This window comes from Hesperophylax consimilis, chromosome 18 (assembly GCF_061612785.1).
Source record: "Hesperophylax consimilis isolate HC1 chromosome 18, BYU_Hcon_1.0, whole genome shotgun sequence".
NCBI classification, from domain to species: domain Eukaryota; kingdom Metazoa; phylum Arthropoda; class Insecta; order Trichoptera; family Limnephilidae; genus Hesperophylax; species Hesperophylax consimilis.
The window spans coordinates 14,386,035-14,458,123 of record NC_142853.1 but is presented as its reverse complement, the minus strand read 5'-3'; the positions used below and the strand labels follow the sequence as shown (position 1 = coordinate 14,458,123).

Here is a 72,089-nt window from a genome sequence, read left to right as displayed (position 1 = left end):
TCTTCAGCAAGAATCCTAGGTGGTGAAGAAACTGGACCAGTTGCTGTAGCGAGGGAGTCCACCGCGTCCACCAACAGTGCCAGCACGAGGTTCGTCAACCATCCAGGTATGTTTCTGCTGCTAATAAAGAGCTGACACAATATCCTCATATAGATAATAGACCGCTGTGACGTTCGGCGAGTCCATCATATCTAGTCTCTATTATTAATAATAATAATAATATTTGGTTGATTTATATATCGCCGTTTTTGTGCAAAATCACCTCATCTCTCCTAGTTTCAGCCACTTCTTAGCTATTCATGGCACTGCATCTTCTCGACCCTTTTAGGTTTGTCTTGTCTCTTCTTGTTTCTTTTAGTATCTCTTAGCCATTCTAGTTTAATCTTGGATTTTCTCGCTTCCTCTTTCATCTTGTGATTTTTCCCCTTTTTTTACTAGTTTTGTCTCTTCCTGGCTCTTCTTGTATCTTCTTACTTCTTATCGACCTCTCTAGTCTATTCTTATATCTTCTAGCTGACTTCTTAGCATAGCCTATTTGCCTCTTCCCGGCTCTAATACCTAAATAAAATAAAAATCCTACAAATAAATTAAAAATTCTTTTATTGTGTCGTGGTCCAAAGATTTCATACCTCTGTCTAAGACTTAGAAGGCTCGCGGGCATTGATTTTGTATTTAGTCTATGCTCGCGGGCTATCGTAAAAAAAATCTTGAACCAAAATCAAAGTGAAGTGTATGTGCATGAAATCAAATGGTAGGCTCTGGGGGTGTGAAATTTTAACTGTTTTTCGAACAGAAATTTTAACGTAATTTCAAAAAACCAACTAACAATCATGCAGTTTCCCAGCAATGACACGCAGAGAGGACGGACCGCCAAACGACTCTGCTTAATTCACATTTATACATCTTCTCATAAAATCCTTTCTGTTATTCTGACTATTTATATGGCCCAACTCTCAAGTATTCAAGTATTAACATCCCTGACCTTTTATACCATTCAAATTTACGTCATATACACTCCTTTCATCATTCGATATAGATGCCCAAACCAACTAAGCGTCCCTCTCTTAATCTTACTCATTTTTATTAGATTACATCGCTTTGCGTTACTTGCAATACTCCACATTATTTCACACGGTCAAACATAATAATATTATTATCTACTTATAATAAAATTATTTTAAATAAAAACCGCCACACAATACTAACTAAAAAGAAGATAAATTGAAATGACAAACAACATTAATTTAAAATATTATTATTAATTTAATATCGAAATACAACCATTAATTAAAATACATACAGAATATTAATCGTAAAAAGGAGAAAGGCAACATTTAACTTAATTAATAATTTATTAACATGCATTCTGAAAATGAAAAAATAAAAATAAAAAAATAGCGGCGTTTTGCGTAAATAATAATTAATTATGCCAATAAGTACCTTTGCACAATCCGACGACAAGAATAACATAATATTTGCACTTTATCTTTTTTGCAATGCTATAAAAATGATAAGGATAATATTTCGAATCACCAGAAAACATCTTACGTAATTTTTATTGTTTGTTGTTAACGGGTAATTTGTTGAATTCCATTTTAAGTTTATCATTTACATATATATTTAACAATATTATTATTAAACTAGCTAAAGTGTACCCGGCGTTTTTGGGGGTATCCTTAGGTGATAGTCATATACTCATATATATATAAACCTACCGGAATAGATTCTCTAAATGATAGTAACAACCCTATCGAAATCCGTGGCGAAGTTTCGAAGAACTAAGCGCACAAGCAGACAGACGCGGATAGCGACTTTATTTTATACTATTTAGAGATATACAAAAAAACGCCAGATGGCAATCTTTTACCTGATAAAATATTAGTCCATTCAGAATATATCAGAACACGTGTTCGTGCAGGTGTGCTATTCCTGATAAATATAGTGACGAAATATCGGAAGAAGAACTAGCTAATATATTTAAAACATCATCTTAGTTGCTGTAAACGTATACTAACATATATAGTCCCCCTCAGCACAGGATCTCCTAGTGAGGAGGACTTCAATGATCTGTTTTAATTTTATATATATATTTTATTTCATGTGCCATACAAAAATGTACCTAATTATTTAAAAAAGTAACTAAATAAAAAAAAATAAAAATAAAATAAATAAAAAAATGCGACAAAATGTTCAACATGTTCCGCCGTCCTCATAGTACATTCGCGTTTTACTGATCCTTTGTTAGGAAATCTGACAATTCATTCGTCAAAGGCCTGCAGTCCCCTTTTTAATAAGAATACGTTTATTTTGACTAGTTTTTTGATAAATTTGCAATAGTTTATATCAATAAGTTTTCTCCGTGTATACTCAGCAGTTGTATATTTATAAACATTTTGTTTGTAAATTAATAAAATTATTGAATACATAAAAGAAAAACATAAATTTTTCTATATATTATTACTAATAAAATAGACACTTAATATATTTAAACTTAATATTAATGGTAATGGCATGGGTTGTGCCGTTTGTATTTATTGTTTTTGTGTTTAATTCGTAGAAATCTATTTAATTTTTTTTAAATTTAATTAAAATCAAATTTAATAATATAATTATTAAGTTCTGCAAGTATTTTTTGGTTTTTGTTATTGTTACAGCTGTTTCGGCTTTCAAGGCCATTTTCAAACTTCAAACCGTGGACAGTTTGAAAATGGCCTTGAAAGCCGAAACAGCTGTAACAATAACAAAAACCAAAAAATACTTTCAGAACTTAATAATTATATTATTAAATTTGATTTCAATTAAATTTAAAAAAAAAGTTTTTTTTTTTTTTTGTATTTAAAATGCTATTAATACTATAATTGCTACCTATAAAAAGTTTCTTAATCCTTGGAAGTCATATTTGCATTATTATCATGTCCTTTGCTTGCAAAACTGGATGAGCAATAAGTAACTTAATCAAGAAGCAGTTACTAAAACCGGCATTTAACCATTGAGGGTTATATGTATACCTCGATTTATTTAACTTGAAAATCTTTCCAGCCGCCTCTGTCAGCAACCTCCCACTACCAGACGGCATACCTTTGTTTGTGTGAACGTTGCTGTATGCCAAGGACACTTGGCTCACGATGGAAGAATGAAGCATGGTATAATACAACCGGCCGCGGCTGGCGGCCCCTTAGGCAACAGTGAATTCAACATCTGCATTACATTTTAATAAAACATCTCTTCAGGAGGATCTGGACGCAGCAGAACTTTGGATTAAAATTGAAATTCAATTTGTCCTGATAAACAATATATTGTTTTGAAGGTGAATGCACTGAGTATGCTTTCCGGTTAAACAGATTATTTATTAAGTTTTATTTTGCACATGAATATGTCCTCAATATATATTTTTTTATTGGCTTGAAGAATGGCTGCGCTCTATATTACATACGGAATTTAAATTTGGATTTGTATTGGATGCACTGTTCATTAAGGCGAAGCGCTAAATCACTATTTTGATTAATCTTTATAACGAATTGGTGGTTGAAAATATGCTTGAAGGTTGTACTATCGCTTCGCTTGAGTAGAATACAAATAGTAAAATAAATTACTCAATAAAAAATATATTTGTAAACTACTAAAAAAAACATTTTTTCAATAGAAATGTATGATCGCGTAAAAAACAATTTTAAAAAAATATAGTATTATAGCTAAGTTTTTTGTGACAGTTTCACTTGAATAACTTTTTTGCTTTCTTATAAAATTATTTACAAAATAAATAAAAACCAGTTTTTGGCTTGAAATCAAACGTTTCTAGACTCCGTTTTCAAGCTATTTTAATGCCTATTACCTTCAATATAAGGTATACCAAGAATGTACACATTTTTGGCTTGTGGCTTCCTCTTAGTTCATGTTCGTAGAATGTTTTTTTTCTTGTAATAACAATCCACTACGTTCCCTGGTCTGATGTTTTTTTCAAAAATAACATTGACATATTTAAGATTTTTCGTATTTTGTTCGTGGATTACATATCGTTTTTGTTTATTTCTTTATTGTAACACTATTAATCAAATTTGTTTGATATCGAAATAGATGTGAAAAATATAAAGGACAGGCCATTTCCAAGCAGTGCGTATACGAAAACTAGCGGGACTTCTTTCAAACAATTTATTTGATTGCAAATATTTGATAACTTTTTGAATTTTAACAAAAATATATGCAGTTCTAAAATATTAACGAAAGATAAATTATTAGGGTGGAGATTGAGAGACAAAAATGGCGCTAAAAAAATCATTCAAATATTATTATCACTATACATTCGGTACTGAGAAAACGCGCGTAGTTTCACTGAACTAGTTCCTGTGGACATACTTTAACAGTCCTTCGAATGGCTTCTATTCATAAGCGTTGTTGGGTTTTTTTGTTCAATTATTTTGAAAATAACGGGTCTAGTGTGTCATCGGAAAGAACTTCAAATAATTTACTACCTTGGCTTTAGAAGTACTATACTAAACATAACATAACCCTTTTAAATACATATGCTCCAATTTCTACAAAAACTCGGCGTCTACGAAAATCTGATGCCTGGTTTGACGAAGAATGTCGGAGCAAGAAGAGATTGATGCGTAAATTGGAGAGGTCCTACAGACACTCGGGGGTTACATCACGGAACGATTGGATACAGGCTCAAGAAGAGTACATGATCTTAATCCGTTCAAAAAGGTCTGAATATTGGACAAATAAAATCACTTCAGAGCGACAAAATCCACGTAGTCTTTGGAACTCGGTTAAGACAGTCATTGCTGATGTCCATGCACCAAATACAATCGACATAGCTCCGGAAATCTTCTCCAAGTTTTTTCTTGACAAAATTGAGTCAATACGAGCCCTAACAACCTACGCTCTACCACCGTATTTTACTAAATGCAATAGAGAAAACCTTTCTGCCTTCAAACCTACATCCCTCGAAGACGTAAGGAAATTAATTCTTACTTCACCGAACAAGCAGTGTTCGCTCGACCCTATTCCAACGTGGCTACTGAAAAAGTGTTGCAATGAAATTGTTCCCTTTTTAGTTCATCTTTTCAATAAGTCACTTAGCACGGGTGATTTTCCCAAATCCCTTAAATCAGCTATCGTAACTCCATTATTAAAAAAACCACAACTGGACGCTGAAGATCTTTCAAATTACCGACCCGTTTCAAATCTGCCTTTTATATCAAAAATATTAGAAAAAATCGCTGCCTCACAGGTCATATGTCACTTAAATTCAAATGAATTATTAACTAAATACCAATCTGCATATAGACGGTTCCACTCCGTGTTTTGTCGGACATAACTACTGCCATTGAGTCGGGTAAACTGGCACTTCTCTCAGTCTTGGACATAAGTGCTGCATTTGACACGATTGACCATGACTTTCTTATTAAACGATTAGATGAATCATTTGGTTTAAACTCTGATGTTAAGATCTGGCTGACATCGTACCTGGCCAACCGTTTACAAGCCGTAAAAGTGGGAAAAAACCAATCAAATTATGCAACCCTTTCATCTGGAGTTCCCCAAGGGTCCGTTCTGGGCCCACTACTCTTCATCCTCTTCACAAATGATGTCGCTAAAATAATCGAATCATTTGGCCTTCTATCTCACTGCTACGCTGATGACTAAAGACTGAGTTTCTGTGGAATGCTACAAGCAGACGTCAGCATAACATTGAAAACTCCCCAATAACCATTTCAGGAAGTGATATCACTCCAAAAACCAGCATCAAATTACTGGGTGTCAATCTGGATGCTAATTTTCCCTTAAAACTCAGGTGAACAGAACTGTAAGCACGGGGTTTTTTCAATTAAGGCAAATTAAAGCAGTGCGGAGAAACCTGTCAATAGAGGCGACTAAATTGCTAGTCAATTCCTATGTTGTTTCACGTCTAGATTATTGCAACGGAATATATGCAAGTCTCCCCAAATGTCAAATCAACAAATTACAATCCGTTTTCAACGCCGCGTCAAGGCTTATCACCGGAGTATCCCATAGTACTATAGTACTCCCACATTTCAGAGCATCTCAAAAATCTGCACTGGCTCAAATGTCCTGAAAGAATCCAGTTCAAGGTATGCTGGATGGTATTTAAGTCACTTAACGGAATGGCTCGGGCTTATTTATCAGAATTGTGTATTCCAGAAGATTCCAATTCCCGACAGTTAACCCTTAGGTCAGCAACTTTATCAGCTATCGGAAGGTTGAAGGAACCAAAGCGCACACCAGATACTAAGTTCGGTGAGCGTGCTTTTGCCGTGTCAGGACCTAAAGCCTGGAATGGACTGCCACATGATTTGAGAATGATCGCAGACTCGACAGAATTTAGGTCTAAACTTAAAACGCACCTTTTCAGACAGTCGTATCCATAATTTCAGAAACCTCCACTTTCACAGTCGACGGCAATTTAAATAAACAAAATGTAAAAAATACTAAAAATAAAATAAAATAAATAGAAATAATAATTAAAAATAAATAAATAAAAATGATAACTATAGCAGACTTAAGGTCATGCGGTGACCAGTTTTTTTTGATAAAGTGTCCTCTGCGTGCAGTTTTATCTTGTATAAGCATAAACTTTTTAATATAAGTGTGTTTGTCGGAAGTGACTTGCCAGGTTAGTATGTTTTGGTATCTTTTCTAAATAATAAATGTAGATCCTAGGAAATAAATTGTACAGCGCCCTTGAGGTGATTTTTCACAAAAACGGCGCTCTACAAATTATCCAATTTTTATTATTATTATTATTATAGACCATCTTTTAAACTAAATATAGAAGAAAATATATGGCATGTTTGAAATGGCTTCAGCTGGATTTTACCGTTTTACTATTTTACTTTATCAAAAGAAGTAGGTCGGCACTGTCTAACCTAAATATTACATTCCGCTTTCCTTCCTCTAGAAATGTACACAAAGCCACAATAATGTTATCAACGGTTGATACCGTCCCCAGGCAGAAAGATACAAAAAATAGATAGGTTTCCACGAACGAAAAAGGAATCAAACCTCCACTTTATGATGGTAAATTAAGCTGAAAGGTGTTTCATTAGTGACTCACTAGGTCTATGATAATATCGAATTGCACGGAAATTACATTATCAGAAGTGTTTATATAATCACGATAAATCCTTGCATTGGTAGAAGCAAATATTTCAAAATGGTTGCATTTCACGTTACGCTTCATAAATTTCTCACAAGTATTTTTTTTTTGCTTTTTCCCATCTTTCAAGAGAAACTTGTTTTATTTTCATCATTCACGTTGACAAACATCAGTAGAGTCAGGTGGGGCAACCGTGCTCAATTTTTACTTTCGGATGCTTGTATTAAAATGCTTCAAATATTTTATTCCAATTTATTTATTTATTCATATTATTGATTATTAAAGTTAATTAATCTCAAACAAAGACAAAACCTCATACGGTTAGTAAGTCAGAGAATTTATTGAAAAGTTCACGTGCATGTCCATTGCATACACTTGATTCATAGGCGGGGTAAGTATTTACTTCATTACAGTATATGGATGAATTGAGACATTACATTACATTATAGTATTAGTATTAATTTTGATATGTTTATACTATGTGTACTACATACAGTACACAAATAATACTAATACTTTGGCTAAAATCGAATCCAAATAATAATAACCGATATAGTCAATAAAACAAAGCGGAATACATACAAGTCCACATATGCATTCAATTATTTATGTTTGTTACAAACCAGTAAAACAGAAATCATGAAAATAGTTTACTCGGTTGGTAGGTATTTATTAGTATATTGTTTCGTGACGCTGAATTGTTTTAACCCTTTTTCCGCTCCAACCAATAAGGAGGCTAGGATTCAAATTTTACTGGTTTGAATCTGCGCAGTGTTGCTTTGAGTGGAATCGAGCCGCGCGCGCCATAACGAAAACCTCATCTAATTACAGTTGACAAAAATAAAGTACCGAGAAAACAACCGATGTGTCAATTCGTTTTTTAGCCGGAGTTATGATTAGTTCAATCTTATACGAGTGCCTGTGAATTCCTCCGCCATAAGAGCGCTACCAAAATAACCATATCATCGAACATCATAACCAACTCTTCCGTAAGTCACATTTGCGAATACTTATCTTTTTGGTTCAGCAAACGGAGCGTTAATCTACATAGGCACCTACCTGCCTAGATTATAACCATTATAATCTAACCCATGTGTCGATAGTCTACGCGATTGTCATAAAAATTGTCATGAACCACGCCGTTCTGACACACTTGGTTACATACTAGCACCCATTGGTTACAGAGGCGAAACAAATAAAAAAAACATAAAACAAGTAATAAAGTAAGTAAGGCTCACTGAACACATGGTCGGATTCAAGGCGACCTAAAACGCTGCAGAATTGAGAAATAAGAGTAGGTGAATCATTTACGATTTATTCGCAATACTCGCCACGTACCCTTTCCCACAGCGTACGGTTACCCCACGTGACTCTACACCTCAGTTTACCTCACTATTTGGCATTCTTTCCACATGGCCAGCCCATCACAACCAATGAAAAGAATCAAGATGATTTCATGCCCGATTAGATTCTTGAGTTCATGAGTTCATTCGTATTCCTGGTAAAACCGGGTCTGTAACTTTGGAACTTTGGTTGGAACTTTGGTTTTAACCTGTAAAAAGTTAAATAAATATGTTGAAAATTAGTGTAAGCCAGATCGTAAAATAATGAGAAATAACACTTCACCAAGCAAATGTATTGGGAGAATCATAAAATAATAAAATTGCATCTCAATAAGACCGCAGCCAATGCTCCTCCAACATTAAAAAAAGAAGATAGATGTAAGATCTACCACAGCATTTATCGATTGATATCCTATGGACCGGTTATTCCACGACTTTACACATCCATTGTAGTTCTTTCGTGCTTATCTTCATGGTTTTACGCGCCAAGGTTACCAACATGCTATTTCAGATGTACACAAATTTAAAACGGTTTTTCTTATAGCTTTTTTGTAGTTGATGATGAATATAATACAACAAACTAAGCGCTTATTTACACGAACAATGTTAGCTGGCGCGTAAGAATCGAAAACACTTTTCGGCAATCGGAAGGGTGCGGCTTCAATTCCCGTCGGCGGCATTTATTGTTTCTCGGAAGATTTTTTGTGTTTCAGGCTATAGGCTAACTTTGTGCTTTGCATAAAAACTTTATCTTGTAAACATAATAAAACGATTTTATTTTATCCTTATATTTAGCGTGGAAATTCTGTTTTTACAATTGTGTTGTATAGAAATAATACATAAATGTTGTGTTGTGATGTAAACATCGACGAAGTATATCGATGGATTTATTGTAATCCGTTGGGTGGACTTTGTTTACGTGAAAGTACCTGATAAGTAAGAATTTCATTAGTATTAAAAACTATCAAGACAGAAGATTGAATATTGGCTTGATTAATCAACATAGTTTTTTTTCCAAATTATGAAAGCAGGCTTTGAACTAATTCTATGTAATTATTGAAAATTTTGAAACAGTTTTCTTGTCCCTTTGTGATAAGAATATCTGGGTACAGTAGTTTACTTGGTCTTAATAATATTAATAATTGGATAATTTGTGTAGCGCTGTTTTTGTGAAAAATCATCTTAAGGGCGCTGTACAATTTTTACATATATTATTATGTACAAAAGATACAGTAACGTACTTAAAATTAAATTAAAAATAATTATTTACATTATGAGAAGTCAAATCATTCTTAAATCACGTGGAAATTTATTCCAGAGTTTAGGGCCTGATACTCCGGCACTCACTGAACTTAATTCTTGTGTGCTTTAGTATTGGACAAGTTTTTATTGTTGCCTTTGTTTTAGAAGTAGGTACAATTTATTGGTATTGCCGTTCAGTCAATGATGAAACGTAATGTTTATTTTCAAGTACATGCAGTATTATCTCTCCTATACCTGCACAGGAAAATTAAATTTCACCGAACGATAGTAAGGACGGGTTGTTTCGGAGAATTTGAACAATTCATCAAATTTCAACGTTCATTTCCGGGTTCTGTGAAAGATTTTTTCAAGTTCTGTTTTTATTTCAGTTCTGTCAAACAACTAGCCTATAATGATATAATAACAGAACTTGAATAGGACTTTCACAGAACCCGGAAATTAACATTGAAATTTGATGAATTGTTCAAATCCTCCGAAACAACCCATCCTAAATGTAGTACACTGAACTTAGTTCTTGTGTGCGTTAGTATTGGACAAGTTGTTATTGTTGCCTTTGTTTTAGAAGTAGGTATAATTTATGGATATTTCTGTTCAGCCGATGATAAAACGTAATGTTCATTTTCAAGTACCTGCAGTACTATCTCTTCTGTGCCTGCACAGGAAAATCAAATGAAATTAAATTTCCCCGAACGATAGTAAATGTAGTAAGGTGTACAGAATGAAAAAGTTTTATAAGGGCTACGTACATTATTTCTAGGAAACAATATTCATAGTGTTAAATAAACAGAATGAAATATTTATAATCAGATAATGTTGACTAGACTACTATAGTATCTACCTAGATAAATAATGATTTATTAATCAAACTTACGTACCTATACATTTCATCATTATTTTTGTCACTTATCCTAATAATTTATCTCCTCACTTCATATAAATGTGTAAGATGGTATTAGGTAAAGATATTGTCTCAATTTATTTTCTATTTGTACCTAATAACATGAAATGGACTCGTCAATTCAACGAAAACTTATTGGTATAAAATATTTTAATTTATTTAAAATATCTTCAAATGAAAAACATAAATGTAAGAAGTGAATACGCACTGAATGTAACTAACTAACTAACTAACCATCACGCCGTTTACCCGCAGGGGTAGGCAGAGAGGACGGACCGCCAAACAACTCGGTCTTGGCACACACTCCTTGCCTCATTCACATTCATACATCGTCTCATACATACTCTTCTATTGTTCTGACTCTTGACATGGCCCGACACAAGTATCTGATTCACTTGGTCGTGCCATGTCTTCCTCGGGCGTCCCCGACTTCTGCTACCATTCACATTTGCATCGTATATTCTCCTTACACTCCTTTCTTCGCTCATTCGCTCTACATGCCCAAACCATCTAAGCGTCCCTTTCTTGATCTTACTCATTACGCTTACATCAGCCTTACACTCTTTGCGGATATCCACATTCCTCACACGATCATACATGGTTTTACCACACATACGCCTCAGGGATCTCATTTCAACAGCATTCAATCTACTTTCATCCTTTCTTTGCCAGTTCCATGCCTCACTTCCATACATCAGGGTAGGTACCAGCACTCCATTGTGGACTGCTAACTTCGCTTCTTTGAATGTACCTACACGAAATCGAAATGTTTTAAAAATAAATCATGGAAGATTCTTAACTGACACTCTATTATAAACTCATTAGGCCTGCAGACCCGTTTTTAACGGGAAAACTAATAATTTGACTAGATTTTTAAGGAATTAACAAAATAATAATCAAATCACCGTTCCCCAATCACCTATCGCTGCATATATATTATATCAAATATTTTTCAATGTCATTATTTATTTTGTGGTTTCGATAGCCAAAATAAAAATATATATAAAAATCGGGTTTGATTTTATTTCAACATTTCAGCCAGTATTTAAATGTTATAGTAGCGGAAAAATAATGCATGCTGTTTTTTTCTTATCATAGAAAATCACAGCAACTAAATCATGCTGTGCAGTAAATGGCGTGCTGTCGTCACCTTTTTAACAGGAATTTTAATATAGCGCAGTTTGGTGTCATTTCATTTCAAGTGCGCAATAAAGTTTTCTTTGCCTTTTTATCGCCCTTGAAGTAATAGTAAAGTAACCAACATTTATCATAAATATTTTTTGCAAATGTGTGGTGATTAATTCTACTTACCTGCCCCTGTGGAGAAAATGTTTGAATGTTTGTCAGTTAATTATTTTATTTAACATTATGAAAAGGAAAAATCAGAGTTATGTGGTTAAAATTTTAAGCGTATTTAAGAAATCAATTAACAAGGGAAAATTCCTACATCTATTTAATATTACTTAAAACTGTAATTAATTCATTCATAACTACCTACCCCATTATGTTTTCAGAATTTTATTCAAATCTGCTTCATTATATATTGTGGTTTGCTACGTTTGGTGAGCAGGGGTGCCCAGGTTCATGGGGTGAGGCTGTTCGGGTCTTGGCGACAGATGCGTCTGCCCACCAACTGGATCGGTAGAGACTGGTTGAGGGAGACCTTATGAACTCTCCAGCAGGACTTTCAGAACCATCGCCTTGCACCGCAGTGGGAGGGATAGATTCATACATCTGTCACTCCTGGACACACTGACCCCCAGATTCCTACCCAACCCTCATCCCAGAACTTCCTACCCTTCTTTTCCTAAAAATATCCGCCACACAGCATCCCTAAAGATGATACAGGCTCCTGTGTGGATATAATTTTATAACAAATAAACTCGCAAAAAGGTGAATACCAATATAATTCATACACCTATTGATTGCTAAGTGCCATGTATAATGAAAACCTAGACCGTCAGCAACTTTGCACAGCACATCAGAACCACTTTGTCAAAAGAATCAGATATGTTTAAAGGCTGGAACTAGTCACTCAGCAGTGTTTTTGATATTTTCAATTTATTTTGTGCGCCTTAATATACTTCCGTGCTTGTTTGGCCGGCCATGGGTTTGCCCGAAAGATTTTAGCTTTTGTCAGTTTTAAACATATATCGGTAGTGTGAAGAGTGTGTGCGGTGCCCTAAGAGAATTTTAAATTCGGATCTATAAAGCAAGTTTCATACTAAACAGTGAGTACTTACATTGAATAAATTATGCTATTTTTTTAAATATATTGGGCGTGCCTATTGAAGAATGGTACCATAGATATAGACAACAATAGATAATTATGCTATTGTTAAACTCTCATATCAAGGTTTTTTTTTGTTCAAAACAGGAGCGCTTGGTAATTGTGGTATTATTTATTATTACAATAATATGTTGACATCAAAATATTTTTGAACACCTTAATGAATTAATTTATCGTGAGTTTAAATGAATAAATAATATTATATATTTTTTCATTAATAAAACTTTTGTATATACAATTCTAGTTTTATAATTCGATATCTACTTTTCCATAAGATGGTTTTGCTAGTGGTTAGAAAGGGAGTGCACATAAAAGCAAAAAAAATAACATTTTAACGATATGTATTGTGCAATTTTCTGAAGTAGTGTACATTTTTTGTGTTCGAGTTAAGAATTTAAAAAAAATGTATTCGTTTACTGTGTATAATAAATATATTTATTTGATTAGCTGCATAGCTATTTCACTATCAACCTTTACCTACCTTTTATGTTTTTATGATAAAATTTATTATATTTCTTTATCAACAAACAAATACCTGACAAGTGCTAAGATGACTAAAAACATACTATTTTCTCCATTTTCGTATTTAATTCTACCGTTCTGTTCTGTATTTATTTATTTAGATGGAATTTATAAATGATCCAAACATACTTATTTTTAAAGTTTTTGTGTGAACACCAATCTATTTATATATATATATATTTTTATTAGGTACACATAATTTCACTTGAAACATTGTTGTCCCAGACAATAACAATGATGTCATGAAATGTTATTTCGTAAACAAAACATTCTCTACATGTTTGTTGACATTCCCCAAACATATCAAAATTATCTGGACCGGTTTAATTTATATTAGCTGGAAATCGTCGTGAAACCAAATATGTCTTTGAGTAAATGTAAAATGGGTCAGTAAATATGAAATGAGAGCAATCTGTCTGTCTCCAAATAAATGCTTCTAAAAATGAGTTTTTAATCGATTCCGTTTAATTTGGTGTCGACTTGGAGGGGACATTGACCAATGATATGCATTTCGTTTGACAGGGCGCTGAGGAAACGTTTCGACTATGTTCTTCTGAATTTGTTAATAATAAAAAAATAGACAGAGCCTATGAACTCAAATTAAATTATACAGCGCCCTTGAAGTGATTTTTGAAAAAAAATCAAATAAATTATCCCAATAATATTATTATTATTACTTTACCTGCGTAGGATGATTAAAATTATTTTTTTTATATTTGTTTATATGTAGCAGATACTTTGAGACCTGAAATTATAATTTAAAATAAAACATCACTATTATTTGTTTATACTCATGCCGACCGGGTTTCGCAACAAGTTTCGGTGACTACAAAACAGTGGAACATAAATAGTTTTAACTTTATTGCTTTTCGTATTTTGTATGACTTTAATTTGTTTATTTATGTATAAACACTTACAACATATCCAGATAGGCATAATTTAGCCAGAACACGAACGGATATGTTATATATGAACTAAATTATAGCATTTAGATGACTAATATACATTACGTATTGCAAACATGTTACTGTCATCATTATTATTAATATTATTATATAGTCCTTCCTATTCTTTTGCTATTTGGAAGACTTTGCTGTATCATCGAAAATTGTAAGGCACATTTGATTAAATGCATGGAATAATATTAGACGCATCAATGGTATCCTGATAAACTTTTAGTAAAATTCCACTGTTTTTTCACAAAATCGGAACACGTGTTGATGAAAAATCTAAAATTTTAGCATTTCGTCATTATATTTTATTAAGACGAACGCAGGTGCATGAACACGTGTTCCGATACCATTAGGAATTATCTAAAAGTTTTTCAGGAAGCGGCCTGCAGTCTTGTGTTTGCCGAATAACCAATAATTTTAAGTGATTTACTTTCTAAAACTCTTTTTTTTTCGTGTGTATATGCGTTTACAATTCAGTAGGTAGTGATTTATAATTTATTTGTCAAAAGTTAACGTTTTTTTCACTCCTTCATAATAATACGTGTCTCTTCAAGACCCGCATTAATAAACTCCATTCTACAGCTTCTACCTTAACCCGTCTCATAACGCTGCCTCACTGGGTGGGGACATAGTTTCGCTGCCTTTAGACTGTACAGACAGGGGGGCTCTTGTGAGGTAAAAAAAACTTTTATATAATCACCTGGTACGTTGATGTCTCAAACTCTCCAGTACGCATAATTGTGTAAATAAAACGTGTACGTTTTATATACGTAAAACGAACCACTCTCAGGGAAATTTAATTTAACAATGTGTACATTTGGCTAGATTACGTTCTAAGTAAATATATATTTTTATGTAGGGGTTATGAGTTGATATTGTAGCAAAACACAAAGTATTGTGGTCGGATACCAGTAAATATTCGATTGGTAGATGTTTTATCTATTTAATATTCTTATTACTTCATTCTTTTAAGAAAGGCCTACAAATACCAAACTGGATTGAATCACCGATACAATATTGTATTTGTATGCCTTTCTTGAAATAATAGACTTTTTACACGGACAAAACTATTTATTCCTTTCCATATTACGTATGTGCGGTAGAGGTGGGTCCTGTGAGTATTTTTCGTACATTTCCCCACATTTTCCTACTAAAAATATCTGTTAAAAACACCTATCAAAATACCCATTAAAAGTATCTATTAAAAATACCCATCAAAATTACCATTAAAAGTACCTATTATAAATACCCATCAAAAGTACCCATTAAAAGTACCTATTAAAAATACCTGTAAGTAATAAATACTTAGTCCCACTATAAAATACTTGTGAGTATTTTGGAACCAGGTATTTTGGAGATTTGTCACAGTTGAGTAGCGCCCTTTGTGGCAGCTGGACGCGTCATGCCGTCTCCAACCGCTTTGTGTTTTTTTAGTATTTTCAAGGGAAACGAGGCAACATCCCTTTGAAGTTATTTTAAAAATCAGTGAATCAACATTTTAAATTAACTTACCAATTAGTAATCAGAACTTAATAGTAATGTGACTAGAGTGCAGTGTTTCAAAAATGAATAATCGAAAATTGTGCTAAAAATATTCTAAATTCGCTGAAGTTGAACTTGGGACGAGAATCGGTAACTGTAGGTACGCCAGATGTTTTCAATGTTATTCTTGGAAACTCTGAAAGCCCTAACAAGTGCCCAAGGTGATTTATTATCCCGTCCGCCGCCTATTATTTCGGAACAATGCACCACTAACATAATCACCAGAAACAAGTGTACAAGGAAATGGACTTTCCGAACGTCACAGCGGTGCTGCCAAGGTTTGTTATCTATGTGAGGATACTGTGACAACGCTTAATTAGCAGCAGACACATACCTGGACGGATGACGAACCTCGTGCTGGCACTGTTGGTGGCGCGGTGCACTCTTTCGCTGCAGTAGCTGGTCCATTTTCCTCACCACCTGGGATTCTTGCTGCAGAGTCTCCATCCTCTACCTTCGTCGAATGTCACAGCGGTGCTGCCAAGGTCTGGAATCCATGAGAGGACATTGTGTCAGCGCTCTATTAGCAGCAGACACATACCTGGAAGGATGACGAACCTCGTGCTGGCACTGTTGGTGGACGCGGTGGACTCTCTCGCTGCAGCAGCTGGTCCAGTTTCCTCACCACCTAGGATTCTTGCAGCCGATTCTACATCTCCGTGTCACCTGTTTCTGTACTTCATTTTATTTAACTTAATTTCAATTTCAATTTGTAATATTTATAGATTTTTTTTGTAATATCTGCATTAACTGTACAGCGCCCCTGAGGTGATATTTCGCAAAAGCGGCGCTATAAAAATCATCCAATAAATAAATAAGTACAAAGTATCGCATGAAAATACCCGGTACTTTTACTGGGTACGATAAATACGCCTCAACAAATAATTTGTCTATTGTAAAGCAATACCTTGCAAAAAGAGTATTTTAATAAAATAATTTAATTAACGCCATCTATGAACGAGTAATACCGACTTTACGTTTAACCTTAACGATCTCGCTCGCTCGTCCAGTCGATTTAATTGCCGTGGTGTTGTCAATTACCTCTAGTGCTGGGTCAACCGTAATCGCTGTGGAATTCATAGTTTTCTGAAGTAGTATTGTTTGCCAGGAGATGACCAATGTTATTAAGATCACACTAAAATGATTGCCGGCATTGAAATTTAAAATTAAAAGTAATACAGTACAAAACACATTCCTCTACTCTACAATTGCCGAGGTGCCAATGCTTTGATAATACCTCTCCTAACACCCTTATCTTGAGATTATTTTTCATAAAAGCTGTAGGTACATGTACATACTTATGTAATTAGAATTCTGTCGGCCATGTGTTTTCTATGATCATATAAATATGTGCCCTTCCCATGGGTCATGTTCATTGTAATTTTTATTATTTTTACGAACATCTGGGACCTTCGATTTATTTACTTCTGGTTAACTGTTGTGAATGTTGACATCACCTTTTCTTGTGAATACGATTATTTTTAGATTATTTATTTATTATGCGGTATATATTTACTACTTAACATTCAGATTCAGAAATTTATTACATTTGTTATTTAGCAAATTTTCAATTCTGAACTAACATATCAGTTCATTTAAAATTTGTCCGAATTTATTTATTATTTGATGTTGCGTCAAAGATAGAGTATAAATATACGTATGAATCATTTCCTTCCACTCCATTGAAAGACGATAGATTAAGAAAGTTCTGCTGGATAGGTCAAAAGGTTTCCCTCAACCAATGTCTCCCGATCGGACCTGCCACGCAGTAGGTAAGCTAGACAAACCTCACCTCATGATACCGGGCATCCCTGCTAAGTCATCCAACGTTGCGAACCACTAGGGGCGACCAATGAAAGAGGTGTCGGTTATTCAATAAATGATTCTCCGGGCGACTGTACCCCCTACCAATATCAAGTAGAAAATGCTGCATCACTGGTACATTTCCTTTACCGTTCAATCCTATGATGTAATTGCTATATGTATGGTATAATTTTACATACTACAGAGTTCATTTAACATACTTTTACAAAGTAGCTGTAGCTTAGTACGATCTGAAGTGGTTCAATGAGATCATGGGTGTAGCGTCCTTCAAGGCTATCTCTCTCCGCGTCATCTCCAGTCTCGTCCTTGCCTGACTTCAGATGGTTCGAGTGGTCTTAAAGTACTCATTTACCAACTAAGTAATAACCACTTATTAAGCTGCTAGTACACATTGGCCCAACATTTACTGCCAACTTAAAGTAGTACATTTAAGAGAAGGGCCACGGCTGAGGTAGATTTTTGTTCTATAGGTTGGATTATCAACTATCCAAGTCAGAGGTCTCCAAATTTTTTTGTCCTGTAGAGCTATGTTTTCTCGAAATCATCTTGGATTCTAATAAATTCTATTAATAAAGGGCCACGGCTGAGGTAAATTTTTGTCCCATAGGTTGGAAGGATCAACCATCCAAGTCAGAGGTCTCCAAATTTTTTTGTCCTGTAGAGCTATGTTTTCTCGAAATCATCTTGGATTCTAATAAATTCTATTAATAAAGGGCCACGGCTGAGGTAAATTTTTGTCCCATAGGTTGGAAGGATCAACCATCTAAGTCAGAGGTCGCCAAAGTTTTTTGTCCTGTACACCTATGTTTTCTCGAAATCATCTAGGATTCTAATTAAATAATGTAGGTTTCCAAAAAATGGTGTGAACTGTCGGCTGTCTAAATGTAATGGTGATATTTTATCTGTATTCATGCGTTCCATGAATTGTTGTCATCACAATGTTACTTCGGTACTTTATTTGTTATTTTTATTTGTTATTTAATTTATTTGTTATTTTTCTTCCCCAGAATCAGCAAAGATGGCGAAACTCCCCGTAGTGAAACAATGTTGTTGCGGCTGCTCGCTGGAGGTTGGCTCCAAGATCATCGCCTGGCTGCAAATCGTAATGCATAATCCTTATTTTATTATGTAGTTGTGAATGATGAATACTTGGAGCAATTGGATAATTTTGTGTATTGGGAAATATGTTTACGAGAAATGAGAAGGCTGGTAAAGATATTTTAAAAAGGGTAAATGCAGGTAACTCCATGAATGAAGGACTGAGCGAATTTGGTGATAGCAAAAATTGTCCAAAGAAGCGAAGCTAGCTGTCCACAAGGTACCTACCCTGATGTATGACAGTGAGGCATGGGACTGGTAGACGAAGGATGAAAGTAGACTGAATGCTTTGTAAATGAGATCCCTGAGGAGTATGTGTGGTAAAATCATGTATGATTGTGTGTGAAATGTTGAAATCCGAAAAAAATGCAAGGCTGACGTAAGCGTAATGTTATGAGTAAGATTAAGAAAGGGACGCTCAGATGGTTTGCGTATGTAGATCGAATGAACGAAGAAAAGTAATTTATGACGCAACTGTGAATGGCAGAAGAAGTCGGGGACGCTCGAGGAAGATGTGGAACGATTAATTGAACCAGATTCTTGAGTCCAGCTGTGTAAAGAGTCAAAATAATAGAAGAGTATGCATGAAGGTGAATGGGGCAAGGAGTGGGTGCCAAGACCGAGTTGTTTGGCGGTTTATCCTATCTGCCTACCCCTGAGGGAAAGCGCCGTGATGGTTAGTTAGTTACCAGTACAACACCAGGGTGGCCACAGACCTGGAAAACCGGGAAAACCGGGAATTATCAGGGAATTTTACCGAACCGGGAATTATCAGGGAAATGTCAGGGAATTTTAAAATATTCTTAAAATATCAGGGAATTCCAAAAATAAAACGAAATTCGTTATTTACGATTTGTGAAGTCCCAAAGTTGTGTTTTATTACTTTTACTTGCGGCGTGTGTAACAAAAGATATGCCGACAAAGACAAACTAGATAAGTAGGTATTTTTTTATTATTATTTTCGTAAATAGCCCTTGCAACAGAATCATGTCGTAAACCACCCGCCTTGGTTTTTACCCTATACTATGAAGGTGCGAAATCTGTAAAGAAAAAGCTAGCAAAGTTACAACAAAGTGTCAAAAGGGTCGGACACCCAGTACGGTCGTAATAAAATTTAAAAATCATCATTATCAACATTTTTACAAAGTGTCAATACAGTAGAACCTCGTTAATTCGAAATCCACGGGACATCAAAAATCAAATTTCGAATTAACGAATTCCCACGTAATTCGAATTTTTATGAAAAAAAAAAAAAATACGCCGAAAATCGATTTTCTCGGCCGCCTCTTCAAATCCGGGTGGTATTTTAGTTGTAAATTCGTATTAATACCGATTATTTCTTTATTTTCGCGGCCGATTACCGTAGCGGCGGGCCCTTTAAATTCAGATATTCGCAATAAATTCGTAAAAATGCTATATTTTTACGCGTAAATCGAGATTTCGCTGCCGATTTCGGTCGCGGCCTACCCTTTAAATTGAGATATTCGTAAAAATACGATATATTTCCGCGTTAAACGAGAATTCGCGGCCGTATTCCGTCGCTGCCGGCTCTTAAAATTCAGATTAGAAAAAAATTCGCAAAAATACGATATATTTCCGTGTAAATCGAGAATGCGCGGCCGATTTCCGTCGAATACGATATATTTCCGTGTAAATCGAGAATGCGCGGCCGATTTCCGTCGCGGCCGACCCTTTAAATTAAGATATTTGATGTAAATTCATAAAAATATGAAATATTTCCGCGTAAATCGAATTTTATCGGCAGTTTTTCGTCGCGGCCGGCCTTTTAAGTTCTGATATTTGAAGTAAATTCGTAAAAATATGTCATATTTCGGCGAGAATCGAAATTTTTCGGCCGATTTCCGTCGCGCCGTATTTTTTAACTCGGATATTCGAATTAAAGTTAGTAAAAATACGATATATTTCCGCGTAAATTGAAATTTCGCGTCCGATTTCCGTCGCGGCGGGCCCTTTAAAATTCAGATATTCGAAATAAATTCGTAAATATACGATATATTTACGCGTAAATCGAAATTTCGCGGCCGAGTTTCGTCGCGGCCGACCCTTTAAATACAGATATTTGGTGTAAACTCGTAAAACTACGACATATATCCGCGTAAAACGTATTTTCTCGGCCCTTCAAACTCGGATATTCGAAATAAATTTGAAAAAATACAACATTCCAGTGTTAATCGATTCAGATTTACAAAATAATAATACTAATTAGGACGATGTATAACCACGTAAAAATACATTTTTTGGCGTTTTACCGCCACGGCTGACTTTTAGATTAAGATTTACGAAATATTATGAACAAATTTTCGTGCGCGGACAAATAAAATTTCGAATTAACGAATTTCGAATTAAAAAAAATTTTGCATGAAAAAATTTTTCTGCGGAAATTTTTTTGGCGAAAATTTCGAATTACGCGTTTTTTCGAATTATCGGGGTTCTACTGTACTTACTTTTGTTTATTTGTCTATTTTTGTCTGGTCTTTTCATTTGTACACAAATTGTCTTCAGGCGAAATATCATAGATTTGTAATAAGTGTATTTTGTTTTGAATAGATCATTGTGGTGCAAGGAAATAATAAATGCTTTAGATGACGGAATTCCCTTTATTTATGTATCTGTTCTAATTTTCTGGAGTAGATGAAAATCGTGTTTCAAAAATAAAATTTTGAACGATATGTCCTTATACCAAATAAAACATATCAGGGAAAAATATAGAAACTGCCCTGGAAAACCTGGAATTATCAGGGAATTTTGAAATCCGTTTTTTGTGGCCACCCTGAACAAACACTTTCAAGGCTTTCCCGCTTGACGTTTATATTCAAAAGCTTTGAAATCAAACATCCAATCATTCACGACGATGGACGGCCTCCAATATTGCAAATGGTTTCCTATCGGCAGAGTAAACAAAACTGAACGTAGAGTAACCGTACGCGGTGGGAAAGTAAGCGGCGATGTTTGTTATGTTTTACTACTGGGTTAACAGATACCGATTATTAACATTTTTATATAACTGGTACTTATTATGTAAACTATATGTAAGAGAACAGAAATGAATAAATAAAATGAATGAATAAATATATTTATTTTTCGGAATAACTTTATTGAGTAAAACCTCAAATTGTAATATTCAATTATTGAAGACAATATTAGCGATTTCTAAACGAAAATCTGAAACAGAAAAATCAGAAAAGGATACGGTCACATCTAGGACCAGTGTCCAGGACTAGTGTCCCGGAAAGACAAGGGTCCTGGGTCCTAGATGTGACCGTATCCTTTTCTGATTTTTCTGTTATTTATAAAAATCAGAAAAGGATACGGTCACATCTAGGACCAGTGTCCAGGACTAGTGTCCCGGAAAGACAAGGGTCCTGGGTCCTAGATGTGACCGTATCCTTTTCTGATTTTTCTGTTTCAGATTTTCGTTTAGAAATCGCTAATATTGTCTTCAATAATTAAACAAATATATAATAAGACATCGCGTTTGGGTCCCACCCGGCGGATTATGTTCAATTTCTCAGCTGGCTAAGTCCTCCATAATAATAATAATAATATTTGACAATTTTTATAGCGCCGTTTTTGTGAGTTATCAACTCAGGGGCGCTTGCACAACACAAGCAACATTTTTATCTTACTGTGGTGGTAGTAGGAGATTTTCAAATATTGTCAGGTTATTCGTAACCCGGGAATGTTTGTCTTTTTTTTAAATAAATAAAAAATAAAAATATACGCATTGTGAAACTTATAAAAATGTTTGAGTTATGAACCGTAAGAAGTTTTTGTGTTTGTTTGAAATGCTTTATTATCAATTTAATTAATAAACAAACATAAAATTAATAAAATTTACCCCAAGTGACTCTATATTATGGTCAACAGCAATATTATAATTTTAACCTGTTGTGTTATCGAGAGCTTATCGGCTGCCATCTGGGTGGTAATTTGATTAGATCTCTAGCTTCGGACCCAAACATCGTGGGCTTAAATCGCGGCGAGGGCAAATAAAGGTTAAACCAATTTTTATTAAAACATTATAATATTAGCCATTGCATAGTATTTATTATGTTGCAGGAGTCAAGATACACTCAGTATCTCTTTCTTGGATCAACGTATAATTTATGATGCTATGCAGTAAAGTTACATACGAATGATAGCAATGTGTCAATGCTAAACGTTGCTCTGAGAGTGAAAGTACCCAATCGCTTGGAGAAAAAATATATTGAAATGGAATTTAAATAATATTGGCTTTCGCGATAAACGGCTATGTATCGCTGCAAGGGTTGCTTAGACCCTCCGTAATACGAGCATGTCAATCAATATGGAGAGAATACTCCACTGTCGCCCTGGTGAAAGACCACCATTCTAAATCGAAACATTGTTTAAAATGGCTTTAACTGTGTTTGGTTATCAGATATGAATGGCGAGGAGATAGACTCCAGACAGCGGAGAGTAGTTGTGACCCCTGTGCGGTATTCACATTTAAATGCAATCGAATCCAAGTAACAAGGCGCCATCTCTTAATCTATATAATGTGACTTTGCAGGTTGGGGGTGCACTCATACTAATCTCTGGCATCGTTTCGGCAGTGGGAGGAGGCGATGGTAGCCCTGAGCACCCCGGCGGACGCGGTGGACCCGTCTCCCAAATCCTCAGCGGAATCCTGAGCACCATATTTGGAGTCGTTCTGCTGATGGGCATCCAGAGGGTAAGAGACTCTTGTCAAATATTGATAACTGTGATGCAAGTTGGAGCTACGGAACATAGGTGGCTCTAGTATATATAGATCATAGAGGTCATAGAGTTTGGAATAACTGGGCTAGGGCTGCGTCCTTTTCTTACGCGCCACGTTCCTTATTTACAGCCTACGTGCTCTATTGTCAGCGTACATCATTTAAAAGCTAGGAATATTCCTAGTAGGCTCAGAAAATATAGGTATATGAAAATATTTTGTAAAAGGTAATTGTAAAAATTGTTTTTTTCTCTTTATTATTTAATTGCAAGGAATTTAATGCTCTCGTTGGAAAATTCAGTACAAACTGTTGTTTAAGGAACTAAACGAAAAAAATAGTCTTATTTTACTTAGAGGTTAGTCGTCAGATTCATTACTCTATTCGACCCTGGAAGTATTTCTACTGACATATAACTAAACTTTTATTATACCCAAGTTTTGAAGCTGTTAAAATGTATGTTTTTTTTTAAGATAATCTCTATTCAGCTAAGTTGAAATGTAATCATATTTTTGAAATTCCCTTATTAGAAATGTATTGCAAAATATACTCTCAAAAAATATGAAAAACACGAATAATTTTTTATGCATAGCACAAATAGGTTTTTTATGCATAGCACAAAGGATAATAAATTATTATTTAATAAAAAATATATGAAATAATTTGTTATCTTTTATAAACATTAGTTTACCATTAAAAAATAATAATAATTGACAAATCAAAACATTTCACCAACAAATATAGATATAATGTGTCTCGACGCCATCTAGTGGGAAATTTGGCACTAACAAAGCCTTTCCTACATTATAAAGTTCGATGTTTACAGGAAAAAATATAATAAACAGTAATTGTTGATTGAAGTACCAGTAATTATTTGGCGTGTTGGAAATAAGCCGACGTAGTTTAGTAGTCTCAGAGCACCTGACCGGATATCAGAAGATGCGGGTTCAATTCCCGTCGGCGGCTTTTATTTTTACTCGGGAGATATTTTCATATTTCAAGAGAATAATTATTGCTTATACATAATACGAATACTTCTATTGCTAATGATGGTGCTGAAGACGATTAGGTCATAGTTACCACAAATATATCATGACCAATCAGTTTGTCACGGAAGTTTCATATCACAGCAATTTGATAACAACTGCCACAAAGACGCATTACACACACGTAGTCATATTTTGCATAACACGAAAAAAAAAAAAAAAAAAAAAAAAAAAAAAACACGAGGGTGTTAAGGGACGCACTTGACTTACTACAAGTGATTCCTTACATTATTTTGAATAAAAAATGTAAATGAAATTTTAGTCTCCGGTGACTTTTGTATCGTAGCTGACTAGTCGTCGAAAATTGGCATTAACAATTCAGGACTGTCAGCGATTCAATGATACTGATAAATGAGAAATAATATTTTTTAATAAAATAATACATATGTTAATTGACCCTATAAGATATCAAGGAGACATGCATCATTGTGTTTGAGGTATGCTATTATAGCCTTCTTATAACTTTATTCCGTGCAGTTGAATAATAATAATAATAATTGGATGACTTGTATAGCGCCGTTTTTGTGCAAAATCACCTCAAGAGCGCTGTACAAACTTATAATACATTTACACAGTGTTATTACTTAACTATTTATGGAGAAAATATACAGTACAATACTTACCTCAAAGGTCACTTGAGATTAACACTTAATTAACATTATCTAATTGTTTATTGGCGAAATTTAGATACAGGATTTAGGACTTAATTGAAAAATTGAATATAACTGGACTTTCTCTTAGGAATGGTATATTTAATCTAAGGGTACGACAGCTTCAACATCAAGTTTAAAGTAAGTCAAGTACGTTCCTTAAGGTTTTAAGGAACGTATTTGACTTACTATACAGGGTGCTATGAAATATATATTCTTCACTAAAAATTAATTTACCACCGGAATAGATGCGTTCACCATGATTAGGGATAAGTATTTGTTAAGCTGCGTATAGACATAAGGAAAAACGCGCGAGCCGAGCCACAAATTATGGGAAAGGAACGAAGCAACCGTAAGCGACATTTAGCGCCATTTGCGTTTGCTTCGTTCCTTTCCCTCTTGGTTCTGCTCAGCATTTCGGCTCGCATGTTTATACTCACCCTTACGTGCAAGTATCAACTTGTTAATGTAAAAGAATAAAAAAATATAAAAAAATTATGCAAAAACTATATAGACTCGTTATCGATGACAGCGCATTGTCAAACACGGTTCCATGATAACTCAACACAGTAACAATTCAACACACTTTTAAAAAGTGATATACAGTCATTAGAAACAATGATTTTTTTTCTAACCTAACCTAACCTACTTAACCCAGTCAATAAAATTTTTGTTTCATCACTTTCCATGACTTTATATAACTTTTTAAAGATGTGATGATTTATCATTGTGATGATTTATCCGGTCACCGTCAAACACGTATACACACGCGGACATATACACACTTCAGTGAAATCGGATGATATTACTGCAATTAATATACGAAATAATCGTCGGTCCCACCCAATCGGAATTTGGCGAGGTTGATACAGTTGTCGAAGATTGCAGTTCCTAGGTAGGAAGTTTTAATCCTCAGTCAAATCAAAAAATATTGTTACATTTTTAAATACACTTAATAAGGTAGGTATAAAACCTTTTTTTACGTGTGGATTTTTATCAATATTTTCAGTATAAAACAAAACAAACATGCAAATTCCCACATACAATTAAGTAAAAAAAACGACAGATAACAAATATAAAATGATGGCCGCATAAAAAAGCATCTTGTAAAATGTCCGTAACCGTGGTTTCTCTTTGTTATCTAAGCACGCAAAGTAATTGGCTAACTGAAATTTAAATTTAATCTAAAGAGAAATGTTGCAATAACACGAAAATATCTGAATAGCTCCAGACTATTTGACCATTGAGTGATTAACTAATCCAATACCCATTATGTAATGTATGTTGATCGGAGATCTTTGTGCGTTGTGTACGAACCAACAGGTGTAAGTTCTAGGTACCTAACCTAACTACTGCTAATAGCTCCAACGTAACCTCTCCCTATTTCTCACGAACAACGCATGTTACAGACAGTTATTTTACAAAGGAGTTTATGTGTAGGATAAGTTCATGTTATAGTCGAGGACACACTGACACACCCCTATTTGGATTTTTTCCGACACTCCCTAAGCACATAAACCACGTTTAACGCGACGTTTCGTTCACTTTTATTGATTGGCTAGCCGGCTTTATGTCAGGTTCCTAGCAATTATCGACCTTTGACTATTTACTTCAGATATCTTATAGTGTTAGTTAACATATATGTATTATTTTATTGAAAATTATTATTTCTTATCCATAAGTATCATTGATTCGCTGACAGCCCTGAATTGTAAATGCCAAGTTGCGATGCTTATTCACCTATTCCAAGTACAGTTAATTTTGTGAGTAACAATAAACTCACTACGAAACAATTCGAGAACAATTTAAAGCTTTGCCATTCCTTTTCTCTGTCCAGGGTTTCTTAGGTCCATGGTGGTTAATTTATTTATTTATTAAGATATACACAGTACAATAAGATACTTTTCGTTATTACATAGTTGTAGTACCTATTACGTATGTCCATAAAATATCATTACGTAATTTCGCCAACCGGAATATTTATGCTTCCAATTTTTAATAAATTGGAAGCAAAAATATTCAGGTTGGTTTGTTTATTTATTTATTTATTTATTTATTTATTTATTCGAGACACAAACAGGATATTTATAAAAACATTAATAATGGATTACAAAATAAAAAAGTACAATTATAAATATCCCTAGACTAATGTGTCTGCAGCAATCACATTTGCACATTCACATAAGCAAACATGTAAAATAATGACAGTATTTAAATACAAAACTTAAAACTTAATTACAAAGATTGAAGCACATAATAAGTAGAAAAATTTAAAGAGTACATATTAAAAAAAAATTCTAAACCACTAAACATTTTATTTATTTATTTATTTTTCTTTTTTTTTAAGTACAGAAATCGTGGAGATATTTCTTGAAACACGTTATATTATTTGCAAAAATATCTATGACAGTGTGTATTTTAGCAAGATCATTGTATGATCGAGACATTCTAGACATAGGATTAAAATATCCAGTGTTATTGGCAAAAATTTCGGTCCAAAATATGTTCATATTTCTAGTGTATTTGGGCCTGGCGTAAAAATTGATTTGATTGACTAAGTTACTATTAACACGATTATTCACAATTTTGTAAAGCATTAAGAGGTCAAACTAGTTAAAACTTGTTAAAACTAGTTTTAAAATAGCTAGTGAATGACACGGACGTGTTGAAACCGGTCGCTAAATTAATAAAATTTATACGTAACAAATGTACATTGGAATAATAAAACTCATTAAAAACAAAAATTAATTATATTTGCCTGTAATCCTTCATAGAATGCGTTTTGTTTAGCATTTTTTTTTCTTTCGCACTGTGTGCAATGCATCTCATTTGGTGCAATATATATGTATATGACTTTATAAATAGTTTTACTGAACTCTTACTTTGTATTAAACCCCGATGTAAGAAAACAATTTTTCCTTTTAACTTTTCATGATTCGACATGACTATTGACTGTGTTCGATTTATTTCATTTAAACGCCCATAGGGCTTTTACATACAATGCAATTATTTTTTTTTCATTTCAATAAAAATAAAGAGTTTACATTATATATAAAAAATATACAGATTACATAAAATAAAAGATTAAACAATGAGTAGGTTAACAAAATATGGGTAACATGAAACATAAGAGTTTACAAAACGTAGGTAACATGGAATTTAAGTAAGTGAAATAAAAATAGATAATCTGCCAATATCCTCCAAATCAATTGAATAAAAAAGTGTAAAATTGTTGTTCAAATTAGCCTATGAACTATGTAACTTTAATTAACAATCTCTATTATGCAAGATTAGGATAAGAATCGACAAAATGTCTAATAGAAAAACATTTATATCAAATGTAAACATTCCATTAAACTGAGATTAAATTTTGACACGGATTTTATTCGAATTTAGTAACGTAGTGCCTGCGGCACATGGTTTGGCGAGTATAATGTGTATATTAAACTACCGAGTTGTTGATACGACTCTTGCGCCACTGTTTTGCTGCAGTCAGTTATATCTGAACCTCGACAGAAATAATTGTTTACATCTCTTGTAGATTTTCAATAAAATTCCAAGATATCTGGAGCGATGCCAACTGGAGTTTACAATACGAGCAGGAACAAGTTACAACCCGCATTCGGCCTCATTTAAAAGCAATCTAGGGAAAGACATGAACTAACAAATAATGTAGATATATCTACACCTCGTCAAGAGATAAGATGATGTAGGTAGGTAATACTAAAAGATGTTGATGTTTGTATGAATAAATGAAAAACATTTATTTACCAATTCATACATACAGCTTGACACATTTAACTATGCGGTCGGCCAAAGGGGAAGCAATGAATTAACGATTTTTTTCGAACTCTTATTTTTTTACGTATTCACGAAATCTGCACTAATGACGTCAGTGATATCACCGACCGGAAAGTTATGTTTACAAATATTCTGTTAATTTCATACAGTTTGCAGATGTACCTTATGATCGAACCTATTCTAACCTAACATCTATTGAATCGTCTCAATGTGCTATTGATTAACCTACTAGTGGTCAATGTGAGTAGGAGCCTAACACCTACTGAATCGTCTCAATGTGCTATTGATTAACCTACCAGTGGTCAATGTCAGTGGGAGCCTAACACCTACTGAATCGTCTCAATGTGCTATTGATTAACCTACCAGTGAATGCCAGTGGGAACCTAACACCTATTGAATCGTTTCAATGTGCCATTGATTAACCTACCAGTGAATGTCAGTGGGAACCTAACACCTACTGAATCGTCTCAATGTGCTATTGATTAACCTACCAGTGAATGTCAGTGGGAACCTAACACCTACTGAATCGTCTCAATGTGCTATTGATTAACCTACCAGTGAATGTCAGTGGGAACCTAACACCTACTGAATCGTCTCAATGTGCTATTGATTAACCTACCAGTGAATGTCAGTGGGAACCTAACACCTATTGAATCGTCTCAATGTGCCATTGATTAACCTACCAGTGGTCAATGTCAGTGGGAGCCTAACACCTACTGAATTGTCGCAATACGCTAAAGATTGACGATTAATTCATTACATAACTTCAGTTAATTTCATTTCAATCACTTAAAATATTTGTACTTGGATATATTCTACAATTCTCTATAGATCCAGATAACCCAAAACATGTGTAAATGTAATTATGTTTGTTGTAAGTCTCTATAACTTTAAGGTACATTTGTAAATATGCGTGACATTTTAAGTTACTAGTTATAATTCTTAGTCGGAAGTCACTAATTTAATTAGAATTCTTAGTTGTAAGCCAATTATATTAATTTTAAATGAAAATAAAACAATTACTTTGTTTATAACCACGAAAATTTATTTATTTATATGCTTTGACCGACCGATTTCGTTTATCATCTTCAGAGAACAAAATTAAAGTTTAATTTTGTAACAGTTTAATTTTGTACCATGAAGTTACTTTTGATAAGCGAAACCGGTCGGTAATAGCAAATTAAATAAATATATAAATTTGGTTATAAACAAATTGATGGTTTTATTTTCATTAATATGTCAAACCACAAGGTACAACACAGTTTTCTACCAAAAAATAATATTATCATATATTTATTTGTACAGCGCCATTGAGGTGATTTTTCACAAATATTATTACTTTAAAAAAATACAGGGGTTTTTGTTCGAGTGTAGTTTTTTCAAAATCAATCGAAGTAACATAATAACATAATAATTATTGTATGTATTCATCTTCGTCTCCTTCAATTGTGCTTACTATTTTATTATGGCTTAAATTCTCCTTTGTTCTAATGCTTTCTGTTTCTTTATTGATATCCCTATCTTAATCTCTGTTAATCCTTCTGTTTTCTTAATATCTGTTAATCCTTATCTGTTTTACTAAAGCAGTTTGTTTTAATTTTCAGAAACGTCCTGACTACATCAACGCTTGGGTTATCATCAACCTGATTGGAATTGTTCTGTACATCATCGGAGCCGTTGTTTCTGCAATCTCCCTTATGGCGGCGGGAGGCATCCTTGCTGGAGTGATAGTCATAATCATCTGTGCCATTCAGATCGGTAAGTACAATACATAATTGTTTAATGTTACCAGATAAAATCCAACAACGGATGGATTATTAACTCATTCCCTACCTTTTTATACCTTTATCGGAATGAGTCATTCTTTTCACATAGTTCCGAATCTCAAGATCAAAAAAACTATTGTTTTTTGATTTCACGCAAACTTGCAATTCATTCTTCGTTCATTTCCTTGTATCTTATTGTAATCAAACCCGAGCCATTATTTTGGAAATCAACTTAGTATATTTGGTGATCATCTGGCTTGTAATCACACAGACCATAAGGGAATATTTTAATTCCCTATGAAAAAAATGGATTGATTATTAAATTCACTCTCAGGAGAAGTAACAACTTATAAACCAGCCACCAAAATACATAAAAACAGAAGACTCACCAAAAAATAGCACTCGCATTGAGTTTAGCTCCTTGATCTTCAAATTCGGCAGCAGACGGCAAATCGGCACAATAATATTTTGCATTCGCACTATGAGATTATAATGTGTCAATCAGCTCTCAAGAGAGTAGAATTTTTAATAATGATGAATTAGCACATTGTGATTCCAAACGTACTGCCACATTATTGTAACAATTTTTTTTAATCCTTTTGTCTTAAATCCACCAGAGTGGTGCCCTTTTTTGTCAAATGATATAATTCGGAAGAATCCATCTGATTAATGCAAAGATGACTATAATTCATTATCACTCACCTGCAGAGCAAAATCTAAACAAAACTGACCAGAGATGTCTCTTCTGTCCACTATTTTTTAATTTTTAATTTTAAATCTACTGCTTATCCAATATTGATACCTGTACCAAAATAACAAAACAGCCACAAACAATGAGGAAAGAAAAATTAGCCAAAATAAGCCAAGTCGATCCGAATCATTAAGCTGTCCTCGACTAATTCTCCACACCAGGGATCAAATTCTTGTAAAAATTAACTAATATTAAATCAAAGATCTAACTTATAAATGGCAAAACATATTGAAAATTTAGTTTGCTACACAACTTATTAATTTTGATATCTAACTCACTAAATACATTACTCTTGACAGGCCAAGATGCCAAACAAAACGTCTGTAACCAATTGGGTCTTCCGACGACCCCACGATTTTTCTGTCTTATGGGCCTTTGAACAACAGAAATTCCAATTATTCAGTAATTTATGAATGGTAACTTATGTATTTGCGCAGGAATACATAAAATCCTAAAATGATATGTCAAGTATTTATTCTAATATAGGAAGCATAGTAATGTTGAAGGTTTTCCGACGACCCCACGATTTTTCTTTCTTTTGGGCCTTCGAACTATAGAAATTCCAATTATTCAGTAATTTATGAATGGTAACTTAAGTATTTGCGCAGGAATAGGTAAAGTACTGAAAAGATCAAGTATTTATTCTAATATGGAAAGGATAGTAATGTTGGGTACCACCTACTCCCCCACTTGGCTGCGGGATATTTAATACATACCACAATTCTGTCGGCACTCGAGCATGTAAATTAGATTAGAAATCATGAAAATTAACTAAAAATGTCTTTTTATAAGGGTTTACGAATAAAATTTTTGATTTTATGCAAATAGTTATGTTTTTAGATTGAATTTTAGAACTCGCAACACTTTTGCAAGAATTTTATCGCTGGTAGAGCCATTAAATAAATCGATTGGTTTATAAAATGTTGTTTTCTGTTTTTTTCAGCTCTGACCTTCTACTTCCTCGTGGTGGTGTCCAGCCATCGCAAAGAAATAGTCGCAGCAGGAAACATTGGAGTGTAAATATACAAATAAGATCAAGCTCTTTCGGGAGTGTGTCGTTTCTCGTTATTTTTAAGCCTCATATAAAACATGTTTGCTGGCGACAAATTGAATGTCCGCTATAAATGTATTTTTAATTTTATTTTATAGACATAAATAAATTTATTTTTTTATACACGGATAAGTTTAATTTTACATACATGGATTTGATTTTATAACTTAACTCGTATATTGAGCTTTGTTTGATTTAAATTGATATTTTTTAATATTAATGTTGTGTGCATATTTTTAATAAATTTATTAAGTCAACTTGTGTTACCGTTACAGTGTATAGAAGTGTCATTAATGGCAGTAATAACAAAATAATTATATAAATATTTTTTTATGACATGTTTTATTGACAAGATGTATTTTTTAAAAAATTATCGGTGTGGTGGACTATCGGTTTGGAGATATGAGACCATTGTTGAATTAATACTAATATAGAATTTCTAAATGGGGGAGCTGGATACAAAAAAAAATTAAACGCGCCAAATCTGTTATTGATTCCATTGCCTTTTTCATATCTACACACCTTCTTTATATGCAGTGTAAATATTACTTATAAAACGTAGATTTTACACAGACAGAGCAAGTTTATAAGTGAACATTATGTAGTATTTCAAAAAAAATTACAACCTGTTTTAAGCCTGTGACAGACCACGCTATATTTTCGTGGCTTAGCCTATTTCAGCATTACGCTCGCCATATATTCCCATTTGTAGTGTATGGGGAGCGATATGCTGAAATAGGCCTAGCCATTATGCGTATAGCGTAATGTGTCGCCTACCTTAATCAAAACTTCAATTTTCATTATAAGTTGTTGTTCCATCCAGCTGCTCAATCTACTTTTAAAATTGAACTTTTTTAATCCATGACTGTCAATAATTATAACTTTTATTTTTAATAACATATTTAGTAAATGCCTACAAATATTTTTTTGATAACTATTAAAATAAATTGACTTGATCTATACTACGAAAAAAAATAAATTAGAGATTCAGTCTAATCGGAATTTTTTATTGGAAAATAATATTTTTAAGGTGTAGCAGATTTTACACATACATGGTTAAACTTTTCCAGTTTTTTTTAAATTTCCAAACTTAACAGATAAATAATGTACTCGTATTATAAATTCGATGATGTAAACGTAAACCTAAATGATGCTTGATTTACACAAAAACCAAATTTAGTACATGCAGAATAAGCTTTCTTTATTTTTTAATTGTGTGCTTGTTGTACAACTATTTGCATTTATGTTACACCAAATAATATTAATAAAGCATAAAACTTTTTAATTATTTTTTACACACCTTCTTCCCATCCCCAACTCTCCGTTCCATCTTGCTTCAACAAGTGAATAGAACAAAGAGATTAGACCAATCTATAAATAAATTTTAAGATTTGATAATAAATCTTAAGATTTTTGGTAGTTTACAAATACCTCCCTTACTCTAATTTTCAAACTTATTTAACAAGATTGTCAATTTGCCTAACTTATTCAGTCTTATTTATAAAGATTATTTAATACCCCACTGCAGCCTTGGTATCTCTATGGTGAAGATGGCCGTATGCTGCTCGGGTTAAAATCTTTACTCATAATAATATTCACTCAAGATTTTTTTAGACCGGCATCACTTTATTCCAATCCTCAAAAACACGGTAATTTTCACATTTCGCGTTTAATTGCTGAATTCTTCTTACGTTTCTTCAGATTAAATTTGCGGTGTTATTGACCCATTCTGTTTTGAATTGTTTCTAAATCCTGCCAAAACGATTATGCGTTCCTTATTTCCTTTGGCAATTCGATATTTCGATTTAAAATGTATCTCTAATAGTGCTGCTAAGAGTTATTTATGATTTTTTAACTTTTTAATTGCGCGACCGATAGATAAATAAGACAATACCCTAAAATAAAACCAAAATCTTAACGACGTAAATGAAGCAGCCGTGCATAAAAATATGCGACGCGTGGCCCTGGTGTATTGGACACACCTGTGGTTGAATTTGCTCTATCAAATCTCTAAAATAAAGTGAGAATTTAATGACATAAGTGATGAAGTCGTGTAAAACAATATTCGGCTGGCGGCCCGGCGCAATGGACGGACCTACGCTCGACTTTTTGCACTAGAAGGCCTGGAAAATCAATCTTTCCGTGGGGTTCATTTTAATTATTTTTGATGAACGTATTACTAAAACCCCAAATGGTTTTAGAGGTATCCCCCAGGAAGTTACTAATATATAGTTTAAAAAAATAAAATCTTCTGCTTACCGCAAATTTTATAGATGAAAAACTTTTTATAAAATTTTCAATCCGTTTTATATAAAATATTGTAACGGTAAGGTCCTGTTTTTTATTAATCTCAAATATAAATATCTTAAATTTGTAGGGATTTCTCTACAAACATTTGAGAATTCAGTAATACCGTCATCAAAAATAATTAAAGACCAAACCTCCGTTATTAGAGTCTTATATCGCCTTAAAACGATCGTAATAAGTTTCCATGTCTGGGGGTCGGGCGGTTTAAAAATCTGTCAACTTCTAATACTGTCGTATTACGACCGGTACACGCAGTACGCATGCGCGTGATTATGAGTAAAATTTTCTACTAACCCGTTCTTATATTCTCTTATTTTCTATTACGAGTAAGACGGATTGTGTTAGGAACTTCCTACGTTCGTCGTAGTTCCTACCCAACATGTTTTTACCAAATAATGGTATTTTTTTGCAGTTCGCGACATTGTAAATAATCAAATGAAAATTTAAATGATTATTGATTTTTCTGATTTAGTAACTTCAGGTACAGTGTGTTTGTGTATTTGTTTTTTTAAAGATCTAAGATAAGAAAAATTGTTCACCATACCGTTTTTCATCTAAACACTGAACTTAAATTACTGACAACCAAAAAAACATATTTTATTTGACAAATTTAACAGCTCTCTCAATTTTTGTCGTTAACTATAATTTTTTTTCTCAAATTACGGTCAGTACCTTTGGTTTCTAAGGACTGGTTGTTTCACAGAATTTGAACTATTCATTAAATTTCAAAGTTAATTTTCAAATTCTGTTATTATTTCAGTTTTGTGTTACAACTTGCCAATAGTGATATAATAACAGAAATTTAATAGAACCTTCACAGAACTTGAAAATATTCTTGATACTAATTTAATGAATTCTTCGAATTCTGTGAAGAATCCCGTCCTGGTGTACATTTTAACTATTGTATGATTATCTTCCGTAGCTGTGTATTTTCATATTTCTAACTATGACGGTAAGAGGAAGGGGGACAACCATGAAACCGTGTGACCTGTTCCTAAAAGCGAACAAATTGACTCTACGTGTAATAGCTTTTTGTTCCCAAAACCGAACAAATTATCCTGAAGAGTTAAACAATTAACTCATGCTGCCTCCATCAAAGTCATACAAATAATTAGATAATAAGGGTGGAAATTTACATTATATAGTAAACCCAAAACCCGTTGAACCTACCTAAAGTTAGACATTTTAGTTTAGCCAACTAGTTCGAACCATTTCACTTACCTACATGAATCAAAATAGTAACAGAAAATTCACAAATAAAAAATTAATCAGTAAATGATATTTGTGAAGCTTATTATTATTGAACTATTTCATTTTTAAATTTAACTACAGGTCGCCTTCAACTTTGAAAATAATTAATTAATCAATAAATAGATTACAGTAAATTAGCCTACGTGTACATTAATCATAAATATTATTTAACCCTTAAATGCATACTGTTGCAAAACTGCAACATACCGTACAAACCACCTTTAACTCGTTGGTGTATACTTAATGCATGCCGTTTTAGAATTATCAAGTTCACGGTAATATATTTTATCGAGTGACATCACCTTTTTTTTCTTTCGCGAATGTCAAATGTCACTTTCTCTTTAACAAAGTGAAGATTCTCGAAAATTGTTTGGAGGTTAGAATTACAGTTTTGTTTTGCTGTTATTATTTTGATTTTCTTAGGTACGTAGATACAATAATATAATAATTATATGTAATAACTCGTATTTTTTCCGGTACACTTATTAGAATTTTTTTTAGGTTTTTTATTTTTTTTTCATACGTAAATTGTTCATATTAATTTCTATTAAATACATGGTGTGGTAAATCTGCAACAATTGTTTTTTTAATCAAATATCATTAAAAAATTACAAAAAACAAATTTCTTTGTATTTCCTTGCATATGCATGTAAATATATTTTTTTATCTACAAAATATATTTTTTTTCCAGAAAAATAAATAAATCATGCATTTAAGGTTAAATAACTTATTACTCATTTTCGTAAGATTATAATCACCAAGATTCTTAAGATCTGATGAGATGAGATAAGATAATATCAATGATAGATAGATTTTCATTTGAAATGCGAATAAAAAATATAGTTTGCCTTTAGTTTGGTATCGTTTTATAAACGATTAATCCTCTGGTTAGTAATATGCACGGATTAAATGGAAACAAGTATTTTTAGAACATATGACGAGCAAGTCGATGGAAGAATTAGACAGAAACGCTGCAGTAATCTAGCATTAAAATACTATCAATTTTATTAGGGATAGATTTATTGAAGCTTATAAATCTCTTTGTAATATTTAAATCATTGACGAAGATAATATCAAAAACTACTCTCGTTGAAAATATGAATCGGAGAGACATAGAAAATAAAAAAAGTGAACTATCGCAACTAGTTAATAATTTAATAAAATGTTAGTAATTCAAAGTGGAAGAATGAAATTGATACAAATGACGGAATGTAATGAGATGGTATTAGCTCAGCTGGTAGAGTGTCAGTCCCGGTAATTCTGGAGGACCTTGGTTCGATATCTGTCTTGGTGGTACCGGTTCGAGTCCCAATTGAGACTATTACCTTTTTATTTTCTGTGTCTGTCCTTTCTATAGTATATTTGAAAGATTTTTATAGCGCCGTTTCTGTAGAAAATCACCTCAAGGTTGCCGGGTTGCTTATATATCGTTTATAATATATTCGTTTATACTTTTGTATACATATAGCCTTACCATCATCTAGTCTGCAATGTAACTAAAAAAACTTATTCCATGTTTATGAGTACGTAGCTTGTTGATACTTACTATTCCCGTCGGCCATTTTATTATTGTTCCATTGCAGAGTCCGTAAACAAATACATTAATTAATTAAATAAAAAGAGAATGGCGTTGGTCGATGTGTTAAAAAAACGATTTTATTAATTTATAAGAGACGAGATATGATTTTGGATAAAGCAAACAGTTTATATGGTGCCTGTCTATATCAGTAGAGAAGCAATGTTCCCAACATACTGTACCTACAGGGTCCGAGGATAATTTAATAGTACACAACTGGTGATCCTGTACAAATCTTAAGTGCTCCTCTTAAAACTTGAAAATTTTCTTGAGTCTGACAGATTTTCTTATCTTAACAAACGGCAAATGCATTCTTTAGGGCACAGGCGTTAAGTAGGTATGCAGTCCTTGTTCTACCGGTATTACATCCTACGAGGAACTAGTCATTGATCATTTCGTGTAATACGTGTACACGGTTGAAATTTGTGACACAAGAATAAGTTGCTTCTCCGATTCGTTCTTGAGATCAACAGCCCTATCTTTCCTCCCTCCTACACTACATATATGTATGTGTGTTTCATGTATGAAGTTAATGTTTAAAAGAAGAGGTTTTAGTTCGTTAGGTAGCGTAATATTAACACTAATAATAATAACACTATAGAGTATTAAGTATGTGTGAAAAGATTATTTTAGGCAAAGTTTTGTTAGCCTTGTTAATCACCTTTGGGGAGAAATTTCCCAAAATTACCTCGATAATATTTAATTATCCAAGAAGAATTATTATTTTTGTTAGAGATCTGCCTTCCTCTGCGGGGATATAGTGTGTTTATTTGTTGGTTGTTAAGTACCATAGTTTATTATAATAAAAAAATCAGAGTTTTTTGGTAGTAGATACTATGCCCATGACGATAATACCTACGACTAAAATTTTAAGCGTTATGTATAAGAAATCAAAAGCAACAACTCCAAATCAGAATCGTGACAACTTCTTTTAGGAAATCGGAAAATATTTTCTGTATTTTATAACCCTACCCTACTTCCCTTCATGTTTTCCGAAATAAACACAAATCTTCTGCATTCTTACTTTCAATTCGTAGCATTAAATGTATTTAGCCGTGTTTGGTGACCAGATCAGCCAGTTTCTTCTCAACTTTTCTCTTCTCCATCTCCTTCTCCCCTCACTGCCTTCGGATTGAACTCTTATGCGGTATCCGCATAAAAGAAATCTGCGTCAATAAGTTAAAATAATCTCGTACCCCAACACAGAACAGTGACTATAATAATAACTTAAACACACCTATCGATTCCCAAAATAATGCTTACGTGCCAGGTTCAATGAAAATCTAGACAGTACCTCGGAACCACTTTATCAAAAGACTCATTCAAAAGTCTGCTGTGATTCGTTTTAAAGAAGATTTTTTTCAGTTTATTTGCGTTTAGTTTATACAGACTTTTACCATACACGATTTTAGTTGATTTTGCCAGTTGTAAAAATATATCGGTTGTGCTAAGAGTGTGTGCAGCGCGCAGTTCCCGGGAGAATTTTAAGTTCGTACTAATAAAATCAAATATTGTTCCAGGGCACACGATGTTCTCGACATTTTTTGCTAAAAAGTCGCCCTCATCACATTTTAGAGAAATTTTCGCTAAAAGTTGGCGAAATCTTCCCATAAGAAATTGTGCTTATGGGAGGGAAAATGTCAGTTTTTCATGAAACCTGGGGAAATGATGTGATCGTCAGATAGTTTTATTTAGTTAGCGATTGCGCCTCACAATCTTTTAATTTCGAAAAAGGACTTTTCTACTTTCGGGGGCCAAGATCACACTACAAAATCGTTTTTTAAATATTAAAAAATGCTAAAAAGAGCAAATTCCACAAAAGCCTCGTGCAATTTAAAAAAAACTGATATTAGCCGATATTGACGTTTTTCCTTAATTTCTATATTTCGATTTTTCCCTATAATTTATCCAATAGTTGAATAAACAATAGAACTTTCTCTCCTTTCTTTCCCTAAAAAGACCCCTCCTACTATTACAAAGTCGATTGCAAGAAGAAATTTAAACAAAATCAATAAATTATAGCATATTAAATTAAAGCATAGAAAACTTATATTATGTTAACAGTTTAAGAACAGATGGCTTAATTTCACATTTCGTAAAATTTGAGTTTAGAGGTAAATTAACACTAACATTTATGTTTATAAACATCAATTAACAATTGACCAATTAATATACTTAGATCTCAAAAAGTTAAAGAAGCTCTATATAAATTTGAATTTTTCTAAATAAAAATGAAAATTAAACGCGTAGTAATTTATTTTACTTATAAACTAATATTCCCGGAAAAAAATTGGTAAATGTAAGAATAATTACATTTTCCATAAAAACTGGGAATTATTCTATCGAGTACCACGCAAATAACACCTGCGCTAGAACGTTCGCGATTGGCTTTGAGGAATGTCTGGAGTAGCAATATTATAGCGCATCGCCATTTGTCTAGTGTCAAGTTTAGTGAAACTAGGGTTACCACAAAATGAAAAACAAAAAAATAAGATAAATGTGTTTATTAATAAATGCCTAGTAAATGTTTTTTACAGTCAGTGGATACAGTAAAAAGATTATGTTACACAAAATCATTAGAGATTTACACAATTTACGAGGTACCTAATCAAAATATCTAAAACTCTTATTTTGCATCCGTGTAATCGATCTATAATTATTATTACATGCCAAGGATCGTGGGATGGATTTTTTCTGCATAAATAGAAAATAGGTAGATATCATTTTTTTACGCTACCATGTAGTTATAAAAAAAGGATCCTAATTTGGGGTAAACTGAAAAAATGCACTTTAACTTTAGGTGGATGCATCAAATTATAAATGGACAAAATTAATACGTTGTTCTTTATTACGGATAAAGTGTTTTTTCACTTTATCCAGTTTCACAGTTATTAGTTATTATTAGACGCCATAGTCTATTTGGGCTATTGGGACCCTTGTACGACGCACAGAGGGCTGAAAATCGCCTTTCATAGACATAGAGACATGAATTTTCAAGGGTATTTTTTTGGCTAGAAATGGATTCTGCTGATCGTTACTATGCTATAAAATTTCGTATGAAGCAATTGCGTGTACAAATGAAGGAGTTATCATTTTTATAAGAAAAATTTGTATGGCACTGACAAAAAAAATTAGGCTATCTCTGGAATCATAAGGTCGGCCATTATATCCTTACACACAGATATACTACTATTCATTTGTATTTTTTTTACATATTGTGGCGCAACTTGCGCTTTTTTTTTAAATCCTCAAAGTTGAAAAAAAAACTTTTTTATGTTGATGATTCATTTTAATGCTTAAATGCTTCACAAACTAGATTTTTTGGCTAGAAATAGATTCTGCTGATCAGCAGAATCCATTTCTAGCCAAAAAAAAATACCCTTGAAAATTCAAGTCTCTATGTCTATGAAAGGCGATTTTCAGCTCACTGTGCGACGGGCAGTCCTCGGTGACTGGTGGTTGACGAGCCTGGTCTCAACAGGTGGCGCAACCCTGCTCGATTCAAGAAAAAGAGAGAGAGGATACTCGCAGTAATACAGGTTCGTACAACGTAAACAAACGTAAATCATAAACAAACAATCGCATTCGTAAACAGGCAATCTGCCTAGCTGGGAACTGATATCGACCTGAAAAGGCACAATAACACTTGGAACAAATTTAATTCAAATAAAATAAAATATTTTGCACGATATTGAAAAATTGTTGCTTTGGAATGAAAGATTACAAAGATTAATTTACTCAGAATGACAAACATTGCTTTCTGCCAATCACTAATACAGTATGGCATTATAGGATGGGTGGAATTTACAAAAAAACCTACACAACCGCTTATATAGCACAAAAACAAATTCTACTTAAACCATGTACTTATTCATCAGATCTTCTGTTTAAAGAATTTTAAGTCAGAAAACTAAATGCATTATACTTTTATCATGCAACATTACAAATTTACAAAGATAATATTCTAAATAAAAATGCACATTTTAAAAACAATAGATTACTCAGACAATCGTCAATACACAAACATTTCAACTTTAAATATCTTAGATTAATTTTTTTAAATTCATTACCAAAAAGTATCTGAAATATAATTAACAGAGATTTTAAACTTCACGTTAAAAAACACGCTGAAAATATAAACTGAATACTTTGGCATATTATATAAAAAAAATAACGAACCAAATAAATGACACATCTCACATACACACAAGCCTAGCTTTGTCATGGTGGTACATCTTTTGTATAAAATTAGGTGAAATAATTACTATATTTTCTGTAAATTGTTTACCATTATTTTGTTGTGAATAAAATTACATATATATTTTAAATCATGCATTCACCGGGGCTGAAAAACACTGAAACTAGAAAAACTTATGATATTGCATGAGTCCTGTATTTGATTAAAACAATGTTCAGAAATCGTAATATTACCGCCCTGCCTTTGGTGACCCGATGCTCACTTTTATCCATAGAGTCTTCGGGTTCTTTCCCCCTTACTGCTCGCTTGCGGCTGGTCCTATCGCTCCGCTTATTCTCGGTATAACTGCCAGACGACTGCAACTTAGCTCCTTTGGTCAAATCACAAACTCATCTTAATAATTCTCTTATAACTATTGTAACTTTTTTCTTTTTCATCTTTATCTTAATAATTTTTTCCAGCAACACTAGTTGGCGGAGATGATATATAATCCAGTAATAAACTACTGCCTACTAACACTGTATGTCTGGACATTGGCGGTCTGGAGTAATTTATATAAAAAGTAGATTCCTTTTTAAATAAAACATTAGAGTATTGATGTTTAAGGTAAAGGAGGAAATCATCTGTTTCCTTAGAAAGCCGTGGGAAAATGGTGGGCAACCTCAAATAATGTAAGTTTTTGTGCAATTTGTCATTGATTTACTAAGGGGTGGTTAATTTGTTTATCTGAAGTGACCTGCCAGGAAAGTGTGTTTTTCAGTAAAGTAATAATACTTGGATGATTTGTATAGCGCCGTTTTTGTGCAAAATCACCTCAAGGGCGCTGTACAAATATATAATACATTTCTACAATGATCTATGTTATTACTAACTATATATGTAGATAATATACAGTACCATACTTACCTGAGATTTACACTTGATTAACATTAACTATTTTTTTATTTGCGAAATGTAGTTACAGGATTTAGGACTTAATTGGAAAATTGGACATTATTGGACTTTCCGGTATTTATTTTAATAATATATATGTTTGTAAAAATAAAAAAAGGATGGAGGTAAGAACTAATAATAAATTGTGCGGCGTCCTTGAGTTCTTTTTTTATAAAATATTATTATTACGAGGTACCTACCATTTCCTTCGTTCCCTTTTGCTGTTTTTTAGTGCGTATTAATGCTTTATATTGTGTTATTATTGGAAATTAGTCTGTAAACATATTTAATAAAAATGCATTGTAATGTGATAAATAAATAAAAGAAACCACATATCTGATTGAAAAAAGTGCTTTGCTCCACTTCGACTTATTTCATTATTTATTGTATTAATCCTAATCAACATTTATTGCATCTTGCATTGCAAAGTATTTTGTTTTGATGTTGTGCTCATATAGATGTTCTTTGCCTTTAGATTCTAAACGTGTAAAAGCCCAGCGTGAATAAAAGAAATAGGTAAATAGATCAACAAACATAATGGGTATGTACTGCATCTTTTAATCACATTGTCAAATTGTCAAGAGTTATCCTGACACTTTTGTGCTTCTTGTATTTTGTATGGAAGAATATTTTATCAAAATAAAACCGTATTATATGTACCAGTAGAGTAGTGTAGAACTTTTAAAAGATCATTTTTCTTGTGGCACCGGAGGTGCGGAAATTGTAGTTTTTTGTAACGATTTGTGCCAAATTGAAAACTAGTTTTTTGAAGTGGATTAAAATATCAAGATCATTTGCTACACAAAAAGGTCTTACACTGAATTTAACTTTTTTAAGTTCATGGAGTCATATAATAAATAGGTTTTAATTTTAGACAATACTTTTATAGTTGGGGTGTGATGAATAGGAACTATATAAAAAAATCAATAGAAAATACGTAGGTATTACTTTCAAAGACTGCGGTTTAAATGAAAATCCATTTTGTCACAAGGAACGCAAGGTGCAGATCCATTTTCGCTAGCTAGAAAAGTATGGTACTTCTATTGTAAAAATTTACACAGGTTTTAGTCAACATTTAGGTTTAAAATTTTAATTTGTTTTTGGTTGGTTAAAATATCTTTGTCTTAATTTTGTTCCATTTATTTGATTATATACAAAGCGCCCGTGATGTTATTTGAACAAAAACGGCGCTGTAGAAAATATTCATACCTTTTTAACTCTATCTTAACCTATTGTTTCAAGATAATATTTTATCGTGATTATTTTGGGGTTTTATACCGTGTTGAGGTTTCACCTTCTTTAGCCAACGTTTCAGACAGCTTTACAGAATGCATCATCAGGGAAGATGTGTAGAGGTTTTTTTTTTTCATTTTCTAGATTCTTATTTTCCATGAAGTGGTGTCCATTCAATGACGTGTCCTCACATTTCCATGTTGAAGCAGGTGTTTTCGTCCGTTTTCTCGTGTACATGTTGGCTTCGGTTTTAGCATAATTTAGTTTCAGGCGCCATTTCTTGTAGTATTGGGCGTCGAACACCTTCTGTAGGTATATCGAGGAAACGTCGAGTTTAACGTCATCTGCATAAATTGACAGGTTGCATATCTCTTCTCGGGGGATATCACATTTATTTACTTCATTTAAGCGCCCCTAGGTCATACAATGCAATTTGTTATTAAAATTCAAAATAAAGAGTTTAAATATAAGATTTAACAATGCATAGATTGACAAAATATAGGTATCATGTAACATAAAAGTTTACGAAACGTAGGTAACATGAAATTTTAGTAAGTGAAATAAAAATAAATGATCTGCCAATATCCTCCAAATCAATTGAATAAAAAAGTGTGAAATTGTTGTTCACATTAGCCTATAAACCATGTACCTTTAATTAACAATATCTATTACGTTAGATTAGGATATAATCGACAAAAGGTCTAATAGATAAACATTTATATCTAATGTAAACATTCCATTAAACTGAATTTAAATTTTGACACTGATTGGCATCGGTAAACATCAATTGAGCTATACTTATTTCCAAGTCTGTGTAATCTTTGAATAGGCGAGTTTACGAAATAATTGTTAGCAGATTTTGGAACATTATACAGGGTACTCGCAACGAAATAACGCTTGTTAAATTTATGGCGTCCATCCTGCCATTGGATATTTTGAATAGACATATTATATTAGTCACTGTGCGCCTTGATGATAAGTCGGTTAAGTTTAGCAAGTTCATTAAGCAAGTATAATTAATATCTTCGGTTGGAATTCCCAATTTAAAATTAATGAATCTCAGGAACTTATGCTGGACTCTCTCAATTTTTAGTTGGTGAATCTTATAAAATGGATCCCTGATTGTTGAATTATACTCCAGATTGATTCTCACCAAACCAGTGAATAGCAATTTAAAGAAGTTAATTAATTTAAAATCTTTCACCGTTCTCAAGCATTTCATGGATTTGTTAGTTATGTCATTTATATGAGGAATCAAAGATAATGTACTATCAAAAATAATAGGTCCTTAATTTATTCTACTCTTTTTTAGGAAAATGCTTTTAATGCTATATTGATGCAAAATGGGATTTTTGATTCGGGCAAAAGATATTTTTTGACATTTTCGATGTTAAGAAACAGTTTATTACGGATTCATTCTACCGAGGATCTGCAACTCAGTATTTTTAGGATTCAATCGCCAACTATGAGCTATGAGAAGGTTTAGATTTTTGCAATAATGGAATATACTGTTGTAATATTTAGTTTTAACAACACTTAATTTACAAATGTGTTACTTACAATTTACCAACCTCACCACTCACTTCAATATGCCAGGCGGTTAGTTTTTCAACGAACATTCAGATCCTGCACAGAAAAGTCCCACTAAGGACTCCACTGCAAACCTTTTGGCTTTTTACTTTTCAGCGCAGGGTCTGTAGGAAAAAATCTTCAGGGCCCATGTCATCTTGGGAATGTTGTGTGGAGGATCGTTTTAGGGAAGGGAGGGAGACAAAGTTCTGGGGGGGAAAAGGGTATTAGGGGCTGGTAAAAATCTGGGGGTCAATTTGTTCAGGAGTGACGGACGTATGAATACACACCTCCCATTGCGTGTATTCATACGTCTGTCACTCCTGAACAATGAATGTTTATTGTTCAGGAGTGACGAACGTATGAATACACACCTCCCATTGCGTGTATTCATACGTCTGTCACTCCTGAACAATGAATGTTTATTGTTCAGGAGTGACGAACGTATGAATACACACCTCCCATTGCGTGTATTCATACGTCCGTCACTCCTGAACAATGAATGTTTATTGTTCAGGAGTGACGGACGTATGAATACACACCTCCCATTGCGGTGCAATGCGATGGGTCAAGAGTATTTTTTTATTTTTTAGTAAGTTCCATTGAATTAAATGTAGATTTAGTATTTTTTACCTACACAACATATTGAATGGCAAAAAAATAAACATTATATAGAAATACATAAAATTAAAAACAAAAAGAAAAAAAACAACTACTTTTCGCATAGCTATACTATTCACTACGGGTGATAATAATGTAATTTTCACAACAAAAAAATCGAATAAAATAAAAGTATTTTAATTTATTAATTTATTAAGCTGAATTTTATATGATATTAAGTTATGGTTGAAAATTTCTACATCTCGTAAGGCATTGTGAGTTTCACAGATACGTACTATTACAGAGTTTTGCGCGTATTTGGATTTACAATGTGGTATTCTAAATAAATCGTTCGATCTGGTGTTTTGTTTGGGGCAACAAAATGCAATCCTTTCTAACAGATATGATGAATCAACTAGGCAGTTCACGATTTTGTGTAAGAATAATGCATCAGAGATTTTTCTGCGTTTATATAAAGTGACAGGGACAAATCGATGGTCACTAAAACGATACGATAGGTGTTTCATAAATTTGTTCTGAATATTTTCAATGCGATCAATATATGTTTGATATTGAGGATTCCAAATTACTGAGGCGAATTCTAGTTGTGACCGTACATATGACATATATAACAGAATTAGGGTGTGTGCTACCGTAAAAGGCTTTGTAATTTGAATAATGAAACCCAATTGCTTATAAGCTTTTTTTAGAATATTTTCAATATGATCCCTAAATAACATTTTAGAATCTAGTATTACTCCAAGATCTCTTATTGTTTCTACTCGTTGTAGGGGTACATGGTTTAGTTTGTAAGTATAATAAATTGAATGTTTTTTCGTGTAAAAGTAAGAAAATTACATTTATCTATGTTTAGATATAGTTGATTGTTTTTGCGATATTCCTCAATTTTACCGAGGTCTTCTTGTAATTGGTCGCAATCATCTATGGAGCTAATACTTATATAATTTCATGTCATCAGCGTAAAATAGGAAACAATAATTACTAATAACACAATTCATGTCGTTTATGCATAAAATAAACAAGAGAGGCCCTAGATGGGAGCCTTGCGGTACCCCTGAGGAAATAATTATAATTTGTGACATGTTACCTTTTAAAGCAACAGCTTGACTTCTATTTTTAACATATAAAGAGAACCATCTCAGAAGATTTCTACATTTACCAATCTTCGAGAGCTTGTTTAACAGTATGTCGTGATTTACTTTGTCAAAAGCCTTAGAAAAATCTGTGTAGATGGAATCTACCTGTTTTCCATTATACATAGAGTTAAGAACAAAATCAGTAAACTGTCCTAGGTTCGAATCAACAGATCTGCCTTGACAAAAACCATGTTGATGGGGGCTAGTAATAGTATTTTTGCATGAGTCAAAAAGTTGGTTACACACGATTTTTTCCAAGATTTTACTTAAGATACATAAATAAGAGATAGGTCTATAATTTTCAATTTTGTGTTTGTCCCCTTTTTTAAAAACAGGTGAAACAAAAGCTTGTTTCCAAATGGTAGGAAATACACCTTCTTTAAAAGATTTTTGGAACAGTAGTGTTACAGGAGTAACTAGTGTTTCAGCACAATTAACAATAAAAATTATTAAATAAATTATCGCTTATATTTGTTAAAATTAAGAACACATATTTCAACCATCGTATTTGCTAGAAATAAACCTATCCAAATTGTACCTGACATATTTTAACCAACCCAACAACTGTATTACTTTTTAAAATGATGTTATCTTTTCTGTACAGGTACCTGTATAAATATAATATCGTAAGGTAACATAACAAAATTAAACTAATATTGTTTTTTTACAGATTTTTCCAAGCGACTGCGATCTTGACGAGACATTTCACGAAAGGGACGCTACATTTATGTAAATCTATACATTATCATTTATAATTTTCTATAAAGTTCTTCAAGTTTACCCGCTCAAAAGAGTTAGGTACATATGAATTCTAATATAAATATTTTTACCGAAATCCAATGAAATCACTGCCGTACAATGTTACTTGATATTATTAATAAAATGATATGATTTTCTTTAACAGAATCAGCAAAGATGGCCTTCCCCGTAGTGAAACAGTGTTGTTGCGGCTGCTCGCTGGAGAAAGGCTCCTTGGCCATCGCCTGGCTGCAAATCGTAAAGAGTTTTATATAATTAGTGTATTATTGTAATTTTAATAATTTCGCATAATTAGCGGTGTACACTCGGAAAATATTCCCGGGGAAAATATCCAACCTAATATAAATTTTCAAAAGTTGGGAATTTAATAATTTTATTAAGCAATTTAATCTCAATGAGATATATTTAAATAGTTAATAAAGACAATAAAATTTTGTTCCATATCTCCAAAAAGACGATATTATGAGCTTTCAAAGGCTCATTATCCTCTGAACTATTCAGTATTTTCCAAAAATTCCAAAAGTTCTGTCATCAACATGCTCTAATAATTAATATGAAAAATGTTAATGATAAGAAATTTCGCTGTAGGAGACCACCTCATGGGGATTTCACCAATTATATGAATATTCTTGAAATATTCTTGATTCGGGAATATTCCCAAAAATTTATATCCGGGAATTTATCCATCACTACATTATATTATGCGAGTACAATACCCAATTATTTATATCTTCTGGCTCTAATGCACTCCGCGTCAAGAGTTTTTAAGGTTAGTAGTAGACCCGGACAGATTTATTCACATAAGTGAATCTTTTCAGTCTGATTCCCTATCCTTGTGAATTGAGTCTTTTTAGTCATTCCTTTCATTCATTTAATTCACACAAAAGTTGCATCGTAAATTGTGCTAGGTCAAATAAAGTGAGCTTGTAAATGACTGATAAAATCCTTAAATTAAACTAAACTACTACTTAGATAATAAATATTATGAAAAATCAACATACACATAAATGTAACAAAATTTAAAAAAAACTAGGTTTAATACCATTATCGCACTTTTAATATATCTGGGCTAGTTTTTGCTATTTGTTTTTGGGGTGTTATGCCGTGTCGCGCTAACTCATTCTTTAGCCAACGTTTCGGAGAGCATTGCAGTGTTTTGCTGCTGATGATGGACACTGCAATGCTGTCCAAAACGTTGGCTAAAGAATGAGTTAGCGCGACACGGCATAACACCCCAAAAACAAATAGCAAAAATACTTTTGGCCGTGAAAATCTTAAATCATATCTGGGCCAGTCTTTATTTTAAAATAATGAGACTGCTGCACGTGAATATTTTGTCATAGTATTATTGCTGTTATTTCATCTTTCGTAGGTCAGGTTATTTAGTGCAAATCGAGGTAAACCTTAATAAAGCTGCGCTCTATAAATTCATTATTACTAGGGTAAAGTGGGTGAATATGGCACCATGGGTAATATGCCGCACTTAGATGTTAGTCCTTCTAGTTTCAAATCCAATACAGAGATGGCTCCACGAGTCATTGCAACTTGCCAGTCGTCCATCATAGGAAGCGTGTTGTAGTTGTCATCGTGTCAAGAGCAGGATTTATTGTAAAAAAATTAAAAAATACAAGGTATGTGCCGAAATAATTACTTTGAAATATTTTAGAAGCCCATCTTCAACTGTGTGTTAAATAAAACCCCCGCTTTGTATCACGATTGCCGTTATATTGTTCGATTACATAGTTCAAGCCATCTCGATGTGCTTGCCGGCCAGCCGCCATTTCTGATTTATTTGTTCGGTCGGTGCATGTGCGAATTTATATGTGTAGTGGGGTAATATGCCTCACTGAGGCTGGGTAATATGCCGCGCGCGGCATATTACCCCACATTAAATATTAACTTTGTTGCGCTTATTTTTGTAGGACGAAATAAGACATGTGTATCGTGTTTGTTATAGATGCCACGTAATTACGTAAAAAAGAATTTGCGGGCGCAGTGGAGTCTCGAAAACCTGAAAGCGGCCATTGCAGCTATAACGAATAAAACTGGGTCTTTTCGAGAGATATCAAGAATTTACAACGTTTCAGTCCGAACTCTTAAGCGCAAAATGAAGGAAACAAACATTACAAAAGTAAAACTTGGCAGAAAATGTGTTTTAGGGGAAGAAAATGAAGAAAAGCTTGTGTCGTACATTAAGAAATTGGAAAAAAGTAACTTCCCAGACACCATGCGTGACATACAGAGATTGGCCTACAGTTTTGCTATCAAAAATGGCATAAAAAATAATTTTAATGCTACTAAAGAGGAAGCGGGTTATGATTGGATGATCCGTTTCCTTAGTCACCCAGATATTTCTATACGCAAGGCACAAGGGTTATCCGTAGCTCGGATGAAAGGAATGAATAGGACAGAAGTTAACGACTACTTTGATATTTTAACGAAGGCCTTCGAAGAACATGGGTTGTATAACTCTCCAAGAAAAATCTATAACACCGACAAAACTGGCATGCAACTAAACAATTCCCCTGATAAGGTACTTGCGTCAAAAGGATCCAAAGCCGTATGTTCGGTAACCAGCGCTGAAAAAGGCGAAACAATTACGGTGCTTAGTTGCGTAAATGCGGAAAGGCAATTCTTACCACCTTTTTGCGTTTTCAAAGGTAAAAATAAGAAACCAGAATTTGAAGACGGGCTACCACCAGGAGGCCAAGTGGTAATGAGTGAAAAGAGTGCCTACGTTACATCTGCCATATTTTTAAAATGGCTACAAACGGTATTTGTACCAAGAAAAGATCAGGGAAAAGTCATTTTAATTCTTGATGGTCATTCCTCACACGTATCCGATCCTGATGTACTTGATTATGCAGCAAACAATGATGTGGTTCTTTTATGCCTCCCAAGCCACACCACCCATTATTTGCAACCCCTGGACCGATCATTCTTCAAGCCGCTGAAAACATATTGGCGTGATACATGTGCGACATGGATACGGAATAATGCAGGCCGGAAACTCACACGATACCAGTTTCCTTCATTATTGAATACCTCCTGGTCAAAAGCTGCTAATGTCCAAAATGGTGTTTCTGGCTTCAGAGCATGCGGAATTTATCCACTGGATAAAACTGTTATTCCAAATTATGCTTTTCGATATGATACAACAACAGCTACTCCTGACAGTCCTGACTTGCCTGTATCAACGGTTGGTGTTGCCGTACTACTACCAACAGATAGTGCCATCTCAGATCTGACCACGACTGTAGATTTGCCTAGGTTCGAGCCGATTTCTGGTACTGTGCTTGCGTCTACCCGTGATCAACCTACAACAAACTCACCTACTTATCCGACTGAAGATCTGGAAATAACCACTGCTGCTTGCGCTTCCTTCGAGGATATTCAATTAATCCCCTCAATTGCCGGTCCTAGTGGGAATGCATCTAAACGTAAGCAACATGCCCTGATATTGACGTCACCTGACGTGATTGCTGCAAAACGCATAAAGAAAGAAAAAATGGTTTCTGCCGCTGCAAAGAGATCCGCAAATGTTGCTAAAAGAATGACGCAAGCCGCTAAACCTAAAAAGAAAACAAAATCAAAGAGAACCGAAAATAAGCAACGAAAAAAACATGTGAAATCTTCAAGTAGTTCACCTTCGTCTCTAGAAATGATAAGCTCAAGTGACGATGATACGCAGAAAGTTAACGAAAGTGATTACTGTAAACAATGCAACGGGTATTTCTACGCAAAAAACGATACGAAATGTGATTGGTTAGAATACACGAAATGCTTGCACTGGTTGCATGAGTCGTGTACAAGTTTTGAAAACTTTTGTAACGATTGTTCTGCTTAACTACCTATTTTAATATTTCCTACTTATTTCCTTAATTTTTTTAAAAATGTTCTGTTTAGATTGTTCTACGTAGCTTATTATACGAACACATCCAACTTTCTTTTGTACTTTGATTTTGATTATTGATAATAAAAGCGTTGTATTACGATATTGACTTTTATTAGACTGTATTTAATAAATACTGGTGCCATATAATATACTGGTGCCATATTACCCAGATCGGTAGTGCCATATTACCCAGATCGATAGTGCCATATTCCCGAGGTCTTGGGGTAATATGGCATTTTCCATTTTTTTTGAAGTTACTATTTTGCTATTAATTATTCACTTTTGTGATGAGATACCTACTTTTTGTATTAGTTAAAAAGACGAAGTTTCCATTACACAAAGAAAGAAAAGCCTAATGTTCATATTGTTAGAGCTAACCACGTTGAAAAAAATCGGTGCCATATTCACCCACTTTACTATATTTGTTTATTAATGACGATTTAAAAAAATATCCTATTAATTTCTGTTCACCTTGATAACTTCCCCGCTTTTAACAGAGGCTGACTATGGGTAGTGGTGTTGGTGTTACATCATGGTTTCCTCAACTTCACGTTTGTTGACAATGTTTGTTAATTTCCTCATCTACATGTTTGGTGACTGTGGTGTATGTGTGTAAGGGGGACAGCATGAGAGCGAGACAGCGAGTACGAGACGTATATAAGAGATCGTATGAGCGGGAATGAGCCTCTCAGTCCAGAACCGTGATAGTCTTCTTTCAAATAAATATTATAATACAAGCATTGTTATTATTGAGTATGTAGAGTTAACATACGTCACAGTGGCGCAGCCGGTAGTTCGTAAATTATTAAAAGTTTACGGAGAATCAGATGATTCAAGAAGATTATTCGAATTTTTGGTGATCACAGTATAGTCTGGCGCTTTTGGGGCGTTGGATCGCTAAATTTTGAAGGAAGAAGAAGAATAATAAAAGGCTATCAAATTGGAAAATTCACACGCAGCCGAGGCGAGCACGCAGATCGGGCCGGGCAAATTGCGCGGTAAAAACGCAATTTTACACGTGTGTGGGAGCCGACATTGCAACATTTTGTCGAGAGTACACCGTTACACGGGGTACGCAGAAGATCCAGGATCAAGATCGGCATCAAGGGTGAATTGGCCGGAATCCGGGACCGGGGTTCTGTCGCTACAGCGGGAAGGAAGACCTTGGAAGGTGATCGTGTCCGCAGCTGAAGGGAGACGGAGCCAGAAAAGGGTGCTGAGACGTTGGTGATTCACAGGCTCAGGGCAGGGGCTCGGAGCATAACCTCTGGAAGGGCTGAGATACGTATATTTTATTCAACTTGTTTCAGTTCTTCTCCCAATGGAGGCGATTTGTAAGAATTTGGGGACGTTCTGTTACAGAACGGGAGACTGGTCATTGTTCAGGGAACGATTGGATCAGGCCCTCATTTTAAATGATGATAAGTTGTTGTCACCAGAACGCAAAAGAGCATTTTTGCTGAGTTGCCTCACGGAAGAAACTTTCTCTCTATTATGTGATTTATGTTTTCCAAAAAAGGTTTCTGTTTGTTCTTTTGAAGATTTATGTAAATTATTTGATTCACATTGCAAACCAGTTAAAAATATTTTTGAGTCTCGTGAATTATTTTATAAATGTAAACAGTTTCCTAGCGAATCCGTTAAAGATTACGCGGCTAGATTGAGAGGGTTAAGTTAATCTTGTAATTTTGAGCTGAGATTGGAACCATGTTTAAAGGACATATTCGTTATTGGGATTTTTAATGAAAAATTGAAACACAAGCTATTCGTAGAGGCAATCAATACTTCTTTTACGGATTGCATTAATCTAGCGGCGACGTGGGAACATGTTGTGGCTTTTAAAAAAGTAAATCCGAATTTAAATGTTGTTCATAAGGAAAGCGAGTATTTCCATAAATCCAGGAAAGATAGTCCTTCCAGGAATAAAAATTCAATGCGGAGTAAATCACCGGTTAATGGTACGTTAAAAACTTGTTTTTTGTGTGGAAAAAAAAATCATTTGCAAAGAGATTGCTGGAAAAAAATTTTGTGTAATCATTGTAACAAATCGGGTCATCCTAGTAATTTGTGTAAATACAATAAAAATTATGTAGGTACTAAAAATAAACGGTTGAATTCGGTGTTCGTGGTTAATAATAATGTGGGGCCGGAACCCACATATATAGATTTGTTAATTGGTAACATAATATTGCCGGCGTTGGTAGATACGGGAGCTGCGATAAACGCGATACCATATGAAGTGTATTTAAGATATTTTGTTTCTTACGATTTAGAAAAGTATAATGTTCATTTGTCAGGGTATGACGGAACGCAGTTAAATGTTTTAGGTAAAGTGAATTTAGAGGTGTCATTTTTAGGTAAAAGTGCGAAAATACAGTTCGTAATAATTAAAAATGGTAATTCTACAATAGTTGGTAGAGATTTTTTACAAGTTTTCGGTATCGGATTAAGTGGAATAAATTCTGTAAAATTCAGTGAGATTAATTGTGATAATCATCTTGTTTTTCGTGAAAGTTTAAAGAAGAAATATGCTCATGTTTTTTCAGAAAAATCGGGTAGGCTTAAAAATTATGAGGCAAACATTGAAGTTAATTCGGACTTTAGGCCAAAGTTTGTAAATCCGAGGCCATTACCTTTTAGTTTACGTGAGAAAGTAGAGATAGAGTTACAGAGAATGTTGCATGAAGACATTATTGAAAAGGTAGAAATAAGCGATATTGCAAGCCCGATTGTTGTTGTAAAAAAGAAAGACGCTTCAATTAGGATTTGTACTGATTTCAAAACAACATTGAATCCTATGTTAGCGAAGTTGAAATACCCACTACCTCGTATTGACGATTTAATTTCATCTCTGAATGGTGCAAAATATTTTGCTAAGATAGACTTACGAAATGCATTTGGACAAATTTCATTGAACGAAAAGTCTAGAAAATTATGTGTGATTAGTACGCATATAGGTTTATTTGCATATAAAGTATTGCCTTTTGGCTTAAGCACGAGTCCGGCCATCTTTATGCAAGTCATTACGGCGATAGTTGGTGGACTTAGGAACGTTCGTGTATTTTTAGATGATCTACTTTTATTTGGGAATTCTAAAGAGGAATTATATTCTATTTGTGAAGCAGTACTTAGCAAGTTAAGTGATTGCGGATTAACTATTAATGAAAATAAGTGTTCTTTTCTAGAAACAGAGATAGAATATTTAGGTTATAGAATTTCGCAGAAAGGAGTTATGCCTTTAGAAAATAAAATATATGCTATTACCCAAATGAGTGTACCGAAAAATGTTTCGGAACTTAGAAGTTTGCTGGGAGTTATTTCCTACTATAGGTCTTTTATACATAATGTGTCAGGTATTTTGTCTCCTTTATACCAATTGTTGAAAAAAGGGATAAAATTTGTATGGTCTCAGGAATGCAATATTGCGTTTGAGCAAGTTAAGAAACTGCTGACGTCAGACAATATTTTGGTGCATTTTGACCCACAATTACCTATCAAGCTAATTACAGACGCGAGTGATATAGGTATATCTGCTATTATATGTCACGTATATGAGAATGGCATGGAAAGACCGATTGCATTCGCTAGCCGTTTATTGTCAAAAACGGAATTGAGGTATTCCATTCTAGATAAGGAAGCGTGTGCAATAATATTTGGTTTAAAAAAATTCTTTCAATATTTATATGGTAATAAATTCGTTCTAACTTGTGATAATAAAGCTTTGGTACATATTTTGAACACTGAAAAACAAGTGCCAATACTAGCGGCAAATAGGCTACAGCGCTATGCGTTGATTTTACAAACATTTGACTATAATATTGAATATGTCAAGTCGGGTGAGAACAAAGCGGATTTCTTATCTAGATTGCCGGTTAATAGTAATAATAATTTAAGTGATTGTATCGACGAGGTCGACGGTAGCGAATATTTCTTAAATTATATTGGTAGTCTGAACGTTGATAAGATTGAATCGGATTTTTTAAATATAATTGAGGCGGAAACGACAATTTCAAAAGAAACGATGAAGCAGTTTTCGATTAAAGATGTAAACATAGCAAGCATTACTGGGTTCGTAATCAATGGTTGGCCGGATAAAAAGTTTTTAAAGGATGACTTGTTAAAATTCTGGTATTTTAGAAATAAATTATCGACTTATGACTCGTGTTTATTTTATAATAATAAATTTGTGGTTCCGAGGGAATTAAGGGAAATCATATTGAATTTCATACATCAATCGCATTTAGGTATTGTTAAATCTAAAAATCTTGCTCGAAATTATTTTTTTTGGTTAGGAATGAACTCAGAGGTAGAAGCAACTGTGAAGCAGTGCGTTCGATGCTTGGAGTGTTTACCCACTCCATGTAAAGTTGAGTTACAGCCGTGGCCAATCAGTGGATTAATATGGAATAGATTGCATATTGATTTCATGGGACCTTTTGGTGGTTACAATTTTTTGATAATCGTTGATGCAACTACAAAATGGATAGACTGTCACATCGTAAATAAAGTAGATTCGTTTTGTACAATAAAAGTTTTGAAAAGATTATTTTCTAATTTCGGAATTCCGGAGCAGATAGTAAGTGACAATGGTACAGCGTTCACTTCAACAGTTTTTAAGGAATTTTGTCATAATTTTAATATTAAATCGTTGACATCTCCTGTCAACCATCCAGCTTCTAACGGACTTGCCGAAAATGGGGTTAGAACGGTAAAGAATTTTTAAAAAAAAATTATGATAAATAATAAATTGCCTGCTGATTTTGAGGATAAACTTTTAACATTTTTGGTTGATATTAGGAATACGCCTTCTATGTCTACGGGGATTGAACCTAGTAAATTAATTTTGGGAAGGAAAATTAGATCAATTTTTAATACAATCATTCCAATATTAGATAATGTTGAAGGTCAAGGTTTTAAAGGGATTGATAACACGATTAAAGATAAGATGTTATTGAGTCAGCAAAAACAAAAAAAGTATTATAGAGGAAAAAAAATTAAAAAGTACTTTGATGTTGGATCTAAAGTTTTAACCAGGGATTTGAGAAGTGATAAAAACAAATGGATTTTAGGAGAAATTTATAAAAGATTGGGGAATAGGGTTTATTTAGTAAAAATTATGTCTACAGGACAAGTGTGGAAACGCCACCATGATCAAATTTCAGAGAGGAAGGTTAGGTGGGGGGAGAATGACAGGTCTGATGATTTGCTGGACCTGGGTCCACTCTCGGACGTGGACATGACCAAGTTTCCTAATTCCTCTGATTTTTGCAGGTCACCTACACCATGGGAGGGGAGGTTACGCCCTCGAGGACAACGCCCATGCTACACCGAATGAAGAGTCAAGAACATACATAATTACATATAAATTGGAAATTAAATACATAATGGAAATAATTAAATATATTTGGCTTATATAAATTTGTAAAAATAAAAAGATGTAATTATGATTTAAGTGTGGGGGTGTGGTGTATGTGTGTAAGGGGGACAGCATGAGAGCGAGACAGCGAGTACGAGACGTATATAAGAGATCGTATGAGCGGGAATGAGCCTCTCAGTCCAGAACCGTGATAGTCTTCTTTCAAATAAATATTATAATACAAGCATTGTTATTATTGAGTATGTAGAGTTAACATACGTCACAGTGACTATATTTATTGTTCAGATTTCCATGTTTGTTAACTGTAGATTGTGTTAATGTTACTTCGTAATTTTTATCATTTCATCTTCATGCTTACTTAGCAATATTTTGTTTTTAAATTTGTTCATCTCCGTGGTGTTTTTAATTTCATTTGAAAGGACTTTATGTAATTTAGTAGTCTATAAATTGTGGTTTTTCCATAAATTTCAGATTATTGTCCTTGTAGTGCAGATGCGTTGGTCAGTACCTAAGATACTCAGTTTTTCCTTTAAATTAAGTAAGTCAAGTATGTCCCTTTTGTCCCTGTATAATGTGACTGTTTTTCAGTTATTGGGAGCACTCTTGTTAATCGCTGGTATTGGAATTGGCGGTGATGTTTCGTTACTCTTCGCCGGAATACTGAACATCATCTTCGGTACCGTTCTACTCAATGGCGTCCAAAAGGTAATTCACTCGTTCCATAATGCTAGTCTAAATCATTGTCTTGTATTACAGGTAGGTACGACGTTTTGAGTGTCTGAACAACTTTCAGAACAAGAATACGGTGTTCAAGCAAATGCGTTGGAAAGATTTTGAGATTCGTTCTGAATTTATTGAGTCTAACTGTTAAAGTATTTCCAGCACGTTTTTATGGTCTTTATGGTTGAAATTCAATAGAACTTTTTAAAAAATGTTCTTTACTAGACTTTTGGGCAATTCATCAGTGACAATTACATCCACTTAAGTGTATTGATCATTGGCCCCCTTTTCTTGAAAATGAAGTCGGTGTTTCAGTAATTATCAACGTTTCTTAATACCGGATGATGTTGAAAACCTAAAATTTTGCGAAACGTGATGGAAAATGTGTTGTGCAAACGTGAGCAGAAAAAGGCCACCATTGAGGCGTAATCTATGACAGTTAGATTAATAAAATTCTCTACTTGTATACTTTACTACTAATTTGCTCTGAAATTTATAAAAAGTTTTATAATATTACACAAGTCACATTTAATGGGCTTTTTACATTAACTTCACAAAGGAGGACCTGGGGAAAGGCCTGTGTCATATTTGGAGACACTGTATGGGAGGTTTTTTTAGATAAAGGAAAGAGAGGAAGTTCTGGAAAGGAAAAAAAGGTTTAAGGGTGGGTAGGAATCTGAGGACAGTGTGTCTAAGAGTGACGTATCAATCCATCCCTCCCACTGCAGTGCAAGGTATTTGGGTCGAGGGAGTCCGAATGAAGAGGTTAGATTAGGTCAGGTCTCCTTCAACCGACCTCTCGCTATACGACATTCGCCACCAAAAACTTGACAAACCTTACCTCATGAACCCGGGCACCCCTTAGTGTACCTACTATGTCACCAAACGCAATAAGACACTCGGGGTGACCTATGGCAGGGGGGTTGGTTATCCAATAAATAGTTACCGGGGCGGCGGTACACACAACCGCATCCCTAATTATTTCACTATATGTTAAATATATACATTTTACCTGTTGCGTAATTTTCAGATCGTTTTCCATGATGTTTTTTGTAAACGCTAATCGATTTACCAATAAACGTGTTACAAATTATACACATCTGATAAACAACCGCTTACCATACATGATGGCTTAACCGATGTGTAAAATTTAAAAACGTTTAATAGTAAGGGGGTTATTAGAAAACACCCATAAGTTTCCTTGATTTATATAAATGACGTTTTATTTTTCCCAGTGGATTTCAATGAAACTTTTTTTAGATTTAAAAAATCAGTGGACGTAACGTAATAAATAAATATCCGTAATTTAGGAACTAGATTAGTGTATTAGGTTAGCCATAGATGGATTTAGTTGTCGAGTACAATAGGATAATAAATACTGTGACAACCTCAAGGTGCAAGTTAAAATTACAGAGCCGATTGTACATATATCTATGACAGTAAAGTCTAAAGTGTTTTGTAAAGTCCGGAATTTTTTTAAGAGTTTGAGATATTCCCGGAGATTAGCACAAAAATAAGATACGTAATATACCTACTGATCGAACAAAAAATGTAACACCGTTCATGAAAAGAAAGCCTTTCAAAGAACACGTTTTGTATGGATGAATTATACTTCCTACTAATCATCTTCTTCTTTTCCTTCAATATTGGTGACTAGTTTATTATGTTCTTTGTTTATATCCATCTCCTAAATTCTGTTTATCATTATTTGTTAGAGGCCTTATACAGTAATGATTTTTTTTTAATTTTCAGAAACAGTCCAACATCATCAACGCTTGGATCATCGTCACCCTGATTGGAATTTTCCTGTACATCATATGCCTTATTATTTTTGCATTCTTGTTTTTTGGGGGATACTTAGTAAATAATTCCGTACTATTAGCCATCATCATGGTCTACGCCATTCATATCGGTAATTATGTTATTGTTAATTTTTCCAGTCATGATATAATCCATCAATTAATGGATTAACTCCTTCACTTGCTTCTTCCACATTTCTCGGAATTATCCATTCTCTTCAGATACTTTCGGATGCCAGGATGCATTTCATTCATCATTCATTCTCTTTATGCTGTATTCATATTCTTTTACCAGAACCAAAATTCAGTAATGGATTTGATGCAAAATAATTAACGACAAAACAGTGGCAAATAATGAGAAAAGAGAAACAAATCTTGTAACACGAAAAAATTGCGTTAAGTGACTAAATTCTCCATACCTGGGGGTCTAGCACAATGAAATCGATAATTTGTTGGATGTCGGATCAATAGGCGCAACTACCGATGATTTTACACAGATCCATATAGCCCTATGTCAATACGATATTGACGAAATTCGTCATCTATGGTAAGTCAGTGATGTTCGTGAGCACGGTCAAAATATAATTCCGATAGTCTGTAGACAATAGCCGCTGCTTTTAGCGAGGCCTCCAAGGTTTCGGATAAGCTGTCATAATGCACGACTTTTTGGATAATGTCGTTCGTTATGCAAAATAACTGACTAATTAATGAATGGAGGCGAACTAACTAAGCCCTTAAGTTTAAAGAAATTGTATACACAATCAACGGACGATCGAAACGCGATCAATTTATTCCGTTCCAATTTGGAGGAACAAAAGTCAGGTACAATACAATAATGAGTGTATTGTACCTGCTGTATATAATACAGCAGGTACAATACTAGTTGTCGTTGAGAGTTGTTGTACAATCAAGTAATAGTTGTTCAATAAATATTTAGCAAACCTTTATAATGCCAGATTGGGTACTATACAGAATATAGCTTAACATTAGTTTAGGAATAAACAAGAATGGTTTGTTGTTAAGCAAATTTATAATCAACAAACATTTATTACGCCCGATTTGGGTGTTTTATGGAACAAAATTATATATAGATAAAGTGTGCATTTAAGAAAAAAGACATTTTATTGATCGTCTACAAACATTCTAATATATTGTTTTTTAGTTTGGTCACTGAGTGGTGGCGATAAACATCCATTTATATATTATGTGCATCTTATATAAAAAGGTTTACATATATTTTTTTGGCTTTGCCTGTCTCACTAGGAAATCCTGTGTCGAGATTTTAAAATATTAAAATAAAACATCATAAATCTGTATAAGTTCTGAATTGGCGAATTTTAGAAATAATTATTGGCAGACTTTAGAAAATTATAGAGAACAGTCTGTCTTGTATTACGCGTCGGTACATACAAAGTAATAAGGTTCGTTAAATCCATGGCGTCCAAACTGCCATTCGCTATTTTGAAAGAACAAACTAAATCAGTAATTATGTGCCCTGATGATAATTCGGTCGAGTTTAGTAAGTCCATCAAAAAGGTGTAATTAAGATCTTCCGATTGGAATTCCTAATTTATAATTAATAAATTTTAGAAATTTATGCTGCACTCTTTCGATTTTTGGTTGGTGAATCTTATACAATAGAGCCCAGATTGTTGAATTATACTCTAGAATGCTTCTCACCTCCCTAGTAAATAGTAATTTAAATTAATTAATTCATTTAAAATCTTTCAACGTCCTCAAAATAAACCCTAAACACATCTCCCTTTTGATTATTTTTTGTAAATTATTTTAAAACAGAGATCTCTAGGCGTCTACAGGTTTTGACAAGGGTCGCCAAAATTTTACCCGAGCCTGGCGCCGTTTGAACCGGCACTAAATCTAACCCTTAAATGGCAAAATGTAAAGAAATTCGGCCATGCTACACTAATATTAATTGATTTCTACTTCCATGTTTGATTATATTAACTCATGTCAGATATTAGCCTTATAATAATTTACCATAATTCAAACCACACTTCGAGGCAGACGGGAATTTTTAAGGATTCTTATTTTTAAATAATTATTTTTAAACAAGTTTTTCGTTGTTATCATTACGCATGACAGCTGTTGTGCCTTCCGAATACATTATCAAACTGAGTGAGCAATTTTTTTAAAAATTTTTCAAAATGTTTAAATTTGACTTTAGGTAATAATAATGTTTCTAAATGAATAATTAAAATAGAGCTGGACAAATAAAACATGAAAAAAATAAAAAAGTTTAGACATACATTCAAGGTGTTTTCACGCTTTCAAATCTTGGAAATTGAGAAAAAGTTTTTGTTTTTCTTTTAAATTTTTTATTTAGGGTTGAGGAGCATTTTTAATTTCATTGATATAGTTCAGATCTTCGACTGAATCTTAGAGTTGGTAACACTTTAGCAAGAATTTTGTCACAATAAAGAACTTGTTAAAATATATGTTCATATAGATTAACAAACGCTGATTCTGAACATGTAGGTTATATGACATATTAAATATATTGTTAATATTATTTTATAATATTAAAATCCCATTCCAAAAATATATTCGCGAAACTTCGTAAACTTATCTGATCACTGTATTTGTATTTCTTGTATTTTTTATTTCATGTTTTTTTTTCTATTGTAATTATATTTTTATTATTTCTTTATCTGGTTCATCATGTCAAAATTAGACCACATATACTTACGTAAAAGCCCTAAGGAAATAAAATGGATGAAATAAATAACATATTATTATATTAGGAATTGATAAATCTTCTTTTAAAAACGATTAAAACCGTAAGAGATTTAAGCGCTTTGTAATTGACCGGTGGGTTTAGACAGACTTTCACCGCTACCTCATTAGATGCGAACAATTTTGCACAAAGTTGCGCTGCGTAGCTCGCTCTCGGTTTACCACTGTTTACACATTATTTCATAAAAATGCATGTTTTTTTTTTAAATGTTTTTAAACATTTAAATTGGGTTTGTTGATTTCATGCCTACCGGGTACGTATGACGTCACGCGTATTGCGTTCGGTCGTTTTGGTGGGTTTTGAAAAATACAAACTTTGAAAATTATTTATGAATGTAATTGACATTTAAAAAAACAATAATTTCTGGTGTTTATCTTTCACAATATATATATATATGTTTTTACTGGTTTTTTCTCATTATAAAAGGCCGTAAAACACAATGATCAGTAAATATTTAATTTGTTTTATTTCTTTCAGTACTTATCGTCTACCAAGTCGTGGTGGTATCCAGCCTTCGCAAAGAAATAATAACAGCAAGAAACATTGTAGTCGTTCTAGTGTAAATATCCATAACATATTAAGCTGTTTTGGGAGTTTCCCATTTATCGTTACTTTTAAGCTTCATTTAACTAACTAACCAACACTCCGCAGGGGTAACTCTTAACTGTTAACAGGGGTCTTGGCACACGCTCCTTGGCTCATTCACATTCATGCATCGTCTCATACATACTCTTCTATTATTCTGACTCTTGACATGGCCCGACTCAAGTATCTGATTCACTTGATCGTGCCATATCTTCCTCGGGCGTCCCCGACTTCTACCATTCGCATTTTCATCATATATCCTCCTTACACTCCTTTCTTCGCTCATTCGCTCTATATGCCCAAACCACCTAAGCGTCTCTTTCTTAATCTTACTCATTACGCTTACATCCGCTTTTCACTCTTTGCGGATCTCCACATTCCTCACACGATCATAAATGCTTTATACTTTCACCCTTTCTTTGCCTGTTCCATGCCTCTCTTCCATACATCATGGTTGGTTTATTATACATAGATACAGCACTCCATTGTAGACTGCTAACTTTGCTTCTTTGGACAATTTTTTGTTAGCGCCAACTACGTTCAGTCCTCCATTAATGGCGTTACCTGCATTTACCCTTCTTTCAATATCTCTGTCAGCCTTCCCATCTATCGTAAAAATACTTCCTAAATACACAAACTCATCCACCTACTCCAAGTATTCCTCATTCACAACTATATTGCACACTATTTTCGTACTCTCTCTCTTTCAAACACCATTACTTTAGACTTACTTACATTCATCATTAACTTATTCTTCATGCATACTTCGTTCATCCTAGACACGAGAAACTTTAGATAATCCAAACTATTAGGAATCAGCACCGCATCATCAGCATACAACAGGCAACATACTTTCAGATTACTCAAATTCGCGCCCAATCCCAAATCTTTAAATTCTTGCATAATTCTTGCAATCCATGTATAGATTGAATAACCACGGTGACATTATGCAGCCTTGTTTAACACCTTTTGTGATATCAAACCACTCCGTAAAACCACCGTTCACCCTAACATATGCAACGCTTCTCTCATATAGAGTCAGATTTGTATTCACTCCATACTTAGACAACACCTTCTATAGCTTTTGCCTGTCGACCCGGTCGTATGCTTTTTGTAGATTTACAAATGCACAGAAAAGTTTCTGGTTTTTTGCCAGAAACTTCTCAGTGAGCATACGCACACGCACAGCTTCATTTAAAGTATATAAAATATTTTTGTCGAGAAATTGAATGACTGCAATCAATATTCTTGTATTGTAAGCGTAAACGCTATTATGTTTAATTAGAGTAAGTTTATGAATTTTAGTTCTTTTTTGGAAAAATTGTAATTTTAATGTTTTTATATCATTGTTACATCCAGTTTTCATTTAAATTTATTGTTATTTGTACCATAACTTTAAATTTTATTTATTGTCATTGCATTTTAAAATATACCCGCCATTCCTGAAAACCTACTATTTTATTTATATCTATGGTACCAACCGACCCAAAGAAAGTTTGAAAAGCGAAATGTCATTGAAAGAGGAAATTTAGATTTTTTAAGTAAGAGAATATTCTCTAATATTAGAAACATACTTTTTGGAGGCTCGGACTACTATTCACAGAATTGTAAGTGAAAATTATGTAAGAGAAAACTGGTAAGAGCATTTTAGTAGAATGATAAGATGGTTGAAAAAGCATATAAAAAACTTATATCGTTGTCGTTCGTAATTCTCCTTTTTAATGTTTTGACCATTTTTATATATACCGAAACAATAAAAAATCCGCATTATTTAAAAAAAAAAATATATCTAAGACCCTCTAAAATAAGCACTACGCCCTATTGAGGGAAGACAATTATCCCTTTAGTTAGTTCCACTACTAGCCGCTACGGTCGCACCTGCGATAGGGAGGGGGGTGAGTTAGCGAGGGGGCGGAGACGGGGATTCTGTTGGCTATATTAGCTTTTATTTAGCAATGTCGATCATCACTCGTAATTGATATAACTTATCGAAAAGAACTGTTTAAAACTTTATCATCGCCCTTATCCTGAAAATAAAAGTTTTTATAAATATTTGTAATTTGTAAAATTTTGTGAAATAGTCAAATAAATTGACAGAAAATAATCGTAATTTTATGACCAGGTATTCAAACTCTATTGTAAAATTTTGTCAAATAGTTGAATAAAGCGAGATAAAATAATCTGAATTCTTCCAAATCAAAAATGAATCATCACATCAGCCTGGGCATAGTAACTTCTAACCTTTACTCATCTTATCTCATTCAATCCTCATTTTGGACGAGATCCTGCACTGTAAAATCTTTGACAGCTATCTAAAACAAAAAGCTCTGGTCAAATACTACAAAAACTACCAGAAACAACGGAGGGACAGAGCCGCTCGTTCAAATATTTGTGTCCGAGGGAAATATGTCAGCATCCATCCAAGCGTGTCTCAAGAGAACAGGAGGAGGATATTTTGGGAGATGGTTAATGGGCTACCGTCATTCAGGTCCTTACATCATTCTACCAAAAAGAATGAGACTGCGACACTTCCATCTTTAGATTCAACTGGGAGTTCCGATTTCTTCAACACCACCTGCGAAGCCTTGGAGGACTGCCTTACGCAACATCCTGTTAGATTGGTCAGCGTCGGCAAAGACAAAGTATACGGCTCTAAAAATGAATTTCTAGTATTCGAAGAAACTGAGGCAACAGCAAACGCCGACGGGGATAGATCTGAAAAATTTTAAACATGCCTGGCCATGTGTTTGGAACCAAATTTTATCGACTTTGGAGACGAGATCTTGTTCCGCCAGATACTCGGCAGTTACCCAAATTAAATTGCGAAGCAAACGTATTTTAAAAACTTCCGTAACCAGACGAGAAACCACCCAGATCTCAACTACTTGTCTCTTGGTAATGGACTAGACCAGACTACGGGACAATATAAAAGCATTCATCCAAACTTATCACAAGAGAAGAGGAGATTGGTCATTGCGGAGATGGTAGTTGGTCCGCCGTCATTCAGATCCTTAAATCATTCCATCATCAATGTTGAGAGATTGTACCAATCTACAAGCCGATGCATTTGACGCGGAAGAAAAGCCCACGAAATAATTAGAACATAAATTAGGATTTGAGGTTAAACAAACACCAATATGGATGGCGAGTCTGACGATGACCCGGAGCATCAACCAAAGCATCCAAATGATATCCTGCACTATATTTTATAATATTTCTTTAGTACATAATATCAATAAATTAAAAAAATTATTTTAACGTTTTTCTTTGTCTCCTATTTGATTAAATTTATTTTCAATATTAATTTGCATCTTCATTACACATAGTTTTCGCATCGAAATCCCGATTTTTACGTTTAACATATATGAAAGATTTCATAACAATATACTTTTATAATGTACCGAATGCGGAAATGCAGGTATGTCGATGGGACTAATTAAATTTGCAATGTACATACACTAAGTTTGGAAACTGAGATACGTAATACGACAAAATTATTAGAAAAATTTCCACTTGTTGGGATTTTTTTTTGCTTGAAAGTTGGATAGGACAAGTGTTAATATACTAAAAAAAACATTCTTCTCCCGATTCAAAAATGTGAAAAATCAATGAGGCAATTACTATACGAGAAAATATCTTTCAGCGAAGTTTTTTTCACACCCGGAGCGCCCCAAGCGTTCCATAGACATCTCGCTCTCATTTAATAAGAAAATGTCACAACAAACAATTTTCCATTTAATTATATTATTTTTTCACTACATGGGAAAACCATTTTTGAACCCGGCTATCAATTCCATCGGGAAAGGAACTAAAGCATGCTTACTGAAAGCATCAAAACTGCACCGAAAAGCTTTGTATAAAGATCTGAAAACAAAACAAATACTTATGAATGATTCAAAGCAATAAATTGTTTCTAAATACAACTCACTCCACTCATTTTCAGTCTAGATCATTTGAGGACTATTTTGATTCCATTTCAACGTTTGACAAATGGTTTTAACCGATTTCTTTGGAAATATCGATAAGAGAACATTAAAGGTGGCAATGATAATCAGCTGCACAGTCAAATTTATAAATTTTATGACTGAAATTTTATGAATTGAAATAAGGTTTGAAATAATGATTTGGGTACAACTTTATTAACTTATATAAGCACGTAGGTGAAAATGAAAAAAAATATATTTGGAAATCATGCCAATGATATTAAATCTAATTATTGTTTTATTTGGATATAGGCGCAGCTGGGCCATCATATTATTCAGAATATACATAATATTCTAATAAAGTGCGAAACGAAATTAATTTTAAAGCAAGGAGTAATGTAAAACTAAATACGAAAGAATATAAATATAACAAGCTCTAACAGAAACATAAAATATAATGAAAAACTAAAAAAATAACAAAAATGTTATGCAAATAAGTAAAACTACTCTATCCACACCAATATAAAATGTGGGATTCAGAATTTGAATAAAACAAGTTTTATATTTATCCTAAATTGTATCGAAACGCGAATACGAAAACGTAAAGTTTAATCAATACGAGTCTCATAACTGAACCTTATGGAAGCCCAAACCCAAACTCAAGAGTGTTTCAAATCATTTATGGTAGAATAATCGTCGACATTTTCAATTACATGGAAGGTAGAAGAAAAATAATTTTTCAAAAATATACAGCACGCAAAACAAAACGATATTGCAGGCCATTTCCTGATAAACTTTTAGTATTTTTAAATATGTCTGACGTACATTTGCCTTAATATTATACTATGACGAAATGAGAAAACTTTAGTACTTTTATGAACCCGTTTACCGACATCGTGATAAAACATGCGAATTTTACTAAATGTTATTAGGAAACCTATTAATTTATTCATTAAGGTCTTGCAATCCCGTTTTTATTAGAATTCGAAAAATTTTAAGAGAAACTTAATAAATAAATAATACTCACTATTAGTATTTTTTCTACGTGTGACTATGTACGTAAAGCAGGTATACAAAAACTTTAATTGTTTTAAAAATGCATTAAACAAAGCACTGAATACACTTTAACGACAGGAATTAACAGCAATAATACTTTCCCAATGAGAAAATTAAATTCCTACATTGCTTTTTGTAGGACCGCGAATGAGCAATGCACGAGTGCCAAGAGTTTTGTGGCGGTTTATCTTTTCTGTGGTGACCGGATAAATCATCAAAACGATAATTCATCACATCTTTAAAAAGTTGTATTAAGTCATGGAAAGTGATGAAACAAAAACTTTATTAACTGGGTTAAGTAGGTTAGGTAAGGTTAATTTATTTATTTTCATCGTTTTTAATGACTTATCACTTTTTAAAAGTGTGTTGAATAGTCACTGTGTTGGGTTATCATGGAACCCTTCTAACCATTACTGGGTCGGCCTAGGCATGGATTGGGAACCTCATTTAATCCACATTACGAAATCCTTTACTGCCAAATCCTTGACAACTATCCAAACCAAAAAGCTCTGGTCAAATACTACAAAAACTTCCAAAAACAGCGTAAGGGCATTGCAGATCGTCCAAATTTTCGTGTCCGAGGAGGTAAAAAAAGGCGATTAACGTGTTGTAAGGAATAGGAGGAGGATATTTGAAGATATGGTCAGTGGGCCACCGTCATTTAAAACTTTAAATAATTCTACCAATGAGTATGAGGCTGCGACACTTTCATCATCACCTTCGAATTCAACTGGGAGTTTTTCCGATTTTTTCAATACTGCATGTGAATCTTGAAATAGATCGGTCAGAATCGACACCTACGAGGAAGACGTATACGACTCGGGAAATGGACCCGAAGAAAACGTGCGAAAAGCAAACACCGACTTGGAAAACCAGTCAAAGAAAGTGGAGACACGCCTGGCCATGGAACTTGATTTCAACGACGTTCAAGATGAGATCCTTCTCCTACAGATACTCGAAAGTTACCCAAATCAGAGTACGTTAAAAACATTGTTGAAAACTTCTACAACCAAATGAGAAGCCTTCCAAATCTTCAGAACTTTCCTTTTGGTAATCAGAGTACGGGAAATTATGAAAGCATTCATCCGAACGAGTCACAAAAGAAGAGGAGAGTATTTTTTGCCGAGATGGTTGTTGGTCCGCCATCATTTAGATCCTTAAATCATTCCTTCAGCAATGTTGAGAGTTCAGGTCTAGCATCGCCATCTGCAATGCCTAGAGAGATAAATTACGGCACCTTCTTCACAACTTGCCAGCCCTAGAGGGCAAGGTGGAACCGGACGTGCGCTGAAGGTTGGACGTATTTCAAAGTCAAAGCTTATGCTTTGAAAGAAGAGCCCAGGAAATTTGAGAAACTCGAGACAAATGGAAACGCTAATGCGGATAGCGAGTCTGATGATGAAGTTATCGTTGAAAATCTCTGCCATAATTTTAGCCTTCTTCACTCCCGGAGCACTCCAAGCGTTAGACTTATATCCCACCCTTCATTTAATAACATTTCTTCATAATATATTTACGTTGTTTTAGTGAAAAATAATTTTTAAATTTATCTTAATACAATTTATTTATTACTTTGAGTTGTTTTTATTGTGCATGCAAACACGTCCCGTACAGTAATACTAAATAATCAAGCCCAATTGTTTATAAGCTTTTTCTAAAATATTTTCAAAACATTTTAGAATCTAGCAGTACTTCAAGATCTCTGATTCATTCTACTCGTTAAAGCATTACTTGGATTAATTTATAAGTATAATAAATTGGCTGTTTTTTACGAGTGAAGGTTACATTACACTTGTCTGTAAAGATAAAACTGATTGTTATTGCAATTTTTTTTTAAATTTTGCTAACGTCTTCTTGCAACAGGTTGCAGTCATCTGTGGAGTCTATAAGTTTATATAATTTCATGTCATCTGCGTAAAATAGGAAAGCAGAATGACTAACAACACGTTTTTACATAGTTTATTTATAAAATAAACAAAAGAGGCCCTAAATGGGAACCTTGAGCTACTCCTGAGGGAATAGCTATAAATTGTGACATGTAACCTTTTAAGGCAATAGCTTGACTTCTATTTTTAACATATGAAGAGAACCATAAAGTATTCCACATACACCGATTTTCAAGAGCTTGTTTAGCAGTATGTCGTGATTAAAAATTTGGCCGTACACGATTTTTTCCATGATTTTACTTAAACATAGTTAAGAGATAGATCAATAATTTTCAATGTTGTGTTATCCCCTTTTTTAAAAACAGGTGTTTCAAACGCCTTTTTCCAAATTGTAGAAAATAAACCTAGTCTATATATTTTTTAAAAAGCAGTGTTACAGGAGTAACTGGTTTTTCAGCACAATTAACAATGAAGATTGGGTGTAATTTATTACAACCTGCAATCTCTTGCATTAAAATTAATTGTATTCGTGGAATCATCATTACTTATTTCGAAATTATTATTGAAAGTATTACTTGTAGTTTTATCACGGACCAAGACAGATTAGAAATAACGATTAAAAAAATGTAAATTCGCTGACCATCACTTGAGGAAAGGTTTTTTAATACATGTTATAAGATAAGAAAACGATTGTTTTGATTTAACGAAAATCCTAAAATATTTAGATCTTTCCTTATATTTAACTCAGAATCAATTATATGGTTCAGTTCTCATCATTCTATTTCAGTTCTCTTTTGTCGATTTCTAAGTAATGATGAGGTATGTTAATCTTAGATGTGGGAATAATTTTTGAACTTTCGGTGAAACTTTAGCTTTTCTATGATGATTTTGATTAAGCTGGGAGTATAAGATGGGGGATAATAAGGACACAGATTTAAGGTTATTGATGAAAAACAGTAATAAATTGCTTCAAAATAATTATGTAGAATTTATTAGAAGCTTTTTGGGGATCTGGTAGTGAGACAATGAGAGATAGTGGTTGTAGTGTCACATCGTTTATTTTGAGTCAGTAGAGTTGCGCAGATGTGAGATGACTCCGGACTGATGACGACGATACTAAGTGTAAGCGGCAATAACGGCGGTGGAGTTGTCAAGGCGGTAGCCAGTGGGTCGGCACCGCGTTGGTGAAGACCGAACTCGTGGATGTGTACAGCACTAATGAAGACCATGGGTCTTCCAGCTACTACAGTGTGAACAAGGTAGCCGAAAGAGTGATGAACCTAGTCGGCCGATGTACGGGAGACGCAGGCAGGCGACGATGCCGCGGGGCCTAGGCGCAGACCGGCAAAGGTGTCCTATGCGCATGAGGAGCGTAGGACAGGGATAATTTCCCGGGCCAGGGCGCTGATGTGATCCCGATGAGTCCATGATAATGTGTAGAAGGTACAAAGCCGGGGGTAGGTAAGTAGTTACGAGCACGGCGGAGCGCGACGCAAGAGGGATCGGCCGTAACGGCCGGCTTCTCAGTAGGCAGCAAGCAGTCACAGGGCTCGAAGGTTAAACACTCGTAAAACTACTAATAAATGACAAGTATAAATTTTGAAAAAATATAATTTTTTTTTAAATCATCATTTTTAAGGGCTTTTGGTTCGGATTTTAAATCCCGATTTCTGAGACTCTACGACACTAAAAAGACTCAGATTCTGGAATCCTATTAGGAATTATGGTCGGAATTAAATTCCATTATAAAATATGTATAATGTACAATTTTTGGAAAAATCATCATTTTACTGATTTCGCAAGACGTGGGTTCGGATTTTAAATCCCGATTTCTCAGACTCTACGGCACTAAAATG

At 33.7% G+C, this 72,089-nt stretch overlaps 2 protein-coding genes across 2 annotated transcripts; both read left to right on the top strand.

Annotated features, from left to right (window-relative positions):
• Nucleotides 1-12,755: 12,755 nt before the first annotated feature.
• LOC149415411 (uncharacterized) lies at nucleotides 12,756-33,028 on the top strand. Its single transcript, XM_089642360.1, has 5 exons — nucleotides 12,756-12,855; nucleotides 18,763-18,857; nucleotides 23,406-23,567; nucleotides 30,691-30,844; nucleotides 32,547-33,028. The coding sequence occupies exons 2-5, from the start codon at nucleotides 18,774-18,776 to the stop codon at nucleotides 32,621-32,623; spliced, it is 477 nt and encodes a 158-aa protein (XP_089498486.1). The 5' UTR covers nucleotides 12,756-12,855; nucleotides 18,763-18,773; the 3' UTR covers nucleotides 32,624-33,028.
• Nucleotides 33,029-39,222: 6,194 nt separating this feature from the next.
• Nucleotides 39,223-64,891, top strand: LOC149415410 (uncharacterized). The gene is made up of 6 exons (XM_089642406.1): nucleotides 39,223-39,276; nucleotides 48,149-48,207; nucleotides 48,383-48,474; nucleotides 58,098-58,214; nucleotides 59,982-60,141; nucleotides 63,261-64,891. The coding sequence occupies exons 3-6, from the start codon at nucleotides 48,394-48,396 to the stop codon at nucleotides 63,344-63,346; spliced, it is 444 nt and encodes a 147-aa protein (XP_089498532.1). The 5' UTR covers nucleotides 39,223-39,276; nucleotides 48,149-48,207; nucleotides 48,383-48,393; the 3' UTR covers nucleotides 63,347-64,891.
• Nucleotides 64,892-72,089: the final 7,198 nt, after the last annotated feature.

Coding starts and splice junctions, on each gene's coding strand:
- LOC149415411 (XM_089642360.1), top strand. CDS start 18,774: ATGGCGAAACTCCCCGTAGTGAAACAATGTTGTTGCGGCTGCTCGCTG. Junction 23,568..30,690: donor TGCTGATGGGCATCCAGAGG/GTAAGAGACTCT, acceptor TTTAATTTTCAG/AAACGTCCTGACTACATCAA. Junction 30,845..32,546: donor CATCTGTGCCATTCAGATCG/GTAAGTACAATA, acceptor TGTTTTTTTCAG/CTCTGACCTTCTACTTCCTC.
- LOC149415410 (XM_089642406.1), top strand. CDS start 48,394: ATGGCCTTCCCCGTAGTGAAACAGTGTTGTTGCGGCTGCTCGCTGGAG. Junction 48,475..58,097: donor CCATCGCCTGGCTGCAAATC/GTAAAGAGTTTT, acceptor ACTGTTTTTCAG/TTATTGGGAGCACTCTTGTT. Junction 58,215..59,981: donor TACTCAATGGCGTCCAAAAG/GTAATTCACTCG, acceptor TTTAATTTTCAG/AAACAGTCCAACATCATCAA.